Source organism: Gymnodraco acuticeps, unplaced genomic scaffold (genome assembly GCF_902827175.1).
Source record: "Gymnodraco acuticeps unplaced genomic scaffold, fGymAcu1.1, whole genome shotgun sequence".
Classification (NCBI taxonomy): Eukaryota; Metazoa; Chordata; class Actinopteri; order Perciformes; family Bathydraconidae; genus Gymnodraco; species Gymnodraco acuticeps.
In genome coordinates, this window is record NW_022991601.1 from 340,879 (window position 1) to 401,592 (window position 60,714).

The 60,714-nt window shown below is 41.2% G+C and overlaps 3 protein-coding genes across 3 annotated transcripts; all 3 read right to left on the minus strand.

Annotated features, from left to right (window-relative positions):
* Positions 1-20,916: 20,916 nt before the first annotated feature.
* Positions 20,917-26,228, minus strand: LOC117533963 (12-(S)-hydroxy-5,8,10,14-eicosatetraenoic acid receptor-like). The gene is made up of 2 exons (XM_034197989.1): positions 25,387-26,228; positions 20,917-23,280 (listed from the first exon to the last, which is right to left on the minus strand). Exons 1-2 carry the CDS (start codon positions 25,963-25,965, stop codon positions 22,816-22,818), a joined length of 1,044 nt encoding a protein of 347 aa, XP_034053880.1. The 5' UTR covers positions 25,966-26,228; the 3' UTR covers positions 20,917-22,815.
* Positions 26,229-42,260: 16,032 nt separating this feature from the next.
* On the minus strand, positions 42,261-54,129 carry LOC117533943 (tubulin polyglutamylase TTLL7-like). The gene is made up of 4 exons (XM_034197977.1): positions 53,713-54,129; positions 47,238-47,474; positions 45,629-46,932; positions 42,261-42,597 (listed from the first exon to the last, which is right to left on the minus strand). The coding sequence occupies exons 1-4, from the start codon at positions 54,127-54,129 to the stop codon at positions 42,291-42,293; spliced, it is 2,265 nt and encodes a 754-aa protein (XP_034053868.1). The 3' UTR covers positions 42,261-42,290.
* A 399-nt stretch (positions 54,130-54,528) lies between these two features.
* LOC117533964 (zinc metalloproteinase nas-14-like) lies at positions 54,529-57,517 on the minus strand. Its single transcript, XM_034197990.1, is given in 10 exon segments — positions 54,529-54,756; positions 54,758-54,833; positions 54,991-55,072; positions 55,345-55,517; positions 56,012-56,126; positions 56,212-56,281; positions 57,082-57,128; positions 57,209-57,262; positions 57,329-57,379; positions 57,466-57,517. Coding segments are annotated over 10 exon segments (747 nt in total). The 5' UTR covers positions 57,488-57,517; the 3' UTR covers positions 54,529-54,699.
* Between the last annotated feature and the right edge of the window lie 3,197 nt (positions 57,518-60,714).

Genomic DNA, 60,714 nt, shown 5'->3' on the forward strand with positions numbered 1-60,714 from the left:
TTTTCCAGCCGCATGGGGTGAAATAATTGTGAAATTCCTCAGGTGTCTGTCCATATGAAACCATCATGCCTGCACATGTCTAGTTGTATTCTTGGAGACAGTGACGATATGAGAACAATCAAGGAAAATGACAGGTTCTCTCCGAATACGATCAGTCATGTTATATTGAAGAATACTGTATACTGATGGTACCGCACTACATTCATTTACATTTTAATTATGTTTCGCAGGGTTAAGGTTGAGGACAACAGGAAGCAGCAGGATTATGCTTGTGTATAAAAGTTTGCAAGGAAGATGTATTTTTGTAGGCCGACCTAGAAGGCAAGGCAAGGCAAGTTTATTTATATAGCACTTTTCAACACAAGGCAATTCAAAGTGCTTTACAAAAAACGAAAGACATTAAGAAAATGGCTAGGGCCGGGACTCGATTAAAAAAATTAATCTAATTAATTGGAGGCTTTGTAATTAATTAATCGAAATTAATCGCATTTTTAATCACATATAAATATTTGACCTAAGAACAGTGAGAAGCAATTTTTTTCACATAGATTTTAGTATACCATTAGGCGCATTCACACCGCAGTACTTTTCCCACAAAGGTTCATGAGAACTCTTTGAACCTGGGGGTGGATTAGGCAAATGAAGCCGCTGACGTCACTTCTTCTTCTGCTTTGGGTTTACTGGCAGACCGCAAACGGCGTATACTGCCCATGGGATACTGCCGCCCAAAGTCCCCGGCCGGAAGTCCCCGGAGTTGGGGACTGGCTTCAGTAGAAGCTGCTGGGACTCCCAGCAGCTTCTACTGAAGCCTTCCGAGTAAATCGCCAGAACGCCGACACCTCCTCATCTCCACCGCTCCCATGTTTTATTTTGTGTTGCCATAAGTTAGTCTCTCTGCGTTTCTGCGCTGGGCTAATGCTAATAATGGTAATGCGAGGATAATAAAATGGCGGCTTCACAAAACTTTTTGGGAGTTTTACGGGGCGTGGTTTGCAATCCGCCCAGCCAATCAGAAATATAGCTCTTTTCTCACAAGAGAGCCGTACGAAAGTCCCTGCTCTCTAGCAGCTCTCTGCTCTCTAGCAGGGACTTTCGTGGGGGTAAAAAGGTTCTCATGAACTAATTTTAGTACCAGCTCTTTTTGGTGTGAACGCGATAAAAGAGGCTAACGTCCACGCTAGCTTCCACGCTAGCTGCTATATGTTTTGCATTGAGGTGATACTTGAGGCTTGATGTGCTGCGGTGATATGCGAATTCCTTTTTGCATAATTTGCACACAACCGTGCTCTTATCGACGCTTCCATCCGTCCGTTTTTTAAAACAACATTTCCCACTGTTGTTCACTGTGGTTTGTTGTTGTCTGAAGTCATGAACATTAGTTGGTGCTCCAGTATAATCGGTACGCCTGAAACTCATCCAGTGAGAAACGTTCCGCGGTGCAAAAATAAGTGCGATTAAAATGCGTTAATTTTTTTAACGCGTTAATTTTTGTGTAATTAATTAATCTTAATTAACGCGTTAAAGTCCCGGCCCTAAAAATGGCATTTAAAATCAGTCATTAAAAAGAAAAGCTAATAAAATAAACATTAAAAGAAAAAATACATGGATAAAAGTTACAGTGCAGTTTAAGATATGAATAGTTCAATTAAAAGCAGCGACAAAAAGAAAAGTCTTTAGTCTGGATTTAAAAGTAGTCAGAGTTGCAGCGGACCTACAGGTTTCTGGGAGTTTGTTCCAGATATTTGGAGCATAATAACTGAACGCTGCTTCTCCGTGTTTAGTTCTGACTCTGGGGACAGAAAGCTGACCAGTCCCTGAAGACCTGAGAGATCTGGATGGTTCATCATTTAGCAGGAGGTCAGAAATGTATTTTGGGCCTAAACCATTCAGTGCTTTATAAACCAGCAGCAGTATTTTGAAATCTATTCTTTGACACACAGGAAGCCAGTGTAAAGACTTCAGAACAGGAGTGATGTGATCCACTTTCTTAGTGTTAGTGAGGACTCGAGCAGCAGCGTTCTGAATTAGCTGCAGAAGTTAATATTTTCCAAAAAGAGCCCATGACATTTTCCCTTTGGATTGTTGCAGAGAATTGCAAATAGAAATGTGTAATACCAAAACGTTTTGTTAAGTCAGATATATACGGCAGAATCTCTTAAACTTGTGTGCCCACCGAACATATTTTAATAATCTAACCAAAAAAACATCGACCTCAAAACAATGGAATCAAAAACAGCAACTAAATTCAAGGATCTAGGACTCATTCGTGCATCGTTCACTATTCATTTCCAGCTTTGTAGGGAATACAAATGCAGTTCATTCTGGTGAAAGTTGAAGTTATATGCCAACAAAAATGTCGCAATACAAACGGCAATGAGCTTCTCAAATATTTCTGGCACAGTATGGAAGTATTACAAGTGCTTCTCTGGGCTTTCAGCCAGTGTCGTTTAAACAGAATCAGAATACCTTTATTAGTCCTACAGTTATTTCTCATTTAAAATGTGTACCTACTGCTCTGGGGAATAGCCTTGCTCTTTCAACACCCACCAGCTCAATGGAAGTATTTATCAACAAAATTGCCAATGATAGAATGAAGTCATGATCAAGTTCACATTTTCTCAATGGTGGTACAATGTAAGAACTACACAGGGATGTTTCAACCTTCTTAGGTATCCAATCAAATGAATCGCTGTTACGACCCGGCTCAAAAGGCCACAACAAAGAGGAGACACACCATGTCGACGGTGAACAAAAGATGTTTATTTAGGACAAATAAATAAAGTAAAAACCAGTAAAGTATGAGGTGTGGATGTCAGTGGTATCAGTAATGTACATGCAGGGTGAGGATTGTATGGACATGTATGTGTGTGAGAGTGTTGAAGTGCACAAAGTAAAACAACTGAAGAAACTCATAATCTACTCAACAAAACCGGGGTGCCTGCAGAGAGGAGCAGAGAGGAGCAGAGAGGAGCAGAGAGGTGCAGAGAGGAGCAGAGAGGAGCGGAGAGGAGCAGAGAGGAGCAGAGAGGAGCAGAGAGGAGCAGAGAGGTGCGATAGGGGTGCAGAGAGGAGCAGAGAGGTGCATAGAGGTGCAGAGAGGAGCAGAGAGGAGCAGAGAGGTGCATATAGGTGCAGAGAGGAGCAGAGATGAGCAGGAGGTTCAAGAGGTGCAGAGAGGGGGGGAGCAGAGAGGAGCAGAGAGGTGCATAGAGGTGCAGAGAGGAGCAGAGAGGTGCATAGAGGTGCATAGAGGTGCAGAGAGGAGCAGAGAGGTGCAGAGAGGAGCAGAGAGGAGCAGAGAGGTGCATAGAGGTGCAGAGAGGAGCAGAGAGGTGCAGAGAGGAGCAGAGAGGTGCAGAGAGGTGCAGAGAGGAGCAGAGAGGAGCAGAGAGGTGCAGAGAGGAGCAGAGAGGAGCAGAGAGGAGCAGAGAGGAGCAGAGAGGAGCAGAGAGGAGTAGAGAGGAGCAGAGAGGAGCAGAGAGGAGCAGAGAGGAGCAGAGAGGAGCAGAGAGGAGCAGAGAGGAGCAGAGAGGAGCAGAGAGGGTGCAGAGAGGTGCAGAGAGGAGCAGAGAGGAGCAGAGAGGTGCAGAGAGGTGCAGAGAGGAGCAGAGAGGTGCAGAGAGGAGCAGAGAGGTGCAGAGAGGAGCAGAGAGGTGCAGAGAGGTGCAGAGAGGAGCAGAGAGGAGCAGAGAGGTGCAGAGAGGAGCAGAGAGGTGCAGAGAGGAGCAGAGAGGTGCAGAGAGGAGCAGAGAGGTGCAGAGAGGAGCAGAGAGGTGCAGAGAGGAGCAGAGAGGAGCAGAGAGGTGCAGAGAGGTGCAGAGAGGTGCAGAGAGGAGCAGAGAGGAGCAGAGAGGAGCAGAGAGGTGCAGAGAGGAGCAGAGAGGAGCAGAGAGGTGCAGAGAGGAGCAGAGAGGAGCAGAGAGGAGCAGAGAGGTGCAGAGAGGCTTTAAATAGCTGCAGGGCACCAGACCCAAGTGCCCTGAGTCACTGCAATCAATGCAATCACTGGAGCCAATGCAGGACAGCCACCTCCTCTGGTTCAGAGGAGGTGGCTGTCAAACCTGTCAAACCTGTCAAACCTGTCAAACCTGTCAAACGGTAACGCAGGTGTCCTAAGGCGAGCTCAGGGAGGACAGAAACCTCCCGTGGAGCAGAAGGGCAATCACAGGGGCATCACAATCACAAAGAGATTTACAAACATGATGTCACTCATACTGTATATCACATACTGTATATCACATATCACTGATTTCCATACCCACCAATTCAGTGGAAGAATTCATCACAAAAATGAAAAATGGTAGAATGATGTTCTGATCAATCACACCTCTTCTTAACATGGTAGATTTGGGTATAGCGAATAACTACTAGTACCTATACAAACACTACTCAAGGGATGTTTCACACCTACAGTATAGGTGTTATAGCTTTCTTCAGATTGATGTAAATATCCTTTTACACCTTCGTCAAGTCAATTTCATTCATACACCCCAATATAACAAATCCCAAAGGGTTGAACAATCTGTACAGCACACTACACTTTATTTTTGACCCATGCTAAAACAATAAATAAAGTAACCCTTCAACTGGGAAAAGGTCACTTTAAAAAGAGATTCTACCGAGTGCTTTGGCAGACAAAGGATATACCAAGAGAAGGATAAACATAAGGCTAACAAAAGCCAGATAACATGAATTATCATTTTATACAAATAATAAAAATAATCATAAAAGGTCTAAAGAACTTTTGAACATCTACATTATAGAACTACAAAGCTCTGCTGCCGTTCTCTCTAGCAGACTTAACAAGTTGATCACTAATGATTTACAACTTTAACATAAGACTACCAGACTTCACTTTCCTGCAAGTGAAGTCTGTTAGCGTGAGAATATTTCACCACTTTATCACGCACTGTCACGTACATGATGTAATATTGCACCGAAGAGCAATGGCACATAACTTCTGCTACACAACACATGTTGCATTAGAAATGCAGTCTGTTGCACCGCCGACCACAACAACGTATGTTTAATAGTCATTTCAAAATTGCTAAGTATACACCTATCATCCTGAAACACCTTTATAGGTAGAAACAAATACTCCCAAATGTGCCATTAGAAAACATAAGATTGAGTTAGATGTGTATGTATGTATGCTTGGGGATTAAAGTTTCCCAGCAGAAAAAGGAAGTACTGAAACAGATGCATATGATAGATAAGTAACCAAAGCAACGTGGCTTAGGGCAATGGTGTCAACTAGACAGTGGTGCACCAAATACGCAGTACAAAAAGACATGTTAACTATTGCACAAGCCTTGTGAGCTCAAACATTAACACTTAGGCATGGAATCAGTTAGAGAAATATTTCAAATATAGTGATTCAAACTAGAATTACTTTATTTTGTTGAGTAGCGTAAAATGTGTCGAGAAGAACTAAAGCTTGAAGCCTTATTATTTTTAATCTAATTAATGTTGATGTTTGCTGGCTCCAAAACATCTACCTGGCAACACAGCATCACAAACTAGGCCTTAGACCTGCGATTTGATTCACTATATCTCATACATATCTCTCTTAACATTGGTATATTTTAGGATATAACTATGTTTTGCTTCCTCGATCCTCTTTAAGATAGCCTTGTTAAGCTTTGCGTTCTCAAACATGCTCAGCTGCCTGAGCTTTTTTGTGGACTTAACTTGATTTCTTAGATTTATAAATAAACATGTGTTTGTGCTTGAATTTAAAGTACATTGCATTACATTACATTACATTTAGCTGACGCTTTTATCCAAAGCGACTTACAATAAGTGCGTTCGACCAACAAGATACACACTTGAAGAAAACAGAATCATATAAGTACATCAGGCTTCATAGAGCTAAACATTTCAAGTGCTACTCAACTGGCTTTAGATAAGCCAGTCCTTTATTAGTATATAAGTGTTTTGTTAATAGTTCTAACGCTCGAAGTGGAGTCGAAAGAGATGAGTTTTCAGTCTGGAAGGTGTGTAAGCTATCTGCTGTCCTGATGTCAATGGGGAGCTCATTCCACCATTTTGGAGCCAGGATAGCAAACCCACGTGTTTTTGCTGATGGGAACTTGGGTCCCCCTCACAGCGAGGGTGCAGCGAGTCGTTTGTTTGATGCAGAGCGGAGTGCACGCGCTGGGGTGTACAGTTTAACCATGTCCTGGATGTAGGAAGGGCCAGATCCATTCGCAGCATGGTAAGCAAGTACCAGTGTCTTGAAGTGGATTCTAGCAGTTACCGGAAGCCAGTGAAGGGAGCGGAGGAGTGGAGTGGTGTGGGAACATTTAGGAAGGTTGAAGACCAGACGAGCCGCTGCATTCTGGATGAGCTGCAGAGGTCGGATGGCACATGCAGGTAGACCAGCCAGGAGGGAGTTGCAGTAGTCTAGGCGTGTTTTTCATACATTAGCCACATTGTTATATACGTATCAATTTCAATAAATATCCCTAAACAATGTCGATCAGCCTGGTAGATAAAAACCAACCATTGGTCAAACTTATTTTCTCCCACTTGAAGCACATAATAAGTTTTAACATGAACATAAAAGTTACACACGCGTGCATTGCTCTGATTTACTGTTTTCCTTTGTGGTTGGACCACATTTAGAAAATCGGAAGTTATTATGGTGCAAATTCCAGTTTAAAGCAGAATGAATTGAATCATACATCGTCACGCAGTCTAATATTGCAGGATTTGGGTAAAAAGTTTAAAGTTTGGAAGAAAATATCCGAGTTAGAAATGGTGTTCTTCTCACACTTCAATGTTATCCTGACTCTCTAAGCATTGTAGTGATTTGTAGGAAGGAAAATCCTTTACATAATACTTACAATATTACATTCTACCTCCTTGAGCAAACGTTGTGATTGCGCAACTGTTGTGAAAGACATTATTTCTGTATGATGCATTTAAAAAGCAGAACCATGGTGACTCACTGAGGTATCTTGATTATGAGCATACAGAGCTGTGTATTACAGTATCCGTTTTCAGATATTCACGTCTGCGTATACTTATCTTCAACACACTCTGATTTCCTGTAAAACAGAACACAGTTATTTTATCAAGAAAAATCCTGTCCACTCATAATGAAAATGCAAAAACACACTTGAAGAACTGTTATGGACAAACACACACAGTGACCTCTGTATTGTAATGTGTACCCATGTATAAGATACAAAGTTTCAAAGGCTCTGTTGTTATCTGTACCATGCATATACCGTGTACAAATAAAAACTGTAAGAAAGCAAGTTCAGATCCCAAATCCGCCAATGTCTGATGCCTCAAAAAATAATATAACGGTATATACTCAATCTAAACGTAGTTATCCCTGTGTACTCCTCAACACTTAACATGGAAGGAGTTTTTCAAAAGGTGAACTATCTTCCGCAGTACGTGTGGAAGAATCAACGAAACAGGAAGATCGTTTAAAAAAAAAAAAAACCATGAGTCTTTTCTCATGATGACGTAATTTACGGAAACTGAGTTGTTTACTTCGTCCGTATTTAAGTAAGGTGCAGAATATGAGTCTCTCAAATGTATTACAATCTGTTTTAAGCCAAGATACATTTTCTGGTCAGTGGTTTTGGACCCATCTAGTGTTCCCTCCCACACACACACACACACTCTATGAAGTTGCGTGTCTTATTTCACATATTTTCAAGTAATCTGCCCTCCTCTCTCTTTATCTCTGTCTCCGTCTCTCGAAGGTCTGCCTGTGTGCGTACCAGGTGCTTCCTCTGATCAGGACTCTTTTAAATTGATAAGGTCTACATCGCATTACCTACATTTGTCTGAAAATAGGTTGCAAAGAAAGTTAGTTGTATTCTCTATTCACATGCCGTCACATAGGTTTGATATTATCATCGTAGTTTTTCCCAGACACACAACTATAGCACACACAAAAAAAGGAGTGTTTTCTGTTTTTAGAGAAAGATAATACAACAAGGAGTACACAAAAATATATTCAAGCCAAGGAAGGCCGAGAAGTATCTCGCTTCCACCTTTTTTTTTAAAAAAAACGTCCTAAATACATTTTCCTTGAGAAAGTGATTCTCTCATTACAAATATTTCATATTTACAGATATTATAAGATTTCAAAACAACCTGTTTAAAGCCAGATGCAACGACCTTTGAGTCCAATTTGACATGTGAGCTGTTTTATTCAAGCTTTTATATTCATTCCAAAAACATTTTGGATGTACTTTATAAAATCATATACTACATTATTGCGTTAATCAACATTGATCACCATTTTCATATTAACCACGAGTCACATGTGTAGTGTGAAATGAATCCCTCATACTGACGAAGCCACGGAAAAATGCCAGCCCCCCCTTTTTCTTTTTGGTGAAGTCAGATGTTTCTTGCATTAAGACATCCTTGTAGTGCATTATTTTTATTATTTTCAACAACAACAAAAATAGCATTAGTTTTATAGAATGTAAAATATATTATTATATATCCTAAATATATTTTTTTTTTTTGTTGCTGCTTTATGGATGTTTTTTTTCGTATTATTTAGTCATTGTTTTGGCTTTACTGCACAAATCCTCTTTGGTTCTCTCCTTTTCTCTCACTCTGATAAGCTCAGAGGGGACACGCGTTCATGCATTTTGCTTAATATGTCACCAAGGGCAGGACTTTTACTTATAAATAAGTGTCTATTATATTCAAGCCTTTGCCAAACAAGTTTACACAACACAATAAGACTATCGCCGTGAGGGACAAGTCTCTGTATTTCGCAGTCTCCTGGAAAGCAGTAAAACGTGCCTTGCCTCACTGGAAAGGGAAAGACCACTCCTACAGAGCAGCAGGAGGAAGCTATGGTTGAAAATCCTCAGAAGCGTCCAAAGAAAAGTCTGTGTTGTGTTTGCTCCAGATAAACAATAAACTCAGTGTTAGGAGCAGTGTGCGAACTATACCACGGTCTCCGGGGGAGCCGGGATTTGTTTTTTGCGGGGGGGTGGTGGGTAAATGCTGATCCGTGCATTAATAGCAACAGCACAGACAGGCCTATTATAAAGAGACAATCTGTTGCACACGGGGTGGTGCCACAGGTCTACATTGACATGAAACGTCCCGATGGATCATGTTCATGTCAACAGATTTCCCGAGCAAACTTCAATCAACTTGATAATAAATAATCCACGGACCACCAATGTAACGTTTGACTGTTTAATTAAATCAATTTAAAATGACTCAAAAACAGGCTACATTGTTTCACATGGGCTATAGCCTATTATGGCTGAAGCCCACACAGAGCCGAACACACGCGATAAGAGCAGCCAGCGGCACCAACTATGAACAATATTAATAATACAGCTATAGCACAACACAACCCTCTCACTGCCTGGAGAGACGCGACGCCACACACACACAACACAACGGCTCGTCTTCTTGTGTCTCTTCAGCACCCAAGTTAACGTTAGCTGTCAAGTTAGCACTAGCACGGACGTTAGCTCCCTCCTCTCTCGGTTCTGTTGTAGCAGCAGTCACAACAGTGCTGGAATTGGGCCGGTACTCACCGGTACGCAGTACCGGCACTTCTGGTTCTGACCCATGGAGTACCGGCACTTCTTGCTCAGTACCGGCATCCTGGCGGTACTCCGGTACTCATGCACCGTGCCAGTACTCAACACTCTCCCGCCGTTCTTATTATACATCCATATATATATATACAGCCGCCCGGTACTCAGTAGATGCGTCATGAGGTGCCGAACGGACATTCTCATCGCTCTAACCGCTGGAGTTTCACAGCGGCTGTCAGCTGTTTACTCCTGTCATTCAAACAGAACGTGCTGGAGAGGGGGCGGGGCTTATCTTCTCCATGTAAATACTGTGGTGGAAACGACTGTCAAAATTAACCTATTTGACCGTGATTTAATAGTAATACGTTTCAAAATAATAATAATAATAATAATGCCGAAGTAACAACATACTGAAAACTGTTAGTAAAACCATGTTTTAATGCTTTACAATTTACATACCTAGATGCACGTGTGTTGTGTTTATGCAGTGCAACTCCCACCCAGTGGGTGGCTATGTAGAGTGATAAAACAGAGCAGGCACGCCCCCGAGAGAAGGAAAGCAAGTCACGTCACAAATGAGCATTTCTAAAATGTTAGCGTGGATTAATAAAAGTGCAAAAAGACAGCGGTTGTCGCCGGAAGAAACTTCAAATACAGAGAATGCTGTGCCTGTGTTGGAAATTGTGTCTGATGGGGAGCTTTCTTTGGTTGATCCTCCTGCTCCAAGTTCTAGTGCATTAGCATTAGCACTAGCTCCGCCGCCTCCTCCAGAGCCTCTAACGTTAGCTGCTGCTGGCGCAACTGCCACCACCAACACCGGGCAAAGCGATGCACCTGACTGCTGGACAACGGACCAGGTGCAATATTTTTGCAAGACCAATGCATGGCTCCTTCTTAAAGATAAGAAGCTAGGATGTCGGATATGCAGAGATGTCAAATCTTTGGGAATACACACTGGACAAGGACTGAAACTGTCAACTGAATGGGGTGAGTGTGCAGTGTCTCATTTCGGTGTTGACAAGGGCAAACAACAAGCTAGCCTGAGAAAAAAAATCAAAGAACATAAAGAATCACAAGCCCATGTAAAAGCTGCTGACATCCTTACATCTGCTTCACGTGAAACTATTCAACATCAAGTGCAGTCTATGCATAAATCTGAATTAGACACCACTATCAGAGTTTTTCGAACGGCATATAAAATTGGCAAACATAGCCGGCCATTCACAGACATGCCAATTGATTTGAATGTACAGAAACTGAATGGGCTGAACGTGGGCAGGGTTTTGCACTCCAATAAAACCTGTGGCGAAATCATCGACCACATAGCTCATGAGCTGAAGAAAAAAAAATGGCAAAAGACCATTACAGAAAACCAAAGAAAACTCTGTGTTTTGGTCGATGAATCTACCACTATTAGTGGTAAAACGGTGCTTGTTGTGTGTCTACGCTCAGCATTAGCTGATGCTGAGCCCGAAACGTTTTTTTTGGGAGCTGATCGAGTTGGATGGAACAACGGCTTGATGACATCACAAAGGCGTTAATGGAGTGTCTTGGAAGAGATTTTAACGAGGACTTTTTAGGTCAGTGTTTCGTTTCTTTTGCATGTGATGGGGCTTCAGTCATGCTAGGGAAGAGAACAGGCGTTGCTACCCAGTTGTGTAGTAAATTCCCAAGCCTGTTTGTGTGGCACTGCTCCAATCATCGTCTAGAGCTGGCAGTTGGGGATGTGGTCAAGGAGGTCTCAGGGCTCAATCATTTCCAGATCTTTTTTGACAAACTCTATTCCTTGTTCCATGCCTCCCCCAAAAATCAGAGGCAGTTAGCGCAGTGTGCGCAAGCAGTCGGACAGCGTCTCCTGGTGATAGGGGCGTGTTTTGTCCATCCGCTGGGTGGCTTCAAGTGAAAGGAGCGTCAGAGCAGTCTGGGAAACTACCGAGTGCTTCATGATCACTTCACAAATGCTGCAAACGACACGAGCAGGGATTCCAGAGACAGAGCAAAGTACAAGGGCCTGGATGATGTGCTCACATCTGCAACGTTTGTCAGCAATCTGGGACTGATGTACGATGCGCTCACAGAGCTCAGCGACCTCTCTCGGCAACTCCAAAAAAGAGAGATGACACTGCCTACAGCAGATAGGCTCTTAACTCGAGAAATACGAGTTTTTGAATCCATGGTCACCATGCCTGGCCCACACATGACTACAGTTCATACAGCTCTAGCTGAGAAGTCCTTCAAGGGTGTTGCCCTGCGTGAGAATGGCAGGCTTGTACAGATTCATGCAGGTCAGTTTTTCCGCAGTATGGTAGAGAATCTGAGACACAGAATGACTTCCACAACCTCCTCTCATGTCAGCACAAGAGAAATCCCATTACATGGCCGGGAGGCCCGGGACAATCAGCTAATCCAGGACATGAAAGTTATCCATCCTGGAAGTTGGCCTGAAGAGGAGTTAGACGTACAGTATGGGGACGTAGAGGTGCTACGTTTGTGCGAAGTGCTGAAAGTGGACAGAAGAGAGACTGTTCAGGGCTTTCGCGAATACAAGGAAACCAGGGCATCCCGTACACCTGCTGCCATGGAGCCTCTACTGAAAGCAGTCCGAACCATCGCTGTCTCCACTAGTGAGTGTGAGCGGGCATTCAGCTGCATGAACGATATCCTTACTGCAAAAAGGAATGCTCTCTCTGTCAGCCGACTGTCCAGCCTGGTTTTCATTAAATGTAATGGACCATCACTAGGACAGTTCAATCCGGAACAGTATGTGAGGTCCTGGCTGGCAAAGGGAAGGAGAAGTGCTGATGAAAGAGCCTGTCCAGCTCCAGCCCCTGATACTGTTGTCCCCAAGGCCTTCTGGAGCCTTTCTAACAATGTGAAGTATATTGCAAAGCAGCTCACCCAGTGAGAAGACTTTTGGCATAATGTGCCGATTTGTACAGATCCTGGAGATAGAAGGACTTCAGACCAACCAGGGAGTTATCTGATCAGCTTGGTGTTCAATGTAACTCTTTACCATGGCTCAGACTTTGTTACTTGCAGTTACAGTTTCTCATTTTAGATTGTGCAAATTTTGCATTTGTTTTTACATGTTCTTTGTTCATGCTCTTTATCATTTTTCTGAGTTGGAAAGTTAGATTGCATCATAGTTTACTTTATACATATTTGTATTCTTCAGTGGTGAAGTATATTGCAAAGCAGCTCAGCCATGTGAGAAGACTTTTGGCACTTTTTCGTTTTTCGTTTTCTGAGTTGGAAAGTTAGATTGCATTCAAAATGTACAGAAATACTTAATTTGTTAAAGCTTTTTATAAAAAATGCTTTCTGACCAGAGCTTTGTTTCCTTGTCATTAATGTTGAACACCACCAGAGGGGCTCTCACCTGAAAGGTCTCTGCTTCATGTGTCTTCAGCAGAAGATCTAGACTTTGATTGCTATATTTTCAGTTAATATTGACCTTACTGAGCTTTAGCCATATCCGCTGCCTATCATAAAAAATGTTAAGTACAGTGAACCTTTCTAAAATATACAGTAGTAAAGAGACAAACCCACCAGCATTATAGTAGCCAAATTCTTGTTTGTGGGCTGTATATATAAAATTGACTTGAAAAAGTTGCTGATTTTAGAGTACTGGCACCTTTTTCATTCCAATTCAAGCACTGAGTCACAACGTACGATGTGCTACCACCAGCTACATTCGGTTGGTCTTCTTGATTGATTGATTGATTGATTGAAAAGTGTATTAACAGCTTGTATATTGGGTACAGTACAGTACAGCTCAAAACATACAATTGTTAAGGGGATGCAGTCCAGAGAAAGACTTTCGTCTTGTTTACATCAGGGTCCCCCAGGGTCGGCGTCATGGGGGGTCATTCGAGGGCCATGCCCCCCCAAATGAGTCACTGTGCCCCTCCAACGCAGGGTGGGCAAGCCTTGCCACTTTGCCGTTTAAAAAAAAAAAAATACATCAGAAATAAATAATACAAATATAAAACACAGCCTGAGGTGTGCTCACTGCTGCTCTCTGATTGGTGGCTTGACCAATGACCCCCGACTTTTGTTTTGTTATCATTACGTGGCTGTGTGTTTAGATGAAAGCCGGTGGCGATCTGTTCATCTGTTAAACTGATTATAGTAAAGCCATCGAAAATAATATGATATACAGTACAGTACAAGTAGCCTACTTCTGGGTCTCTGTATTTCATTCAAGCTCGGCTCTGTGTGTGTGTGGCACGAGCGCATTTTGTGAGTGCGCGAGCGGTAACGTGGAATGTTGTTGTTAGCATCTGATTAGCTAGCTATGCTAACGGAGATAAAGAGCTGTTTCTACACCAAGGTGGAGGAGAGTCCTCTCCTGTCAGACTGAGAGGATCGTATAACGTCAGCTCAGTGGGGTAAGGACTCTCTCAGTGTTTAGATAGGTCACTTTAGTGTAAATTATCTCAGTGGGTCTCAAACGGTTTGGTGACCATTTATGTAAACAAGTATTTGCGAGGAACACATTTATATGATCATTAGCCTATAGTTATTAAAAAAATAAGAGAATAAATGAAAAACGGGTATGAAATACTATAGGACAGTAACACAAGAATACAGTTTAAAAGGGGAGTGATTAGTAAAATATCCATAAAGAAAAAGTAAATCTGTGTACAGTTCTGTTTCATATGGATGCTGAGAGATGTAGGCTATCCATTGATCTCTTCATTTTGCTCTCAAAGTGCACCAGATTGAAGCATTTAACTTCAATATTTAAAAAATAATCTTCCCGGGGGAGCATGCCCCCAGACCCTCCTAGAGGAGGTTAGGTCCACCCCCACCTAAAACATGTTCACATGGATAGGATACTAAATACATTTGCACACTTTTTATATGGTGGCCGATGTCCATATGTTTCTGTTTTGGTGATCGTGCCACAACCGTGCATGTATGCACAGGTCATAGGTGCGCTAGACAATAGCACTACACCCTGCAATGTGTGTGAAAAACAATAGACTTTACAGCATGTTTTTTTAAATTGAAGTTGCGTTGGTGTTTGTGTGTTGGTTGTTGACGGCAGTGTGTACCCCCCCTTGGTAAATGATTGCCCCCCCCATTCGATTTGTTCTAGAGCCTACCCTGGGGTCCCCCATTTCCAATTAGGTAGGATCAGGTTGTTTGGCCGTCTTTTTAAAGAAATTGCCCAAGGTAAGTTGTTTTTTTCTTTTCGACATGTCAGCAGCAGCAACAATGCCTGGTAAACATGCAGTGCTAACTAAACGAGCTTGTGAGTGAGTGGGTAGTGGGTGGAGCTGCGGGCAGCGTGCAAGCAGACGACACTTTTTTCATGAATCATAAACTCTAAATATAATTTTATTTCACTTATTTTACACCTTTGAAAAAAAAAAACATGCCCAAAATGGAATTTATTTGGTCATCATATCAGTATTTTAGAGAGCTCCCCCCAAATTTCACAAACCATGTTCCCAGGGGAGCTCATGTCACCACTAGGGGAGCTATAGCTCCCCCTGCTCCCCTCCAGTTCGCACCCTGGTTAGGAGGAAGTATTAAATAAAAAGGGGCGAGGACAAGCAGACTCCCCTGCAGGCAGAAGCCATGAGGGCAGTGTTTGTGTATTTACTCTGTCTGCCAGAGGGGGGAGACAAAAACTCTCCAACTTGAATAAAGCAATATAACTAAACCCAGATGCTCCCCTGAGATTTTAAACAATTGTGGAAACATTGAAAAGGTTTTTCTGTCTCACCACAGGACTGTAAATATAAGAGGAAACAGTTGAACAACATTGCATATCGAACAGATAAGTTAAGTAAGCAGAGTTCATGCATTTCTTCTGCATTTGTCATCTCATCTATTTTGGAAAAGGCATCATTGTTAGTACTGCAGTATAAGTTAATTATCCATCTACATGTACAGTACTTGCAGTGGTAAAAAGAGCTCCTTGCACACATAAGAGATATGTAAAGTTCCTAATGATTTGCCCAAATTATTGTTTTTGAGTCATTCAATAGTTTGAGGTCTCATAATTCTATCTATGTGGTTTTCTTTTGAATTATTTGACCCTGCAAAACCTCCTCTTAAACCGTTTCCTGCCTTTCCAGCTCCCAGTTTTCCCAGAGTCCACTCCTCCTCCGTCAGAAGGAGGCCTGAGGATCGCCGTCCTGCCTCCACATGTCGCTGCCACGGTGAGAAACGACAGCTCAATTCACACACACAAAAACAACAGATCTTTTCTCACCCAGTTCTATTATCAACATGTACAGTCCTGTTTTGAGAAAGATTGGTTCCTCTGGTTACTTGAAAAAATACACTCAGAGATATGATGAATGGGCAGAAAGCAAATAGATGGCACCAAACACGAATAAAAAACTTTTAAACAATTATACTCGTAGGTGCTTTAAAGAGCACATCAAATGCTCATTGTCAGGTGTATATCAGTATGTAGTGTCTCTACTTTAAAGAGTCCTCTCCTGCTGATGTTCAGGTGTATATCAGTATGTAGTGTCTCTACTTTAAAGAGTCCTCTCCTGCTGATGTTCAGGTGTATATCAGTATGTAGTGTCTCTACTTTAAAGAGTCCTCTCCTGCTGATGTTCAGGTGTATATCAGTATGTAGTGTCTCTACTTTAAAGAGTCCTCTCCTGCTGATGTTCAGGTGTATATCAGTATGTAGTGTCTCTACTTTAAAGAGTCCTCTCCTGCTGATGTTCAGGTGTATATCAGTATGTAGTGTCTCTACTTTAAAGAGTCCTCTCCTGCTGATGTTCAGGTGTATATCAGTATGTAGTGTCTCTACTTTAAAGAGTCCTCTCCTGCTGATGTTCAGGTGTATATCAGTATGTAGTGGTCTCTACTTTAAAGAGTCCTCTCCTGCTGATGTTCAGGTGTATATCAGTATGTAGTGTCTCTACTTTAAAGAGTCCTCTCCTGCTGATGTTCAGGTGTATATCAGTATGTAGTGTCTCTACTTTAAAGAGTCCTCTCCTGCTGATGTTCAGGTATATATCAGTATGTAGTGTCTCTACTTTAAAGAGTCCTCTCCTGTTGATGTTCAGGTGTATATCAGTATGTAGTGTCTCTACTTTAAAGAGTCCTCTCCTGCTGATGTTCAGGTGTATATCAGTATGTAGTGCCTCTACTTTAAAGAGTCCTCTCCTGCTGATGTTCAGGTGTATATCAGTATGTAGTGCCTCTACTTTAAAGAGTCCTCTCCTGCTGATGTTCAGGTGTATATCAGTATGTAGTATCTCTACTTTAAAGAGTCCTCTCCTGCTGATGTTCAGGTGTATATCAGTATGTAGTGTCTCTACTTTAAAGAGTCCTCTCCTGCTGATGTTCAGGTGTATATCAGTATGTAGTGTCTCTACTTTAAAGAGTCCTCTCCTGCTGATGTTCAGGTGTATATCAGTGTGTAGTGTCTCTACTTTAAAGAGTCCTCTCCTGCTGATGTTCAGGTGTATATCAGTATGAAGTGTCTCTACTTTAAAGAGTCCTCTCCTGCTGATGTTCAGGTGTATATCAGTATGTAGTGTCTCTACTTTAAAGAGTCCTCTCCTGCTGGTGTTCAGGTGTATATCAGTATGTAGTGTCTCTACTTTAAAGAGTCCTCTCCTGCTGATGTTCAGGTGTATATCAGTATGTAGTGTTTCTACTTTAAAGAGTCCTCTCCTGCTGGTGTTCAGGTGTATATCAGTATGTAGTGTCTCTACTTTAAAGAGTCCTCTCCTGCTGATGTTCAGGTGTATATCAGTATGTAGTGTCTCTACTTTAAAGAGTCCTCTCCTGCTGATGTTCAGGTGTATATCAGTATGTAGTGTCTCTACTTTAAAGAGTACTCTCCTGCTGATGTTCAGGTGTATATCAGTATGTAGTGTCTCTACTTTAAAGAGTACTCTCCTGCAGATGTTCAGGTGTATATCAGTATGTAGTGTCTCTACTTTAAAGAGTCCTCTCCTGCTGATGTTCAGGTGTATATCAGTATGAAGTGTCTCTACTTTAAAGAGTCCTCTCCTGCTGATGTTCAGGTGTATATCAGTATGTAGTGTCTCTACTTTAAAGAGTCCTCTCCTGCTGATGTTCAGGTGTATATCAGTATGTAGTGTCTCTACTTTAAAGAGTCCTCTCCTGCTGATGTTCAGGTGTATATCAGTATGTAGTGTCTCTACTTTAAAGAGTCCTCTCCTGCTGATGTCCAGGTGTATATCAGTATGTAGTGTCTCTACTTTAAAGAGTCCTCTCCTGCTGATGTTCAGGTGTATATCAGTATGTAGTGTCTCTACTTTAAAGAGTCCTCTCCTGCTGATGTTCAGGTGTATATCAGTATGTAGTGTCTCTACTTTAAAGAGTCCTCTCCTGCTGATGTTCAGGTATATATCAGTATGTAGTGTCTCTACTTTAAAGAGTCCTCTCCTGTTGATGTTCAGGTGTATATCAGTATGTAGTGTCTCTACTTTAAAGAGTCCTCTCCTGCTGATGTTCAGGTGTATATCAGTATGTAGTGCCTATACTTTAAAGAGTCCTCTCCTGCTGATGTTCAGGTGTATATCAGTATGTAGTGCCTCTACTTTAAAGAGTCCTCTCCTGCTGATGTTCAGGTGTATATCAGTATGTAGTATCTCTACTTTAAAGAGTCCTCTCCTGCTGATGTTCAGGTGTATATCAGTATGTAGTGTCTCTACTTTAAAGAGTCCTCTCCTGCTGATGTTCAGGTGTATATCAGTATGTAGTGTCTCTACTTTAAAGAGTCCTCTCCTGCTGATGTTCAGGTGTATATCAGTATGTAGTGTCTCTACTTTAAAGAGTCCTCTCCTGCTGATGTTCAGGTGTATATCAGTATGAAGTGTCTCTACTTTAAAGAGTCCTCTCCTGATAATGTTCAGGTGTATATCAGTATGTAGTGTCTCTACTTTAAAGAGTCCTCTCCTGCTGGTGTTCAGGTGTATATCAGTATGTAGTGTCTCTACTTTAAAGAGTCCTCTCCTGCTGATGTTCAGGTGTATATCAGTATGTAGTGTTTCTACTTTAAAGAGTCCTCTCCTGCTGGTGTTCAGGTGTATATCAGTATGTAGTGTCTCTACTTTAAAGAGTCCTCTCCTGCTGATGTTCAGGTGTATATCAGTATGTAGTGTCTCTACTTTAAAGAGTCCTCTCCTGCTGATGTTCAGGTGTATATCAGTATGTAGTGTCTCTACTTTAAAGAGTACTCTCCTGCTGATGTTCAGGTGTATATCAGTATGTAGTGTCTCTACTTTAAAGAGTACTCTCCTGCAGATGTTCAGGTGTATATCAGTATGTAGTGTCTCTACTTTAAAGAGTCCTCTCCTGCTGATGTTCAGGTGTATATCAGTATGAAGTGTCTCTACTTTAAAGAGTCCTCTCCTGCTGATGTTCAGGTGTATATCAGTATGTAGTGTCTCTACTTTAAGAGTCCTCTCCTGCTGATGTTCAGGTGTATATCAGTATGTAGTGTCTCTACTTTAAAGAGTCCTCTCCTGCTGATGTTCAGGTGTATATCAGTATGTAGTGTCTCTACTTTAAAGAGTCCTCTCCTGCTGATGTTCAGGTGTATATCAGTATGTAGTGTCTCTACTTTAAAGAGTCCTCTCCTGCTGATGTTCAGGTGTATATCAGTATGTAGTGTCTCTACTTTAAAGAGTCCTCTCCTGCTGATGTTCAGGTGTATATCAGTATGTAGTGTCTCTACTTTAAAGAGTCCTCTCCTGCTGATGTTCAGGTGTATATCAGTATGTAGTGTCTCTACATGTCTCCATGCTTTAATGTTCAAAAAGCTCTTTATTGTTCTCATACTGTCTGTGCTACAGCACCTCTTTTCACCCTCTGTCTGAAACCAGAGCTCAGTCTGCTCTGATTGGTTAGCTGGCTGGCTCTGTTGTGATTGGTCAACCGCTTAAAGATGTCCCGCCCCCTTAGCCTATCTATGACATACAATGTGTTGGATCACAATCTTGTATCCAGTATATTTAATAAGTTCTGTGACGTAATGAAAATGTAGCTACATGTTTTCCTTGATGTCCTGACTCTTTACTATTTATTTTCATTCTTATTTCCTGCTTGTTTGTAAAAGCAGAAAGCAATAGACTTCAGTGATAAAACAGCAGGTAGTTGTAATGACTAAGCCAATAATACATCTGATAGGAAATGTGTTTGAGCCATGAGCTTGAAATGCACTAATGTTAGATAATCCGTGTTCATCCTCTGGGATTAGTCATAAGGCTGACGTGCTGTTTTCGCATTACTGCATTCACCTTAAAGACTGTATGATCATCGAAATGTGTCAAACATTAACCTCTTTCGCAATATTTTGGACCAAAAACTTCCGGAGGTATTTTTACCCTTTTATGACTCGCTTATTTTTTCCAATACAGTCAGTACTCAAAACAACACCCACTCTTTATCCCAGGACAGAAGTTTCAAGATTGCTCAAATGCATGTTGACTCATATCTGAACCGGTGGGCATTTTCTTGTGACAGTGCTGTATTATCACATGACGTATGTTGTTAGATTACTAGCTTAAAATACATTTATTTGACATCCATCTGTTTTTAAAGGTGTCCCATGTCATGGCCATTTCTACTGATCATAATTCCATTGTTGAGGTCTACTAGAACAGTGATTCTCAAACTTTTTTCAATAATGTACCCCCTTTGAAAAAAAAATTCAGCCAAGTACCCCCTGATCAGCGCAAAAACAAATTGTTAGGGAAAAAGCCTATTTAAAGAGGGACAGCACAGCGCTGCACCATCGGTGTCTGATTTATTAAAACAACAACCTCGTAACTGAGAAACACTTAAATGCTACATTTCAAATGTTTACAATCCATCACTAAATTCATGGCAAACCAATTTTAACATCATGCAATAACACTGAGACGACATTAGTTGCATTTAACTGATCTTTTTAATAAGTTGTACAATTTAGTGAGAAACATGGGATTGAGCTTCACTGAGGACCTTTGTCATTCTGACAGGGAGGCCACTGCAGTTATTACACTTCACGTTTTGAAATATGTGTAACTCTGTTCATATAAAACCCACACTGCTCAAACTTCCTTACTTAAATTATTATTATTTTTTTCATTAACATAAAATAAATCTCACGTACCCCCTGCAGTACTCCAACGTACCCCCTGCAGTACTCCAACGTACCCCTAGGGGTCCGCGTGCCCCCATTTGAGAACCACTGTACTATAATAGCGAGACACAGCGAAACCCAGCCCCATGGCGCATTGATGATATACTTTCCCCATTGAAACCTACACACCTGACACCATTTGTTCATACTCCCCTAGTATAGAAAAAACATTAGGGTGGCAGAAATAGCATTTTTTGAATTGTTGTTAGCTTGTAAACATTGTGTTATTTAAGGTCATGGTACTGTACATTATGTGACTTTAGGACACGTGTGCCTCTCTTTACTCGGTACATATTTGCAGATCTTATTAACATACAGAGTTACATGTTGTCAGTTATGCAGATGTAACATTTGAGGAGCCAATAGTTGTGTACACAGTATATAAGTACGCATCGGTGCTGTTTTTTTTATCATGTAGGCATGTGCATGGCAAAGTAGCTTCTTCTTCCTCAGTTGTGTTCCCACCTTTTGTCATAAATGAGATTTTATGAGTAAATTCCACTTTTGCATAAGGTTGCATAATATTCCACGGCACAAATGTGTCATTGTATTGTTTTTACCTATTCACACAACGTGTCACAGATACAACGCAATGACTTGTTTTATGATACGCAATGATGCATCTTTAAGATAATGATTAGTACATTGACATGACATTGAACCCAGCCACCTGATGGACTACTTCAAATGAGTAAGGCCTTTATCTACAGTATACCCAGACAGACATACCCTTACTCACTGCACTATTACTGTTAATGAGGTCATAAAGGTGAGGATGACTTATACAGAACATGGACAGTGGAGTTTCAGTAATTAAGGCAGAGTATTGTTTAGTCTTGTCAAAGGTAGGAGTGATGATTCATTCCTGTGAGGCATGGGATTTTCCTTGTTGTCAAAGTGGGATTTTCCAACCCTGACTCTTAAACAATGCTTTTCCCATGAAACCAAACTGTATTCTCAATTACATGTTTTACTCTGGATTCAATCGATGTTTTAAAACGATACAAATTGAACAAAAGCTACTATTTGGTCATGTTCTGGTTTGGCTTAACTAAAGGTGTTTTTTGTCATTTAAAATGAATCAACGTAGAATTTTGGTTTCACATTTCAAACAAATACATGTCTCCTGGGTGGAAGTCTTTGACCCCTGCCGTACGCAGACCGCTGCAGATTTCTTTAGAAATGGATTTGTGAAACATCAACAAATAAACGTATCCAACATAAAATCGGCTTCCCTCTAAACTTAATTGACAATGCAGCTGTATTCCCAATATGTAGTTGTATGGGAATGTTCTTTTTTGGAAACCAAACTTGATCTTCACATATGCAGTTAATAGTGAACATAATGAGGGACATTTAAGTGTCTTTTTATTATTAGAAAATATGTACAGTAACATCTCTCTCTCTACATACAGCATAGAAAGTGATATTCCATCATCAATCAACATTAAGGATCAGCTTCCTGTATGGGCCTTCAGGTTTAAGTCTTATGTAATAGGGGAATGACCTCAATGGCTCTATGCTTCAGTTACATACATTTCATTCCCCCTCTTACATTTCATTAGTTTGGACATTTCTTACCATTTGCAGCTTCATAGAAAATGTTTGTCCCAAGACATGTTTATATTTTCTGTGCTTTAATTGATGGCTTCAATCACTAGAGGTTGCTACACAGTGGAAGCTAAGTTAAAAGTCGCCTGAGGTTAATATGATTTGAAAGATCACATTCTCCTGAGAGCATTTGAAAGGATTTAAGTCAGAAGCAGAAACAAGAGAAACTGAAAAACAGATGTGCATATTTTTGGCAGACGGGCATTCCCCTTAAAACAAACCTCATGTTCACAAAAATAAAATCCACCAACATTAATATTCTATTGAATCACTACTAGCACATCTACAGTGCTAATAAAAACACACACTCTGGTAGAACAAGATCTTTCTATTTACATATGTATATACTTCTATTCGAGCATCTATAGAAAGTTAAATAACAACTGTCTTCACTTGCCTTCAGAGTCCCCTTTCAAAGTAAGCACTTTTTGGGGGGGGTGTGGCACACTGTCAGTCTCAGGTAGTAATCTGTTTAGGTTGCTTGACACAGAGAAACAGCCTGGTTTGAAATGGTTTTCAAATGACAGTATTGCGTGTAGGTGGGAGTGTGTGTCCCGCCGATGAGCTTTCTATCGGCACTTCACCGTCCTTCACTAAGAACGGGAAGTAAGTAGAGCAGTAAAGCCCTTTGAACTTGGTGCTGCAGAAGCAGTAGACCAGCGGATCCAGAAGACAGTCTATGTAGGAGAGCACCATGAGGCCGTCGAAGAGCACCGCAGCTGTATTCTGCTGGGGCAGAGGCCATTCTTGGACGCGGGCAATCAGCAGAATCATCCTGGCAATGGTGCAGGGGAGGAAGCAGAGGGAGAACACCACCATGACGGAGGTCACCAGGAACACCGCTCGCTTCAGCTTCGTCCTGTTGCCCACAGTCTTTTTCCTGAGCCGGTTGACGATGTGCACGGTGCAGTAGACCAGGATGACGAAGGGGATGAGGATCTGGGTGAAGAAGACCACCTCTCGCAAACTGTCCACCACATCCTTCAATCAGAAAAAATATCAAGTTAATCGTCTTTCTGATATCAACAACAACAAATTCTCGTTAATACTTGGCCCTTGTGTCTCTACTCTCTACCAATTGTGTCAGTATCAGGACAGCATCGGTCAGAAGTTTAACCACTATTCTAAATATTTATTTCATGTAAAATCTTATTCTGTAAAGTAACAAGTAAATATAGTAAAGTAAAAAGCGCTAGACCAGACATTAGTAGTTGGCTTATTGATAAGTGGATCGCCAGAAAAATAAACTCCAAATATTTGTATGTTTGATGAAATGTTAAAATAATGGTAAAAGTCTCAAGAAGCTTTTTCCAAAATCACAAATATTGAGATGTCCTTCTTTTTCTAAATGTACTGTTTATCATATTGAACGCAACATTTTGGGGGTTTTAGTCTGAGTTTGATAAAACAGATTCAAAAATGTTTTGGTAACTGTCCATAAACATCATGTCTATATGACACTGACTCAATTTGGTTTGAGCTGTCTCTGTGATATTAGGTGCAGTTTGACACACTCCAGGTTTAACATATCTTAATTGTAGCAACACTATGTGCTGTGTCAGTGCAAAAATAGCTCTGGAATCAGACTTTATCTGCAGTAAGTGGTGCTGTTGAGTGATAATACTCCCTAAAACTGGACCCACATACAGTACGGCATTCCTGATTAGGCCTCTCAACACCGTACTCACATTGATAACATGATCATCTTTGTTACATTAGGCCAGTGGTTCTCAAACGTTTTCTGTCAGGCCCCCCCTTTGGAGAAAAAAAAAAGTCGGGCCCCCCCCAACACAAATAGTCAGGCTCAGTGGCGGCGCCAGAGATTTATTTTGGGGTGCTGTGGGGTAGCTTGACGTTTCATAGAGGGTGCTCAAACATTTAGGGTTTCCCATTAATGTAGCTGTCGATACAGTAGAATGTTCAACTACAACAATCCCCACGCACACATACACAGTGTACCCGCGACTGTTACAATGAAGGCTCGATAATCAGCTCACGGCATATAGGTGTAAGCAGGGGTAAGGTGCTATTTTTATAGGTGGTGTGTGGACCTCACATAGGGGGGTCCGGGGGCAAGCTCCCCGGGAAGATTTTTAAATATTGAAGTTGAAAGCATCAATCTGGTGCACTTTGAGAGCAACATGAAGAGATCTATGGATACATCTCTCAACACCCATTTGAAACAGAACTGTGAACAGATTTACTTTTTCTTTATGGATATTTTATAAATCACTCTTTTAAACTTTATTCTTGTTTTACTGTCATATAGTATTTCATACCTGTTTTTCATTTATTCTCTTATTTTTGTATAACTATAATGATCATATAAACGTGTGCCTCGGAAATAATTGTTTACATTAATGGTGACCAAAACGTTTGAGACCCACTGAGATAACACTGAGAGTCCTTTAGCTCACTGAGTCTCTCAGTCTGACAGGAGAGGACTCTCCTCCACTTTGTTGTTGAAAAAACTCTTTATATCCATTAGCGTAGCTCGCTAGCACCAGAAGCTAACAAGAACAATCTCCGGTACCGGTGCGCTCTCTCTCTCGCTCGTGCACGCACACAAAATGGCTCGTTCCACACACACACAGAGCCGAGCTTTAATGAAACACAGAGACCCAGACGTAATAGTACTGTATCATATTATTTTCAAACAATCATTTTTCTAAATATGATTTATTTTTTTTAATAACCATTTTCCCCCCCTGGTCTCTTGCTGTCATGCCTCTGCGCGCCCCCCACTTTGAGAACCACTGCATTAGGTTGAGAGGATGTTTCCACAGAACTGCTCTGCACTTTGTGTCAACTGTGTATTGCACAAATGAAGCAGCAGTTTGTCATTATCCAAATGTGCACACTCAGCACAGCGTTGCCACATTTGAGTGTGAGAAACACATGAATGAAACATACCCAAAACAAAAACATTACCAAGTAAATCCTAACCGTTTGGGATGAATTACTCTCATGCAGTTTAACCTAATTTTGGGGACTGATACTGAAAACCTACCAATAGAAAACTAACTTGTTAAAAGCGTTGTATACTGACGATTTACAATAATTACTTATTTAGTGAGTAAACCTTACCTTAATCAATATATCTTCTGGAGCATCTTCTGGGTTTTTGCCATGGCTGTTGCAGCAATCAAAGTTTTTGAGCATGGTGGGGATGGTGAGAGGCAGAAGAAGCAACCAGATGAGGATAGAGATATGAGGAGATTTCTTGAGAGCTCTTAAAAGATTCTTTCGACCTGGGTGCACCACGTTAAAATATCGATCAATGGAAGTGACCGTCAGGAAGGCAATGCTGGCCCCTCGGTTTAAAAACAACATGAACAGCATGGCTTTGCACACGGTGTCGTTATCACTCCTCCTCTCTCCTTGGATGAAGTGGAATGCCTTTATGGGCAAACAGAAGAGCAGGAGAATGTCAGCCAACACCAGGTTGAAGAGGAAGACGTTGTTGGTGTTGGATTTCCAGAATTTCAGCTTGAATATGAAGAGGTGGAGGACAGATGCGTTCAGAGGCAATGCCAGGATGAAAATCATAATTATGACAGCTGCATAGAATTTATACAGAGCCTTGTTTGTGGCAAGGCAGTCCTCAATACTTTGGTAGGGAGATACAGTGGTAAACATAGTGGTAAGTAAAGTGGCGTTTGCCATTTTAACAGTGAAATACACTTTCCTGTGTTCGAGCAAAGTGTTCTCTTTTAATCTGACAAGGAAATCCTGGCAAACGTGAAGTCTCACCCACAAAACAAACTTGCCAAACAGGTTTTGCCAATGCCTTCCTGTTTTACTCCTCTTTTAGGTTTTAAATGTCCTCGTGTGTTTTTCCGTTTTCAAAAGTCTTTGGTGTTAGGATCTCCTGAGCCTTGGAGTGATTCTCTCAGAGTGCAGAGCAAAAATGCTTCACGGTTTCTTTGAGTTTTGTTGCAGTTCAGCCCCTGTGCTTGTAGCTCCGCCTTCCACTGTAGCCTGAGGAGGTGAGTCAACAGCTGCTTTTCCAATGCTGGATCAGTGGTCCTAACAAGGAGTAAAACCAGCCTGTTACATTTGAAATACATAATACTAAAAGACAGTTTCTTACCAACAATATAGGACGTATTAAACATCAAACTAAGCACAAAGGTGGTGTCTTTAAGAGATGAAACTCAGTCAAAGTATGCGCGCTGTGCTAAGCCCTGACAAGCCCTTATGAAAACATTCTGTTACTGATTGCTAAAACTGATTTGACTTTTGACAGGCAGCCAATGGTACATTTCATATTCCTTCAATGCATAATCCAATTTCCTGGCACAAACTGTGAGAATAACCGTTGTTCTACTCTTGAGGGCTCAGTAAATCCCAGAAGTTACTGAATGACAGCTTTCAAACACTTCCGCTCTTTGCTCTCTGTTCAATATTGTGCGTTCTTCACAGATGCTAAAATGCTAAAAAGGGACATTTTAGGAACTTTGTCCTTAGAGTAAGCAGATGTGGCTCCCTGGGAATTGATGATGAATGCACGTGTACGCATTGAGTAGATGGATATAGTGCTGCTGTCATTTTGTTCTACTATGTAAGGAAAAGTCAATGGGGTTGCAAGGAATGTTGAGTCCTAAGGGAGGAGAAGGGGGGGATAGCTTTGGGCCTCTCACTCAACTCTGCATGCCTCAAACTGCATGCTTCAAACTCCTGCGCGACTGCAGCTACAAGTCCAGACAGCTCGCAAGATTAAAACAGGTTTTGGAGACGTGGGCAGGACATGACCTCGTGACTAGGTTCACGAACACTTCACTTTGTTAGAAATCAATGAGTCTATTCTCCTGTTTGTTTTGTGACCATGTATCCCTTAATCCCTATGCTTTATAGCTTGAGATGATTAATGCTTTATTTAGCTTTGATCTAAGATTTATATGTGAGTTTGATTCAATTTAAATTGTCTTGAATTTAAAGGTGTGAGATCTTTACCTTTTATGATCATTTATCTTCCCTTCTCCTCCAGTCAGACAATGATTCTCTTTAATTGGTTTAGTCCGTTAACAATGCAGAGGATAAAAGTGTAATTGAATGCCCTCTGTATCTACTCAACAGCCTGACTTTAGCTACCAGCAAGATACGTTTTATGATAAGGATTGATAGTAGGGCAATTTCATGTCGTAATTTAAAGGTCCCATGTCATGCTTTTCCGGTTGTTACCCGTCCTCTTGTGTGTTATGTAGCTTTGTATGCATGTAAAAGGTCACGGCCCGTCCACACAGCAGCGTTAAAATGCTATTGCTTTGTATGTCGGGGGCGGGAGATTCATGTGATTGGTTGTTGGTCGCGTTGCTCGCAAAAAATCCCCAAGCTTCAGATACGCCCACCTCCAAGATTATTTTAACGCTGCTGTGTGGACGTACCGTCAGTCACAAACCCTCAAAGTACACCCGAGTAAAACTCTAACACAGAAAATACCTGTCTGTGCTGCCCCAGAATACCTCGTTGGAGATTTCTCTTTTTCAATTGTTTTATTCCGGGAACCAAGTGACGTAACGACAACCCCTCCGTGGATTGGTCAACATGGACCAATCCGTGGAGCCGTTACGTTACGTCCGTGGATTGGTTCCAAATTGACCAACCCGTGGACTTCCTCACACACTCAATCTTTTCTCAGCTGCAGCTCCGCCGATTTCTCCTCCCTGAGACGGCGGGACGTGCCGAGGCTGTGAGTCGGTGTGTGTGTTCGTGCTGTGTCTCGCAGACGGCCACTGGGCTCATAGGGAGGGGGGGGGGGGGGGGCAGGAGCTCCAACAAGCCGTTTAGGACAGAGAGTGAATACACATACTATACAGAGATGCTGTTTGAGAAACCAATGTGAGTTTGGAAAATTGCACAATGTAAATCTATTCTAGTCGACCTCAACAATGGAACTATGATCAGTAGAAATGGCCATGACATGGGACCTTTAACCTGTTAAGCCCCGAAGGGTCCTTTTTTTTCTTTTCTGATACACTCAGGGGATCTTAATATTTAAGAACCTATTAACAGGGTTGGGAGGGTTACTTTGTAAATGTAATCAGTTACTGATTACTGCATACATGGCTCTGAAAGTAATCCGAATACAGTTACAGTTACGTGTCTTAAAAAACGTAATCAGATTACTTTTAGATTACTTTTGGATTACTTTCTTTTTCCTTCACAGATGGGTATGTTTTGGTGAACAGGAGACACAAAAAGCAAAAGGACACTGAATGTGTTTTTACTGTTTTAATGGCTTATCAAGAGCACAACTGAAACATAACATCTGAAACGATGTAACAACATAATAAACTTTTTGGGGATGCAGCTTGGGATGTGAGGAGTGAGGGACACGGCTTAGAACGAGCGTGTCGCCTTCTGTCCTGCCAGTGTTGGCAGGACATGAATTAAAATGTCAAACTCGGCCTTCATTTTAAGGACATTTCGGCCAGGGGTTTAGAGCTATATTTGTTTAAGCACCAGATGAGAGTGTGTGCACCAGTCTGCCTTCATCTATGAATTCATGTCCGTGACTCTCACAGTATCTGCTGCCCACAGCTGTTTTATAGAAGGAAAACCTCCTTCACTTCATGAAATCTCTGCAGCACCAGGAGGCAGCGGGAGGGTTAACTCAGCCTCTGAGAAGACGAGCGAGCAGTGCCTTTCACGCACCGCCTTTCACGCACCGTCCGCCTTCACTGTGTTTACCTTCAGAAATAATCATTAGTAAGGCTAAAGAAAGAGCGACCGCAGGCTGATGTGTTTTAACCACACACACACACACGCGATTTAAACGCAGACTTTTGTTCCTCCATGTTTCGTTGTTATTGTTTCACTGAGCGGTCCCGCGATTTTTTTTCAAACGCTTTTTTGGTCCATCTGCGGCGGTAATAGGTTTTGTGGGCTTTGATGATTCGGCTGTACCTTTAGTAATGAATATTAAATGTTGTGAGGAAATCTTTCCACCAATAATTCCAATAAGTAATCCAAAATGTATTCACTTCAGGTTTACGAAAGTAACTGTCATCAGATTACTCGTTTTTCAAATGTAACGCGAGCTGAATACAGTTACTTGATTTTTGTATTCTGATTACGTAACGCCGTTACATGTATTCCGTTACAACCCAACCCTGCCTATTAATGTGTTAGTTATACCAGATTAACGGGAATAATCTCAGCTAATTGACGATACAAACCATTTTTACCAAAACAAAACACAAGTCTCATAAGAAGCATCTAAATGACCCCTGAGCGAAAAATGCTAACGCACTTTGGCACAGAACTCAAGATAAAAGATACCCTTATTACTTATCGTAGCTGCACTTACAAGATATCCGATTAAAGCTGAGGTTCCACAGATTATTTAGGTATATATATCATCACTGAGTCATCCGGACTCTTGACAGGGGAAGCAAACACAGACATCACAACACGTACCTTTACGGAGCTTTTACGGGAGATCGTCTCACCGTAGCTGTCAATCTGATCAAAATAATTGTTCAATGGCATTAAAACGAGAAAAAACGCGGCTGAATCGGTTAATCCATAGGTTGATAATGTTTCTTTGGAATATGTTTTTTTATTTATAATCCATAATTCAATTTTTATGTAAAAATCGGAGAGTAAAAGTTAGATGCTAATGGTAGCCACCAGAGTTATCGCAGCTTCCGGTCTTGGCTATGCGGTAGTCTCACACACACACATTACCAAATAAGGAGTATGTGGGAGTTCCCTTCGATTCCATTGGCTCTGACGGTTAGAAAGAGATGTCAATCAGCAAAATCGACCAAGGGGGGCCAGAGATAGGTCAAATCCACCCAAATGACCCCAGAAGTGTTTTTTTTTGCTAAATCTCTCTAAAAAGGTCAAATTTCCCTTGTTTTGCATCAATCTTGATACAGGGTACTTATTATATGTTGTAGTTTGGATTCCTAAAGCTTTTAGTCTACCATCCCATCATCCAAGGGTGGTTTTCACTATAAGTAATTTTTTGGACGGACACAATCATTTACATTTTCTTACTGTGTTCAATCTGAATTTACTTTAAAATAAAAACATCTATATTGATTCTGACACTTCTACATCCAACTCACAGGTGTAACCTTGCTTTGAGAAAAAAGATTATTAATTTAACCCTTTTTAGAAGGGAATATATGGTCATTTGTTCTGGGAATGTCATTTTCGAGCCTAAGACCTGAAAAACAGGCTCAGGGCTAAACAGGTTAAAGCTTTCCCTGCAATTATGGGAAACACAGACGCGTTGCTTTGAACTTATGATTCATTTACGGGCAATACGATACTCTCAATATATTGTTGTATTTCCTTGTTGCTACAGAGCAAATTAGGGAAGAGCTCATTCTCATTTATAATAAATGAAATGTGGTTTCTGTCTACATGTCATTGTGCTTCTCCAGTATTTGTGCTGTTATTTTAATTAGCAGAGTTGGCTCATAACATGTAAAAGCCAAGATGATTACTTTCATATTGCAGCATCAATGTGGCTTCTACAGATGCCGTTCCAAAGTCAGTAAAAAGCTGATTATTTAAATGTTTGAATAACATGTACTATTCAAATTATAAACATGGCATTTTTCAACAATCATTATAAAAACAAGACTTCTTCCAGGTAATTATTTTTGTTATTGAAATCATGGCTTGTTTATTGTGAGTGTTGGATGCAGCAGGAATCTGAGCGGTGCGGCATCAGAGGAAGACGATGCTTAGCCTCTCAGACAGATTAACAATCAGACCAGTGTTCTCACTTGTAAAGCAGACTTGTGACTCCAGTAACACTCAGTGTAAAGTTGTACCTGCTACTATAACTCAAAGCTGTTCAGAGATTTCTCGCTGTCATCCATACTTTCTCACAGGAGGCTGAGATGTTTAGCACATACTTTTGGCTTCAAGCGTGCACACAGTGAAGCTTTACTTCATGTGTTATCCAGCAGAAGCACTCATTCCTGATCTTTGTATATTACTGTTCTGCATTTTACATGTTTTGTCCCATTCAAAGGCATTTAGATTTAAAAAAAAAAAAAAAAAAAAAAGGGAAAGGGAAAACAGAGCATATTCATCCCACCCCAGGGACTGGTAAGACTCAGACTAAACAGATAAAAGCTGGACGAAGTGTCTTCAGGGTTAACAGGGTGGATGTCATAGTTAATATCCACTCTAACTCTGAAGACAGGTTCTCAGACGGCTGGCTGACGGCTGGTGTTTCTTGTAAACCTTATCTGAGATAACTATAAAGTAGAACATTTGTTTCACGCTTTACTTTAAAATGATTGGGCTTATTTTCCAGAAATATCGGCAAAAGCCACCCAAATGATGAGTTTAACAGAGAGACGTTACATCTTGCATTAGGGTGAGGACATTTCCATCATGGACAGAAATAATCTGAAGGTCTCTTATCAGCAGGAACTCCAGAGGAGGCCCAGTATGAAGATAACCTCTGCCCCATTTATGGTCTTTAAACACAAGGGAATGCAGCTGGAAGCCTTTGAGTCCTTGACCTTTCAGCCTGAGTATAGCCGAAAGTTGAGTACTTCACAAACCTTTTGCTACGGTTCATGTGATCCTCAGACACCCGAGTGAAGCCAGAGAAAAGACCCCAACGGAAATCAAGCTCAGGGTAAGATGTTTTCTCGGGTCCGCAGCCAAGAACAAATTGACTTCATCACTCCTCTCTTTCCTTAACCTGAAACTCTACCTTTCCAAGTAAAACAGACGAGTGCAGCCAGAGAAAGACCTGAACAGATATCGAGCTCAGGGTGAGATCTTTTCTTGGGTCCGCAGCCAAGAACAAATGTACTTCATCACTCCTCTGTTTCTTCAACCTGAAACTCTGCATCTCCAAGTAAAACAGATTACCACAGACACTCAGTGAAGTGAAAGTCCACCCATGTGGAAGAAAAATGGAACAGTGATAACCTTGAGTAAGAAGGCAGAATTATTCAATCACCTTCTGAGCCGACGCCCTTTGTTCGCAGGTCTACTGGAGAGAAAAGGTTGAGGCACCAAGAAATGGAAAACATGGGTGAAACTGCAGGAAAGCTTGTTGACAAAGACGAGGTGAAAGGTCAGTTGAATTTACAGCACCTCCTAGAAAAATGTCTGTACGCTCAGATGGTCAGTGAGAAAAGTAGAAAGCTCACGTCTCCACACCCGAACATGCATATGAATCAAACTTAATGCAACATTTAAACATTCCCCCCCCTTGTGAAAGACAGATATTCCCCTCGGGCCTGCAGAAATCAGGAAGTGATTGTTAGTTTTAAGAACGACCACATAGAGAGTGTCTAAAGCTTTGACATGGAAACTCTATCCACGGGCTGTGATGAAACAAAAACACATGTTCGTCTCTGCCAGGGCAGCAAGTCAAGGCCAGGAAGCAGATCATGCTCAAACCGGGTCAAAGGTCTAAAACAAGCTACAACAACAACAGCGTTTTGTCTTTGTGCACCAAGTCAAGTCCCAACACCTCTGAATTCATTTCCCACGCATTCCTCTCCTACTGGTGGTGGCAGTGAGGATGAAGATAACCCTCCCAGTGTCACCAGTTTCCCAAGCTCCCATCCCATCCTCCCCTTCTTGGGCTGCAGGATTCCCATTTCATTTGAAACCTTTCAAAGGAGGATTCTGGGATGCTGAGGAGGGATGGAAGGTTCTAGTAAAACAGAAACGTGGATCTGGATCAGGCCCTCAGCAACAATTATCTACTAACAGCTCAACAAATATGATTAAATTGATCTTGACATATACTCTTAAAAAATTAAGTGGCAAATTTAGTTTTCAACCTTTTTCCCACATAGCATTTTTACAAGTGGTATTATTGTTGGCCCAGTTTTTGCTTTCCGTTTTCCCCAGAGCCTACTTTAAGGAACCATTTTCGCAGAATTATTCAGACAGGCAAAAAAACAAATATTCTCATACAGCAGAGTTCCTTTTCAATGCCACTCATCATTATGATGTCAATAATAATATGCACATGAGGGCATAAGATCATCCAGCTTTGAAGAACTGGCTGTTTTTTTAATAGAAAACATCAAAGAGATCTTGTCTGGTGGCACATAGAATATCTCAGTGAAAGCAAGACTTTCAGAGAACCAAACTAAATGCTGATGGTGTCATTATTCTTTAGCCAGTACATTGTGCAATCAACATTTCCGTTATAATGCCATTGGAAAGGAAACCTGATGTTGCAGATTCAACAACAATTGCACAAACATATTTTTCTGCTTGTGTGGTATTCTGATAGCAAGCTAAATGGAATTCATGCTGAAAGTACTAATATATCACCTGATCAGCAATCGGCCTCATCTATGCAGCGCTGCATTGGCACAGGAAGTAGTCTGCTGTAATTTCATCAGTTTAGCATGAAGCTAGCTTAAGCTTCCTCTCTGCTTTATCATCATATATTGTATTTCCTTCTACAGAAAGCACGCACATGAAACGATGGGCATATCTACACAACAAAATGCCACTTCCCTACTTGTTGACCTATTTGAACCACCTTAACTCAGTGTAATAATATCAACAAAACGAAACGGTTGTATAATATTACGATGGCAGAAGAGTTGAGAATGAAGTTTTCTTTAGACTTGAATCCTTGAATCCTTGGTTTGACTTGGATATGGATTGCCATACATCTAACAAATGTAATATACAGACATCCCTGGTTCCTCTGGATGATACACAACCAAAACATACCTTAAACAAACTAGTGTTATTCCCATCAGCTGTACTGCTGCACAGTGAAATAAGCTAATGTTGTCAAGCTTACATACTAACACAAGATAGTGAACATGATAAACTATGTTATTGTTTCTAATAACTTGCTTCATTTCTTAAATGTCTCTGTTTATATGCAGAGAGAGAGGGGATCAGACAGAGGAGATGAAGAGGGTCTGCAAAGGAGATACCATCCTCACTGACAGAGATATGAGAAATCAAAACAAAAGTCTTCAAAAACAGGAAACCAGTAAAGTCCAGGTGAGTTTTTGATGAGACATTTTTTGAAACTATATCTGGACAGTTGGTCTTATTGGTAAGGCAAGGCAAGGCAAGTTTATTTATATAGCACTTTTCAACACAAGGCAATTCAAAGTGCTTTACAAAAAATGAAAGAGGTAAGCATGATTTAATCTCATGAGACATTACAGCAATATGACATTAAGCTAAAGTCAGACATTCATACCAAGACAACTATAGGGTAAATGAGTTCAGCTTCAATAAACTCATATATACAGTGTTTGCTAACTTGTATTTATAATGTTTGATAGAGATACTCTATCTAGATATATATACTGCTCTGTTTATGATATATTAACTGTTTATGATTATTTTTATTGTGCAATGCCGTGTTTACATACTGCTGTAACAGTATTAGCATGGGATCAATGTGATGTAACTAATCTGATGATCTTGGCTAGTTGTGTGTAACAAGCGGTATTCTGTAGCAACAGTAGTTAGTGAGTCAAATTGACTGTCTGCATTTTTACAAGGTATTCATTGACATTATTAAAAGATAAAACACGTTAATATCATTCAATAAACAAAATGGTGATTTGGCTGCGGCAATTCTGCGTAATTGTTCCTTAACAAACCGCTTCAGTTTTTCTCATGACATCACTGGCCTGTTTCACAACACCAGCTTTCCCACTAAAACACTTTGATTGTTAAAAAATCGTACCTTGGGAAATGACTGAGCCAGCCAGGCCTCTGTCATCCTTTACCTTTCGGCATTTCTTAAAAGCTCCTTCCAGATTCCCTGCAGCCATGGTTACCGCCCACACTGTGCAGCGTGTTTTGCAGAACTGGTACCACCGGTAGATAACAAACTATGTCAAAGCATAAGTTAAACCATGCTTTCAGGACCTCATTTACCCTTTAAATACAAGGTAAAGTGACCTGCCCTGAACAACAAGAGAGTGTGTTGGTGTTGTGTCAGGAATGAACAGCAGGAAATGACATATCTGACTAATGTTGAAATAACATGCAAATTGGTGTTCTTGTTCTTTGTTTGCATTATTCACACTCGGCAGCACGTACAGTAATGTCCCGGAATAACTTGTCTTTTCTGGAAAACACATAAGACAAGTTGATGCCTGTTTTTTCTCTGATGTCTTCACCTGCTTGTCATACTAGAAACGATTATCCCATCATGTTTCAAACTTAATGTCAGGAGGCGTGGTAAACTACAGTATGTCTTATATGGCTGCCACAGAAACTTAATTAAGCATGTAAACGGTCTGCAAAGGCTTACATCACTGTGTTCCCTCTGGAGGGAGTCTCTCTGTGCTGCATGAGAAAAATAAAGAGCTTTTTGAACATTAAAGCATGGAGACATGTCCCAGTAGAGACACTACATACTGATATACACCTGAACATCAGCAGGAGAGGACTCTTTAAAGTAGAGACACTACATACTTAGGGATGGGTATCGTTTGAAATTTATCGATTCCGATTTCGATTCCGGTTCTGCTTATCGATTCCGGTTCTTATCGATTCCCCGTTTCGATTCCAAAATTGTAAAATAAAGAGGTCAAACGTTTAGATAACAAAAATATATTTATTCTTAAAAGCTTTAACTGAAATTGTTACTAAAAAATATACATGCAATACAAATGTATTGCACAATAGCTGTGCTTTATTTTAACTGAGCTATGCCTGTGGCAAGCTATTAACAGGCATTACACTTTGCCTTTTCTTTTTCAGTGTAGTGGAGCCTCACTTCAGAGTGTTTACCGCGACCTATCTTTGGTGTTATGAAGTGACTGAGCTCGTGAAATGTCTACGGGAGGGCGGGGGAGCATCGCTGCGGGGCAACTGTGGACCTCTGTCGCCTGTCAGCGCAATTTATATGATGCCGTTTAAAAAAATGAAGGGCGGTGCCGGCCGTCAGCGTACCGAGCCGGCCGTCAACGGCCCGCTGACGACCGGCCGTTCTGTGATTCTCCAGGTCCGCCCTGTATTCCACCGGGTCACCGCAGCACCGCGGTGCAGACGGACCCGCTGGAATACAGGGTCTACCGCGTTAAGGAACCGTTAAGCAGAACCGAAATTGTGTATTTTGTATGGGTACCCGGTACCCGGCATTTTCTTATCGGTTCTCATCTGGAACCGAGTTTCGGTTCCCAACCCTATACATACTGATATACACCTGAACATCAGCAGGAGAGGACTCTTTAAAGTAGAGACACTACATACTGATATACACCTGAACATCAGCAGGAGAGGACTCTTTAAAGTAGAGACACTACATACTGATATACACCTGAACATCAGCAGGAGAGGACTCTTTAAAGTAGAGACACTACATACTGATATACACCTGAACATCAGCAGGAGAGGACTCTTTAAAGTAGAGTCACTACATACTGATATACACCTGAACATCAGCAGGAGAGGACTCTTTAAAGTAGAGGCACTACATCCTGATATACACCTGAACATCAGCAGGAGAGGACTCTTTAAAGTAGAGACACTACATACTGATATACACCTGAACATCAGCAGGAGAGGACTCTTTAAAGTAGAGACACTACATACTGATATACACCTGAACATCAGCAGGAGAGGACTCTTTAAAGTAGAGACACTACATACTGATATACACCTGAACATCAGCAGGAGAGGACTCTTAAAGTAGAGACACTACATACTGATATACACTTGAACATCAGCAGGAGAGGACTCTTTAAATTAGAGATACTACATACTGATATACACCTGAACATCAGCAGGAGAGGACTCTTTAAAGTAGAGACACTACATACTGATATACACCTGAACATCAGCAGGAGAGGACTCTTTAAAGTAGAGACACTACATACTGATATACACCTGAACATCAGCAGGAGAGGACTCTTTAAAGTAGAGACACTACATACTGATATACACCTGAACATCAGCAGGAGAGGACTCTTTAAAGTAGAGACACTACATACTGATATACACCTGAACATCAGCAGGAGAGGACTCTTTAAAGTAGAGACACTACATACTGATATACACTTGAACATCAGCAGGAGAGGACTCTTTAAAGTAGAGACACTACATACTGATATACACTTGAACATCAGCAGGAGAGGACTCTTTAAAGTAGAGACACTACATACTGATATACACCTGAACATCAGCAGGAGAGGACTCTTTAAAGTAGAGACACTACATACTGATATACACCTGAACATCAGCAGGAGAGGACTCTTTAAAGTAGAGACACTACATACTGATATACACCTGAACATCAGCAGGAGAGGACTCTTTAAAGTAGAGACACTACATACTGATATACACCTGAACATCAGCAGGAGAGGACTCTTTAAAGTAGATACACTACATACTGATATACACCTGAACATCAGCAGGAGAGGACTCTTTAAAGTAGAGACACTACATACTGATATACACCTGAACATCAGCAGGAGAGGACTCTTTTAAAGTAGAGACACTACATACTGATATACACCTGAACATCATCAGGAGAGGACTCTTTAAAGTAGAGACACTACATACTGATATACACCTGCACATCAGCAGGAGAGGACTCTTTAAAGTAGAGACACTACATACTGATATACACCTGAACATCAGCAGGACAGGACTCTTTAAAGTAGAGACACTACATACTGATATACACCTGAACATCAGCAGGAGAGGACTCTTTAAAGTAGAGACACTACATACTGATATACACCTGAACATAAGCAGGAGAGGACTCTTTAAAGTAGAGATACTACATACTGATATACACCTGAACATCAGCAGGAGAGGACTCTTTAAAGTAGAGACACTACATACTGATATACACCTGAACATCAGCAGGAGATGACTCTTTAAAGTAGAGACACTACATACTGATATACACCTGAACATCAGCAGGAGAGGACTCTTTAAAGAAGAGACACTACATACTGATATACACCTGAACATCAGCAGGAGAGGACTCTTTAAAGTAGAGACACTACATACTGATATACACCTGAACATCAGCAGGAGAGGACTCTTTAAAGTAGAGACACTACATACTGATATACACCTGAACATCAGCAGGAGAGGACTCTTTAAAGTAGAGACACTACATACTGATATACACCTGAACATCAGCAGGAGAGGACTCTTTAAAGTAGAGACACTACATACTGATATACACCTGAACATCAGCAGGAGAGGACTCTTTAAAGTAGAGACACTACATACTGATATACACCTGAACATCAGCAGGAGAGGACTCTTTAAAGTAGAGACACTACATACTGATATACACTTGAACATCAGCAGGAGAGGACTCTTTAAAGTAGATACACTACATACTGATATACACCTGAACATCAGCAGGAGAGGACTCTTTAAAGTAGAGACACTACATACTGATATACACTTGAACATCAGCAGGAGAGGACTCTTTAAAGTAGAGACACTACATACTGATATACACCTGAACATCAGCAGGAGAGGACTCTTTAAAGTAGAGACACCACATACTGATATACACCTGAACATCAGCAGGAGAGGACTCTTTAAAGTAGAGACACCACATACTGATATACACCTGAACATCAGCAGGAGAGGACTCTTTAAAGTAGAGACACTACATACTGATATACACCTGAACATCAGCAGGAGAGGACTCTTTAAAGTAGAGACACTACATACTGATATACACCTGAACATGAGAAGAATATGTCTCCATTAACATTCCTACTGAGTGCTGTGCAAACATTGGTTCTGTAAACACCGAGAAACAAAGGCTATTGCAGTCAGATGTTGTTTTAGCAACTTGAGAAGGTGGCACGCTGTTTGAACAATTATAAATGGCCTCACTTACCCAGACTATATTTACCAGACATCATTTAATCCCAGCTTTGTTAACTCCTCTGGTTCATTGTATAATGTTCCATTATAGAATAACAAAGCAACAGTAGTCTAAACAGATGTTCATATCATTTTAGACTGACTCAGCTTTTTCTTTAGATCAGAAATGTGTAGAACCTGTTCTCTTTGATGAAGGGACATGTAAGCATCATGTAACTTATTTTACACATACAAATAAACTATACACACATAAATCAAGGCTAGAAACATAAGAATAAAAACACAGAAGTGAAGCAATAGTCTAAAATATAGTGGAGAACTACAAAAGAGAGCTGACATAATGATGGCCCTGCACGTGATAAACACATTATCAAAGAGGACTGTGAGAATAGTGACTATTATGGTCAGTAAGACATTCAAACCAACAACAGGATGCTGTGAATTGTGTGGTTGGTTTTTGTCTCAAGACCATCATGTGATGAGAGACAATTGAATCAGATTACATTCATGTGAGAGAAAGTTATGTGGCATGTTAAATACATAATGGTATTATATAATACCATAATCTTGAATGTTGACCCACCCAAATGTAGTGATAAGTAAGATTAAAAGGTTTCATTATGACATGTTAAATATGAAAATTGTATTTAAATAGTTTATCAGGATGGCATGGTTTAGGATGAACATGTTTTCACTTTCAATCTTGACGTATACCTTGAAGCTACTTCCTGGTATCTGAGACTAATTATTACCACATGTTATTTAGCAAATGCTTTAAAGCTATTAAGTATCTCAGCCAGGGACACTTGTTGACTGCAGGGGTCGGGATCAAACCGGTTACGGTATGATTACTAGAAACATAATTCCCCCCTGAGCCACATCCATCAGGTCTGATGCAGAACTGTTAAACACAACAGGGCGTAAATCTGAGCAAACATTTACAAACATACTCCCACTTCAAGTCAACACATGAGTCACCAACTGTGTGTGTGTGTGTGTGTGTGTGTGTGTGTGTGTGTGTGTGTGTGGGGGGGGGGGGGGTGTACAGGCCCTCAGGTAGCAGGAGATGCTGATTGGTCTGAAGTTGAACGAGGCTCTGAGGAAGAAACTCAGTCCCACCACAGCGCCGTCTAGAGGACAGAAGATGTTCTGCACACAGCCTGGAGGGACAGTCGGAGGTAAAACACACTGTATGATCTTATCTTTAGTCACAAATCATGTAGCAGACGGTGTAATATCTTAGGCACGTAAGGAATTCATATGGAAACACAATTTAAAAAACAACATTGAATGGAGGGGAAAATCTATTTTATTGTATTATTTTTGAAGTGCTGTTTTGTTTGGAAAGCTTTATTTTCCTTTAAGTTGATCAAGGCGTGAATGGCAAACACAAGGGCTGAATTTGTATGCATTGATCAAATGTAAAAATGTGGTATAAGACATGATCGAAATAATTACTTCCTCCTGCGTACATTTGATATATTTTTGTACATGTTGGAAAAAATCTATTCCATCACTTCACTTAATATTTAAATGTTTTTCAACAGAATTATTCATCCAGATTCTCAGTGGCTTCAAACACTTAAAATAGAAGTATTTAATACACTGTTAAGTGTCCTTTAAGCATCCCGGCAATGAAGACGGACAAAAGATGGTGTCAAAGCCCTGACTGATCTCATTACAGGTTCATGCAGTCGATATGCTGCCTGCGCCAAACCTGGCACTGCCAAAGGTTAACCACCAGTGGCGACTGGTCATTAGGGGCAGGTGGGGCACAGCCCCACCTAGTGTTAGCAGAAAATATTAAAAATAATGATTACAACAAAATGCAAAAAATAAATTAAAAAATATATAAAATATATTTTAAGATCATGTTTAATCATCTGATTCGTCTGTACATTGCTGTTTTAGTCTGTGTTCTTCTAATTAGTGTCTACAGTGTGTGCCTATTGAGCTGTTTTGAGCCATGTGGGACAAAACCCGATCCTGCCCCTCCCTCTCCCTGTTTAAGTCAATGGTGACTGTAAACACTACACTGCGCATGCTCAGAATATTTTCCTATTTAATGTGTGTGGCAAAAAAAATAATGACCATAGGGGCATAGAGCTGCCATCCCCACCATACGTCATCTCACATCATTCAGAGCTGATTGGCTGTAAGTACGTGTGCCGCGAAAAGTGTGGTGTGTGAAGAGGAGGAGAGAGACGCGTCCTAAAACCCGGAAGTAAGCTGTGCATGGCTTCCCTCGACAAAAAAGCAATGAAATTTCTCCATAGGATTTTAGAAAATAGCTCCAAATAAGGTCTGTGGGAAACAAACCTGTTAGATAAATGCACGTTTTGTTCAGCCGGATAATATCCACATGTCTACCCTACTTTTATAATTTTCGAATCATAAATCTATTGATTAGATCAGATTTATGATAGACTTTTGAAACTACAAGAACATAAGGAGGACTTTTACAAAAAAGTAAGAGATTTTTGTCCAGAAGGATAGGCAAATGGACTTCATCTTCAAGTCAAGGAAAGACTGCAATTTTATTGAAAATGGGATCTTACTAAGAGAGAACAATTCAATATTTAAATGATACAATTACATTTTTTGGGTATCCTTCTGTTGAACTGTCTGTTTAAAATTAATTGAAGCATCAGACTAAAAAAAGCTTTTGAAAATAATATTATATTTTGATTTAGGTCAAAATATAATATTTGTAAACCTGAAGAGTCAGAGCCTCACCAGCCATGAACCTCACTGCAGAAGCTATAGACATCTAAGTTTTTTGTGCCCCACCACTTTTGTACATATAAAAACGCCACTGGTAACCACCATGTGTGGAAAAAACTGTATTCAAATTCATATCAATCAAGTATTCAAGCTTTTTTTTTAAGGGTACAGAGGAACATATTTCATACAAATAATCATATTTAATTAATATCGTTCGTGTGTGTGTGTGTGTGTGTGTGTGTGTGTGTGTGTGTGTGTGTGTGTGTGTGTGTGTGTGTGTGTGTGTGTGTGTGTGTGTGTGTGTGTGTGTGTGCGTACAAGTGATGTACAATTCATTACTTTGAACAGCTGTTAGCAGAATTCTCAAACCATTCTTCCCGGGAAAAGTGATGTTTACATTTCCCTTTTATTAGAAAGTAAGGAATCAAGCTTTGCATCAGAGTCTGAAAGAAAGAAATGCACCTCTAAAAGGGTTTAACACAATGACTGAGCAATGGAGGATCCTTCGGCCCCCACAACAGAGAATCAAAGTCTTCTTCACCATCTCTCTCCTCCTCCTCCTCTCGTCTCTTCAACTTCTTTCTTGAAGCCAGCTGAGCAGTGAGCTTGTGCAGCTCATACATCACTTGTTTAACATCCGGTGTGTGCTGCGAGGCCTTCAGAGTGGCTGCGTTGAACGGGAACGTCCGGATAAAGTCTCCGACTCTGAGCGGAGTAACGTGTTGTCGGTTCAGTGCTGCCGGCCTCTCTTTTCTTACTCTCCGAATCCCACTGTGAAACAATCACAACACGTGTTTGTTGTCTGAATGAATGGTTGGAATTGGGTCACTAATGTGGGTAAGGGAATGAAAACAAGAATTACACGATGATAATAATGACATACATTCCTGCATACTTGATCAAAATGTCTTGTGAATTCAGAAACAAATATTTACTGGAGGGAATAATTAGTAATAAACTGAGCTTGTACTACTAGGGCTGTCAAGTTAACGCGTTAACGCAAAAAAAAATTAACGCCACTAATTATTTTAACGCGATTAACGCATGTGTATTTTTTGTCCTCGGCCGCCCCGTAGTTTCAGAGCGCATCGAGTTTAAAATACCATCTACAAGCTGATGCTGACAGCCCCGCTCCTGCCGCCCGCTTGCAGCAGACCACACTTCCACGCTCACCGGCAGGCACCGACTGGCTGTTGGGAGGACCGGGAGGGTGTGTGTATGTGTGGCCCGAGCGAGCGAGAGAGATACCTTACGTGCATTGTTGTTGTTAGCATCTGGTGCTAGCTAGCTGCGCAAACGGATATAAGGAGCTGTTTAAATGAAAACAGAGGAGCGACATTTCGCCACAACTGCGCCGAGCACTTGACTTTATGCAGGAAGCCAGACAGTGGGACATTGTACGAAAAGTCAGCACACTCAGCACGGATAGTGCGCAACATGATTGCAGCGTCCAGGCAGCTCCCGTTCGAGCATATGCCTGAGTTGCACATAGCTCCAACGATCCATCACACACACACACACACACACACACACACACACACACACACACACACACACACACACACACACACACACACACACACACACACTTTGTATTGTATGAGAGAGGTTCCAGGTTGAATTGAGGCGAATATTTGTAATGTTGTTGTGTTTAATATTCATGAGAATATTTGTCATTGTTCAAATGATAATAAACATTTGCATAAAGCATATTTGTCCACTCATATGTTGATAAGAGTATTACAAACTTGAAAAATATTCCTCTAAGGTACATTTAGAACAGATAAAAAATGTGCGATTAATTTGCGATTAATCGCGATTAACTATTTTAATCGACTGACAGCCCTAATATATACACTACATAGGAGCAGGACACACAGATTTATTTTAGCTACCCTCTTTTGTTGTTGTTGTTTTGTGTCACTTTTTTGTTGTTTATTCGTCATGTTGTGTTTTTTCCCTTTCCATAGTGGTTGTCAAGTTGTGATTTGGTTTGCTCGATTGACTCCGGCCTAAACTCGGAAATGGCTTGGTTCACTCCAAAAGGAAACACGGGACAAATCAAATTTGAATCTTTCCTCTTTATTTGAGTTATTGTAGATTTATTCAGCCTTCATTTAGCTTCCTGTTGCATCACAAAAACACACTTTCATTAACTTTAGGCAAATAAACATTTCAATGTTTAGCACTTTAACTTCTCCTCTATGGTTTTAAATGTAATCAAGTGACAATTAATTTAACATTTCATCCAAAGTAAATTCATCTCAACAAAGTAAATTTAATTCCAGCTTCTTATATGTTAGCTTAATACTTAAGACTAACTAGAAATAATAATTAATTTAATCAAACATGTCTTCAAACAGATACATTTACAAATATATTACCAGCAGTGTCTTTGGGTGAATCCTTGAGTCTCGTTTCCTCTCTGTTACTCACTTTGGCTGCTTCTCAGGTCGGTTATTTTCATTTCCTCGCTCCTCGGTCTCACCGGAAGTTGATTTGTCTGCGCCATCTTGAGTACCGTCCCATGGCGCTTATTTCTGCCAGAGGAGCGATAACCGAGGAACCACCAGACCGGCGCTGCACCAGACCATCCTCCGATGAAATCCTCAGACACTCGCCCCGCCCCCTTACTGTGTATCGCTCACTGATTGGACGATGCAGTGCATTCACTGATCTGATGCTTCTTGACATGAGAGCAGAGTGAAGAAAATACATGAACCTCACGGGAGTCACTCCTCAGTTTATACCGTGTTTTGTTTCAATTAATGTATCATTTAGTTACAAATATGTGATATATCTGAACAACAAAGTGGTCAAAAATCATTTTATTCATTTATTGGAAACATTTTCATGATCGCTTTTTTCGTTTATATATTTTAAGAATGGCGTTTATCTTTTTTGAGAATGAGTTCTTATTCTATTTTATTTATTGGGTCTACAACAGATGATACAATTATATGCCAGTAAATGTGTACTAACAGAGGTGGGGGGGGGGGGGTGTGTGTGAAAATAACGGGGACAGATCTGGCTGCTGTCAGACATCAGCTGTGCGGCGTCATCACAAACGGACGTCGCTTCACGTGACGCTCCGGAAGAAAGGACGTCCCATTGCTCTTAAAACGAATTTCCCTGCTTCTCGTGATTTCCATGCTTCCCTGGAGGGAAGGACTAGACGCAAGTGAGGGAAGCAAGGATTTCATTTAACCGACCAGAGACGGGGCCATGGAGACTCAATTCTTCTTTGAGCCACAGATCTTAGGCCCCCTGTCACCATCTGCTGGACTGGAGCCAGATTTTGAATTGCCATTCTCTGGTTCTGACAAAACAGTGGTTTTAAGTCTCTTTGCAGCTGTTTCGGTGGATTCAAAGTCATTTAGTTTGAGTCGTTGTAATAGGTTTAGTTGTTACTTTTTGGTCTGTAGTCATTTTGTGTGTGTGGTATATCATTGTGAGTCTCTGTGTCTTATTGAAACTGTTTAGTATCTCTTTGTCTTGGTTTTGAATGTCACTGTTGTAGTTGTTTTGGTCTTCAAAAAGGTGTCTGAACGTTTTAGGTGTTAATTTACCCCTTTTCAAAGTCAATGTCAGTCTCTGTGTCTCCTTGCAGCCGTTTACATTTTGTTTTTGTGATTTCTTTGTGTCTTTGTGGTAATTGTATTCTCTTCTTAGCTGGTATGCATCTCTTTGTTTATCTGAAGGTCAGGGGGAAGCATTTGTACTCATTCATTAATCCATACAAAAACAATGCTTTTTTTCTATTTTTACAAACTCACAGACGACACACTAGTATTGTATTTACCTGTAAATGTCTGGGAGCTTTTCCCGTCTGAATCCAAGCCCCCTGTGTGGGATCTCGGGTAACGAAGAGGAAACGTCCGCCTCGGCTTCTGTTTCAGTGTCGTCGTAGTTTGTAACCTCAGACACACGAAGACTCCTGTTGTCTGTCAGCCACGGGGCACGATCTGGCCACGTCTGTCTGTTCACCACTGACACGTCTGGTCTCGACTGTGGGCCGAGGATCAGGTTTGTGGTCCTGTCATCGGTGTCGGATTTGTTGGCTGCCACTACTTTGGATGCATACTTCTTGTTTAGGTGAACAGGGGGAAGGTGTCTTTGGTAAACCGCTGCAAAAGCATGTTGTCTTTGGTTGATTTGTTCAGGGTGGTGATGAGTTTTTATCTTAGGGAGAGTCTGTAAAGATTGGTTTCTTCGCTTCTGATATTTGGTTATTGAAGGTATTGAAACCGGTGAGGCGTGTTGGGCATGGATACAAGGTTTGTTGTACCCTTGTCTCTGAAACGCCCTCTCTCTCAAGCTGTCAGTCAATTTATAATTCATCAAATCAATCAGATCGCCAATGAGCCCTCTCTTCACCGTGATATCAGCTTGGCAGTCCAGAGTCAGCGCGGGGCTGTAGTTCACCTCCAGAAGCCACGGTTTGAACTCTGCATCGATCAGGATGTCGAACCCCAACAGCTCCACGCAGTTCGGACAGGAAGGGGCGGTGGGAGCGATGGTGAGGAGCGTCAGAGTCACGATGTTATTGATCCTCTGCCACAAAAGGAGCTCGTTGATGTCTTGGCTCTGGAGGAAGTGCCTGAACTTGCTCATGGTCCACTTGCAGCCTCGGCCCACACTCTCCTTCTCCGACTTGTAGAAGGGGCTGAACTTATTGATGCTGGTGTTGGTGAGATGAGCGTACAGGTTGTGCAGAGATGACAGGTTGTACTTCTCGGTGGCAAAGCGCACCAGACCTTCCTGGTGAATGTAAACCGTGAGTGGATGGAAGCTCTTCACACAGACGTAGATCCTCAGGTCGAACTTGTAGCCGGAGATGAGCAGAGGGTTGCTGATGTAGCGCTGTACGATCACAGGGCAGTCGTAGACTAACTCCCTCATATCCTCGAAGATGAAGATGCCTCGGCCTCTGGAGAGATCCACAGGCTTACAGATCCAACAGGCCGACGGTCCTCTGGTCACTTTGTTGTACTCGGACAGGAAGCGAGTGTAGTCGTTGGGCAGGATGAAGGCGGTGGGACTGAAGTCGTAGAGAGACGAACCGAACGTGGTTCTCATTCTCCTCAGGTTGCGTGCCAAACAGTCCTAAAGGAGAGGGGTTATTTTAACTGTAAGAGGCCTTGTTAAGCTTTTTCTAGTGTGTTGTATAGGTTGTTGTGCATGTGAATGGTCTACAAAGGCTTTTTTATTTCTTCAGAAAGTACAGATTGCATTGGTTGAGATCTGGTACAAACTCCATAACCATACTGAAAGTTGTGACACACCGTGTGACAAAAAGCACAAACAGTAACACTGATGATTCATGTATCAATGTATCATATATAATAGCACTAACATCTCTGCATTCTTTTAAAACACACATTTAACACCACATTTCAGAGCGTCCTCACCTTGCGTGTGATCCCGACAGTCTTGGGATGGTGGTTGAGGCGCTGCCATGGCATTAGGTTGAGATATTCTGAGTTGCGAAACGCAGATCCTCTCCAGTACAAGTTCCAGTCCTCTTCCTCCCGTTCCTCCTCATCATATTCCTCCCATCCTCGCTCCAAGAGCACCTCCCTCACCACCTCTGGACCTCGCTCATGGAGTCTGAACACCAGCGATGCCTCCATACAGCATCGTAAACTCTAGATTAAAAGCAGATAGATAAACAGGAGGTATACAGAGGAGGAACGTGGAGCATATTATCAGAGAATTCTGACTTTATTTGGAGGAATGTGTGAAATGAACTCAAATATCAGATCAAATCTCTCAAAAACTGTCTTTGACATAAACACAAAAATTATTCAGTTTAAATCCTTATCTCATGGGGTCCTTCATGAATAAACATGAAATAATCTATTTATAAAAGTGGGAACCGAGACGCTACAACTTGTTTTAAATAATCCAGTAGTTGTCCGTGCACCAACAGACAGTAGCAGCTAATCTGACAAACTATTCATAGCACCAGTTTGCCAAAATGCTAACAAATATAGACTCCAAGTACAGAGATGCAAAGAGATTAAAAGAATACTAAAAAGGCCAAAAGCAATAATGTGGAGCCACGTACCGCTTTAAGAAGATGCAGACTAACAGTTCGTCCACAGGCTGGTCCAAGCACCTTGTGAGCTGTGGTAAATCTGAGATGCCCAAATAAACCCGACACTTTGATACCCACCAGCACAGAGAGGGTGTCACTTACAAATACATGAGAACAACTTTTATTATCCTAAAAAAGGTCTGAAAGGATATAAAAATATCTGCATTTCACTTAAGATGAATACATACACACATACTAGTAAAGTTAGCGTCTTATAAACACAGATAAAGAAATATGTTATATAACGGGCTTGTCTACACTAATATTGACATTTAACATTTTCGCTAGAATATGTAAAGCAGGATCTTTCCATTTCTCAAATACAAAATAAACAACTTGATTAGTCTTACCTTTGATTGCTAACTACATCATAGTCTATCGTTTCTGGCAGGTAAATGAAGTGATGGTATAAGAAGCTTTATTGCAGGGGTTCCCAAACTTTTCAGCCCGCGACCCCCAGAATAACAGTGCTCGTGACTGGCGACCCCTGTCAACTGGGGGGGGGGGGGGTAGTAAATATTGCGGGAATATCTCCGCGATGGAGCGAGTTTAAATTTCACTTTCGATTGCATGATATAGCCCAGCGCAACACCTTCGTCACACGTTGCCACTTGTTTGTACCATTTTCAGGCGATTTGTAATCCGTTCTAGAAAACTGTGTTTTTAGGACTTCAAGAAGCGTATAGAACAAACAATGGATGTATTTTATGAACAATTATCCAAGCTGGAAGTAGATTTAGATGTTTTAGGAGTGAGAGATTATTATCTAGTAGGCCTATATGCATCCAATCCATGCATATATATTTTTTTTATTTAAAAGAAAAATGTGTTTTGTAGGCAGACCATGCAGGCCAGCCCGATGGTCACCAAGGTTCATATTTTAATAGCATTTTTCTTTTTTAAAAAGCCCCATGGGAGCCTGCCTGAAGACCTCCACTCTCAGGACAGTTCCGGTGCAGACCTCCACTCTCAGGACACCTCCACTGTCAGTACAGGAAGTGACGATTCTGACGCGTTTCCCCCCCCCCCCCCACATCCATATATTAACGGATTTTGACCATTTTTGTTGCATTTTCTCCTCTCCTCTCACTGATCGAATGGCAAACGCGACCCACTGTCGGAGGGCCTCCACCCCGGCCCGGCCTATGTGCCGGTGCTCTGGCGGTCGGTTCCTCCGAACTGCGGGTTCGACTCTGATGGCCGGGAGGGTGTGCTGCGTTGGGGTGGGGGACTTCCCCCACTCTGCGTGTCTCTTCCTTCCCGGGCCGGCCGATATGAAGCGTGACCAAGACAAACCGTACAGGGGTCCCACGGGTCCCGCAGGGGTGAAGGTTCCCAGCTGGAACCTCCCCACCTCCGCCGCGGTGCACCCGGCAAACACGGTTGTTTCTCGAACCTTCCACTGTTGTCTAGCGGGTGTAACTAAAATACAAGATGTCGTATTTATATTAGGGCCGGGACTTTAACGCGTTAATTAAGATTAATTAATTACACAAAAATTAACGCGTTAAAAAAATTAACGCATTTTAATCGCACTTATTTTTGCACCGCGGAACGTTTCTCACTGGATGAGTTTCAGGCGTACCGATTATACTGGAGCACCAACTAACGTTCATGACTTCAGACAACAACAAACCACAGTGAACAACAGTGGGAAATGTTGTTTAAAAAACGGACGGGTGGAAGCGTCGATAAGAGCACGGTTGTGTGCAAATTATGCAAAAAGGAATTCGCATATCACCGCAGCACATCAAGCCTCAAGTATCACCTCAATGCAAAACATATAGCAGCTAGCGTGGAAGCTAGCGTGGACGTTAGCCTCTTTTATCTATTTCACACCAAAAGAGCCGGTACTAAAATTAGTTCATGAGAACCTTTTTACCCCCACGAAAGTCCCTGCTAGAGAGCAGAGAGCTGCTAGAGAGCAGGGACTTTCGTACGGCTCTCTTGTGAGAAAAGAGCTATATTTCTGATTGGCTGGGCGGATTGCAAACCACGCCCCGTAAAACTCGCAAAAAGTTTTGTGAAGCCGCCATTTTATTATCCTCGCATTAGCATTATTAGCATTAGCCCAGCGCAGAAACGCAGAGAGACTAACTTATGGCAACACAAAATAAAACATGGAAGCGGTGGAGATGAGGAGGTGTCGGCGTTCTGGCGATTTACTCGGAAGGCTGCTGGGACTCCCAGCAGCTTCTACTGAAGCCAGTCCCCAACTCCGGGGACTTCCGGCCGGGGACTTTGGGCGGCAGTATACGCCGTGAAGTGGTTTGCGGCCTGCTAGTAAACCCAAAGCAGAAGAAGAAGAAGTGACGTCAGCGGCTTCATTTGCCTAATCCACCCCCAGATTCAAAGAGTTCTCATGAACTAAATTCTCATGAACTTTTGTGGGAAAAGTACTGCGGTGTGAATGCGCCTAATGGTATACTAAAATCCATGTGAAAAAAAATTGCTTCTCACTGTTCTTAGGTCAAATATGTATATGCGATTAAAAATGCGATTAATTTCGATTAATTAATTACAAAGCCTCTAATTAATTAGATTAATTTTTTTAATCGAGTCCCGGCCCTAATTTATATATATAAATAAATATATATCTATATAGATAATAAGTGTCAGTACGATGTTATTTTGTATTTGCGTGCATTTCCTGTTCGGAAAGTGGCGCTGCGCAGGGGCGGTTCTAGGGGGGCCAGGGGGGGGCAGTGCCTCCCTAAAAATGAAATGTGGAAAAAATGATGATTTATTAGCAGTGTTGGGCAAGTTACTTTAAAAAAAGTAACTAGTAATAGTTATAGTTACTGCTCTCAACAAGTCACTAGTTACTTTATTAGTTACTAAATTATAAAAGTAACTAGTAACAAGTTACTTTACTTTAAAAATAATAACAATACAAATACAAGTGTTTGTGTTGTTCTGTGGCACAGTAAGAGAAAAGACAACTCCCCATCATTGTAGCATAATGGAAACATTAACATTATGGATAGATTACCGGCCCTCAAGCGAGTACTGCAAGACATAGCCCAAGAACGCAATGGTGAGAGATCTATTGAGGCACGTGGTCTGCTGGCACAGTTGGATCTAGAATTCATTGTGCATCTTGTAACACTCCGTAAAGTGTTTGCAGAAACAACATTTCTCTCTGACATGTTACAGTCTTCATCCCTTGACCTTTCAAAGGCTGTGGATTTAGTTGGATCTTTAGTTCAGACATTGAATGACTTCAGGCAGGAGTCATTTTTTGATAACTTGTGTTGAACATTTCTGAGCAATGTGATACTGCAATACAGCCAGCAGCAAAACGACAAAAACGACTGAGCTCTAAACTTGCTGAAAGCTTCGTACTGACTACTGTTGGACAGAGAGAGACAGAACAAGATAAACACGGGTTTCGTACAGCCTTTTTCTACCCTGTCATTGATCAGATGCTCAATGAGCTTAATAGACGGTTTTCAAACACAAACTGTGACATGATGAATAGCATCCAAGCTCTTAACCCCAAAGTAATGCATTTCTGAAGGAGACAACTCTGTTTTCATTTGCTCAGTTGTATGATGCAAATATTGAGGACTTGGGGCATGAGCTACATCAGTTCAGCAGAATTTTAGATAGGAAAATAAAGACTGGGATGCAGAGACCTGATAGTACAGTGGAGCTTGTTCAGTTCATTGAGCCTTATAAAGAAGTGTTTTTTTAGCTCTTCAGACTCTGCAAAATAGCAGTCGCAATCCCAGTCAGTTCTGCTTCCTGTGAGCATAGTTTTTCTACATTGAAGCTGGTCAAAACTTTTCTCAGATCCACCATAACTGATGAGAGACTGAGCAATCTGGGTCTGCTTAGTATTGAGTCAAGGAGGTCAAAGGCTTTGAATCTTGACTTATTTGTTGATCGGTTTGCCAAAAATCACAAAAACCGCAGGATTTTGTTGCTGTAATGTGACATTTTGGGAAGGAAACTACAGCCTGGGATGCAGACACCCTTATGTAAAGTAGAGATGTAACTGTTCATTGCCTTTATTTTAATATGTAAATCTGTGTGTTTTCCAGATATCACGTTTATTAGAAATGTGACGGAATAGACGAAACTGATTAGTGCGCGTGCAGAACAGGTGTGCATTCTGTATTCAGTCTTCATGTTTGTTAAATAGCCTACGTGTCTGTGCTTATGGGAAATAATACATCTGAAATCTATATTTTCTATCTATATCCATGTATTTTATTTCATTTAAAGTCAACATTTAAGATTTGTAGACTTTTACATTAAATCCTTTTCTGTGGATTTAAAAATGTATATTTTCTGGTACTCTTGTAAACTTGTTGATCGGTTTGCCAAAAACCGCAAGATTTTGTTGCTGTAATGTGAGATTTTGGGAAGGAAACAACAGCCTGGGATGCAGACACCCTTATGTAAAGTAGAGATGTAACTGTTCATTGCCTTTATCTTTATATAAATATGATATGGTGTTAGTGCAAAAATGGTACTATAACTTAAGCTGAAGCTAACAGTAATAACTATAAGATCTATCTGAAATAAATAAGTGTACTGAAACAAATACCAATAACTGTATTGCATTGTTTTCTTATGCCCAATTACTTCATACTGTCTAGTTCTCTTTTTCGTCCTGCATTTATTGTGCACCCCTCAGAAAATAACTGGCCCCCCAGTGGCCCCCCCAGTCAAATTGGTCTAGAACCGCCACTGGCACTGCGGCTGTACTGATAGTAACTACAATACAAGGTGTCCGTATATATATATATATATATATATATATATATATATATATATACATATGTATATAATAAGTGTCACGATCCGTCAAGATCAGATTTGATTTTGTATTTGCGTGCATTTCCTGTTTGGAAAGTGGCACTGTACTGATAGTGGTGATTTTATTTTGGAATTCTTAGCGTGCACTTCCTGTCCTGAGAGTGGAGGTCTGCACCGGAACTGTCCTGAGAGTGGAGTTCTGCAGGCAGACCCCTCTCAAAAGCCCAGGCGAGAACATGTGAACAAATGGCTTACGTGTACAGTACACAGGCTGTGCTTTTAGCTCCTCCTACAACACACACGGTTGTCAGATACAATCAGAGCCTACTGTTAGCACTTCATTGGTTATTTGAATATATTGTGGCGATACCAATGAGGGTTAGAAAACTGTTTAAGGTACAACAAATGTTGGCATTTTAGCTCTGGATATTACTTACTTGGGTAAAAGAAAAAACATGAAGTGGCCTTTCCAGTAGTGACCCCAATTTGCTTTCAATTAGATTAATTGATCACATTTTCTGAAAATATAAAAAAAGGTTTTCACAAGAAAGATAATATATAATACATTTATTTTGGGGGGCGCCTTTCATAACACCTAAGGACACCTTACAGGGTTACAGATTTACAATTTTACCTTACAAATTAAAACAGTGGATTTAGTGAAGTATCAGCCGGGGTAAGACAAGACAAACAGGAAATTGACTACAAAAGGGCACAGGGTACAGATTATAAAGAAAATGCCAGTTTGAAGAGGTGGGTTTTGAGTTGGGTTTTGAATGTTGTTATGGAATCAGACTGTCGGATGTGTCGTGGCAGGGAGTTCCAGAGTCTGGGAGCCGAGCAGCTGAAAGCTCAAGCACCCATGGTTTTGAGGCGATAGCTTGGGACGGTGAGAAGTCCTACGGACGAAGAGCGGAGGGTGCGGGAGGGGGTGTACTCCTGAAGGAGGTCAGTGATGTAGATGGGGGCAAGGTTATGGACAGCTTTGTATATGAGTAGAATGTTTTTGTAGTCAATACGGTAGCGTACAGGAAGCCGGTGATGATCCGGGCAGCAGAGTTCTGGATTATTTGCAGTCTATTGAGGAGCTTGATGGGAAGGCCAGTCAGAAGTGCATTGCAGTAATCAATCCGGGATGTGACGAATGAGTGGACCAGGATTTCAGTGCTGGGTTGAGACAGAGATGAGCGGAGTCTGGAGATGTTCCGAAGATGAAAGAAGGCGGTGCGGGCGTTGTTTTGTATGTGTGGTGCGAATGAGAGGGAGCCGTCCAGAATGACACCGAGGCTTTTCACTTGGGCAGCGAATGGTATGGGGAAGCCGTCGATGATGATGTTTGATGCTGGGGTGATATGTGAATTGGTGAGGGTGGATTTGGAGCCGATGAGCAGGGCCTCAGTTTTGCTACCGTTAAGCTTCAGGAGGTTCCTGCTCATCCAGCTCCTGATGTCCTCAAGGCAGGTGGTGAGGGAGGTTGGGGGGAGGGCAGTGGTGGGTTTGGAGGAAATGTAGACCTGTGTGTCATCGGTGTAGCAGTGAAAATTAACCTCATGATGACGGAGGATTTTGCCCAGGGGGAAGATATATATGATGAATAGGAGTGGACCCAGTACTGACCCCTGGGGGACACCCAGTGAAATAGCACTTTCTTGTGACTTGTGATTACCGAGATGTTTTGATATTTTTATTTCAGTGTCTTTCAAAGATGAAGAAATTAAACACTTTCAAATTGTTACTTCTGATCACAGAGCGGTATATTAACCATTATAAAAATAAACAATATGCATTAGGGCTTGTAGGTATACGTTTTCAATAAAAGGAAAGAGCAAGCGGGGTAGGATTTTCAAAAACTTTATTAATCTCATGGTTAATGTCAGTTAACATCAGCGTGGCTCAGTGCGTCCTCATGTCTGAGTAAAGTTTGAATACTTTGCATGAACTAAAAACTGTACTTCAGTTTTGATTATGCATGCGTCTGTAATATATTTTGACAGCAGCGCAGTTGGTTAGTCGTCACCACAGTGGTAGAGTGAGTTCAGCCTCAGTACATCCAGCTCACTGAGGGTGTGACCTTTGACCTATCTGCACCCCGCTACTCTTCGACAACACCGTCGGACTGCCATCTTGACTGAAGTAATACCTGAAACAAAAGATCATTTACTAAATAGTTGTGTAGGATTATCACATACAGATCTTCCCAAGTTATAATTCATTCATCCTGTATTGGCATTATTATTCGTTTTTCTTTTTAAATGTGATGCAGGGGAAGAAATACACGAGGATGGGTTCAGACTTACTCTCCGTAGTGCATGATGGAGTTGAGGTCATACGGCAGGTTCTGAGTGTCTCCTTGTTGCACCTCGAAGTTGCTTCGTTTCCCTTTTTAAGATCAGGAATTATTCATTACACCTTGATTTCTGCAGAACATGGAGTTGGTTTGTTCTAATCATCCTAAGCTACAGCACCATTTTATGTTTTATTTCTGTGCCTTTAAGGATTTTGTATCATCTAAAATAAACATTAAAACCTTACAACGTACTTCTACATCGAATTGCCCCAAAAATACATATGCAGTTTAAAATATGCGAAATGGAAAAACTATTCATTGTGTTTTCTTAATACAGGATAATGTCTCCCAGCCAGGTGTTCACCTGGCATGATGTTGCTCCACTCCACAGAGATGTACTGGTCGCGGTCCCTACGGTTGTGTTCGTGGTGCAGACCCAGAGCATGGATGATCTCATGGCAAACATTACCCACAGAGCACGAGGGGGCGGAGTACAGCGTCTGGGCTCCTCCTACACATCCAACGTAGGACGAACAGCTGCAGAGACAAGAAAAGGTATTTACTCTCCTACTTCTGGTAACATAAGGCCATGCAGAAAGAAACTTTTTAAACCAAATGTATCCACGTCTTGCTGCAGTATAGAGAGGCGAAGTGCCTCCCTTTCCGGGGGACCTCCATGGGACCTTATTTCTGAGAGTTATTTGCACAATTTTCACCCCAAGAAAATCTATCTTCCCAGTTATCATTGGAACTATATCCACTGGAGAAACTCCCTGAAATAAATACAAATACATAACCTTCAGTCGAGGCTATTTATACGAGAGCAACACTTGTATTTTAACTTCTAATACTTAAAAAACAAAAAGAGTTTGGCTTCATTTGCTCTCTTTTGTGAAAGAAAAAATATATATTTAAGGTGTTCACAAGTGTTATATTACTACTAGATAGTTATGAGTGTAGACACAATCAAAAATACCTCTAGACAAGAGAGAAATAATAATAGTTTTGGGTTGAATAGTAACATCTCTCACCCTTTGCCATTGCGGAACTCGATGTAGTTCAGCTCTGTGGTGTGAGGCGTGAAGCGAATGCAGGTGACGTCTGAGATCATCTTGAAGGCAGCGTGGATGTCAAACGCTCGATCAGCTGTTGGAGTGAAAACATAACAGTTGCTAATCACTTGTTGCTAATGAGTCAAACATTAGAGCGGGTTCATAAAGAATCCACCCACTGAGTTCCTGACTGATGGTGTACGGCATGACGGCGTCCAACCACAGGTTCTGCACGGCATTCCTGTCCTCCTGAAAATATAAACAGCAACAACGGTTCGGTTTTATCGCCACACTTTCAACACTTCCATGGATTTATAAATCTGGTTATTCATCATCTTAAATTACCAGTTTTGAGACCAATTTCCATCAACAATTGCAGAATTTTGCAGACTTAATTTTACAACTTAAAAGGTGGGGTTGTAGGTAAAGTCTTTAGTCTTATACATCCATGGGTAAAGTACGCAGCCGGAAAAAATCTGCCTCTTCCTTCAGACTTCCTCACAGAGCCCCTCCTCCAACACACACATGACCAATGAGGGCACGAGATGAGTTTGTGCACAGATGGAAGGCTGACAGGCAGGTATGCCATCCAGTTACTTTAGCCGGGCCGGCTCAGATGATTGGTCGTGCTTTTTACAGCGCCACGGCTTCCACTGATGACATTAGCATTTAATGTATTCATTGCTATCGGGATGTTAAGAGCATTCCATGGAATATAACAAGTGTTTCTGAAGTGAATTACCTACCCCACCTTTAAGGTCTTCCTGACTTAAAAAAAGCATTATTATTATTATTTGTAATAATTCTAAGAAGTAGTCGGGGAGGGGAGTAGTGGTGGCAAAGGTAGAATTGGTAGGCTATTAGTTTAAATATTTGTAGTTTAATGCATTAGTTGTATTAATTTCCCCTTCAATGCTTTCCCTTAGTGTGCCGGCTCGCCCCTTGGTGCTCAGGAGTCTTTATTCTTTGTTTTGCAATAATAAAAACAGTTGGCCAGGAATGTCATTGCATCCTAAAGAAATGTGGAAAATAAAAGTTGTCCTTCTTACCGGGATCAAAATGTCTCCCTCATGGACAAACACGTCATCTTCAAGCCCTACGACGTGATAAAACGAGTCACTGTACATTGCATCTATGAAATACTAGATTTGTTTTACACATGTATTCAAAGTTTACCTTCTAGAGTTTCTGAACTGGATCGCTGTGGCTCTAGCATTGAAACCAACACACCTAGAGAAATCTGAGGGTTAAATCTAATCATTTTAAAACACGACATTCAATATCTGATAAACGCACCTGTTGCAGGATGAGTCATATTCTGGGTGCCATTTAAGGGAATGACACTACCTGTACATTAAATATTAAGTGAAACATAGTTTAAAACAAATAGAGATAGAAACAGAATGTTCAGTTTGTATAAAATTACAGTTTAACTTGTTTTTGCACATCTGACATCGTAGAAACATTGTCTACAAAAACAAGGAATTCCTCGTTAATCATTTCTATATTTGATCAAATGCTTTAAAAAAACAATAATCAATTGAACACCACCTGTTGCATACTGGTATCCTCCTGTGTTGCATTTATAGGGACACCACCAACGACTGCATGAAAAGAAAGAGTGAATAATCATTATTATTATTATTAGGCACAATTTGTACTTTTGAATGCTTACATTCTCACCTGAAAGCATGCAGATGAGACCAGAAGCCACATAGTGCAACACAGTTTCAACATACTAACAAACTAGTGTCCTGACTGTCTTCCTCAGCAGCTGTGGATCACTTCACTGATTATAGGCTCTATATATAAGCATTCAGCCTGACCTGTAGAGGGCGCTGCAGTGGTTTAAAGGGGCTAACACAGTATGATATCTATTCATAATGTATTGGTGTTATTTTAGGCTTTTTCTTGACATATATTGCGCAATGGGCTAATTATTAGGGTGTAGGTCAACAATTTGCAACAATATTTTTGACTCATCGCTTTTACGTAACATATTTATTTTCTCTTACCTTCTTTGCAAAGAACCTGGTATTTTCTGTTATTCATTACCTAAGTCACATGTGTCAAACTCGAGGCCCAGGGGCCAAATCAGGCCCTTGGTGGATTTCATTTCGGCCCGCAGGATAATTTCTAATTACTATTAGATCTGGCCCGCCGGTATATTGCACGCACACCTTCACTCCATCCTGAGGGTCTCCTCAGCTCAGAGCCTGAGCCCAAACATTGATGACCTTGCACCCAAGATGAGATGCCAAGTATCTGAACTAGCATCAGAGCAGCACACTGAGTTCAATGGATGTTTCCTTCTGCACTTTTTTTCTCTCTCACGACAACAGGGCATGTTTGGTTTTCTTTTTGAGGGAAATAGTTTTTTTGAAACTGTTGTTGGCCTGTGGAAAAATGTCATAAGAAAAGCTGCAGAAAGAGATATTGAGACATTTAACATTTACGCTAGAATATGTAAAGCAGGATCTACATCAGGGGTGCCCAACCTTTTTTGAACCGAGAGCTACTTTTAAAGTTGCCAGTCTGCCGAGATCTACCAGTCCAAATAGAGAGGCGTAGCCATTACTGACAGCCTACTACCAGGTAAATACACACTTCTACTTGTATAAAACTGACCTTTGTACGATTAATACTTAATAAAATACTGCAGATCCTTTATCTTACCTCTTTCTAATCTACACACATACAAGTATTTAACTGAAGTCACACAACAGTGTTGTTGATACAGAGTTTATTCACACATCACATACTACAGTGGGTAATGTTTTCAAGAAACATTGAACAGTGCTGCCACATATGACACAGGAAAAAAGAAAATACTCTGAACCCTTTCTTTGCCATTATATAAAAATAGTGTTGCTACAAAAGTATAAATTAGGCTCACTAATAAGACAACTCAGATCTGAAGCTACTCAGGAATCTGCTGACAAAGTGCAATAAAAAAGACAACATTAATAGAATCAAACCCTTTTTTGTTGCATTTTAGTAGATTATAAAAATAAATGCCTTTTAAATAGGATGCAAGCAACACTAGTTTCTTAACCCGAATTGATAATAGACTATAATCAATTTAAGTTTGCATTCTTATACCATTTTGTACAATAATTATAATGAATAAGTTCAAACAAACTAAAACTTACAGCTGATTAATAACGGTATCTAACTTGAGTTTTATTATATCAAAAACCTGTTGAATGCTTGTTATTTTTACTGTCCCCCAAAAGCGCGTCGGCAGCCTCCAGGAAAGCTTCTTTCACAACTTCGCCGTCTTTGAAAGACTTCATGTGTTTCGCAAGAACGTGACACACACGATAAGTTGCTATGGTAGCAGCCTTGCTCTTGTTGTTGGGCCTGGTGAAAATGGACTGCTGTGCATTTAGCTGTCCTTTCAGGCCCCTCCCCTTTTGGAGCGTAGGGCAGAATGAGGAGGGAATTCCGTCTCGTAGCGTTTGTGCACTGTTTTGAAATGCCGCTCCTAAATTACCCTTCTTCGATAAAGCTACGCTCGCATTGCAGATGAGTGTGTGTGCGGACTGTCACTCCTGTTGACACAGGACAAACGTTAGCGAACTAGTCCACCGAACATGGGGTCACGCCGGCCAATCACAAAAAGCTTTGATGCGTTCAGTGCATTATTCTGGCACAGGAAGATTATGTTATAGAACATTAACGATAAAACAGAATATTGTTGTTCTATTTTTAGACACATCTCGCGATCGACTGGGGAGGGACCCCTGCTCTACATCATAGCTATCGTTTCTGGGCAGGTAATAAGTGACGGTAATAGAGAAGCTGTTATTGCAGGGGTTCCCAAAACTTTTCAGCCCGCGACCCCCAGAAATACAGTGCTAGTGACTGGCGACCCCTGTCAACTGGGGGGGGGGGGGGTAGTGAAATCTCGCGGGAATATCTCCAAAAGCGAGTTAAAATTTCACTTTCGATTGCATGATATAGCCCAGCGTAACACCTTCGTCACACGTTGCCTGTTCGTACCATTTTCAGGCGATTTGTAATCCGTTCTAAAAACTGTGTTTTTAGGATTTCAAGAAGCGTATAGAACAAACAATGGATGTATTTTAGGAACAATTATCCAAGCTGGAAGTAGATTTAGATGTTTTAGGAGTGAGAGATTATTATCTAGTAGGGGAGAAGGGGGTAAATTGAGCCAGTGGGTAAATTGAACCACCCCCTGTAACCAGGCAACGCCTTATAGTTGTAATCAAGTGACTAGAAATTATGCAAGCTCCTCCCATTTCTCATTGCCTGTGAAAGAGAGATGCTCATTGTGGTCTGGTAAGTAAACATTTTTACAAAAAAAACGTTTTTTGCTTGTCAAGTACATTTTCTAGATGTCAGCTATATCGGCTGTCATGTCAAAAAAAAGTATCCAGGTTTAAACACATATATTGTACATGTTGATGTGTTGGCAGCGTATTAAACCATGTGAATCATTAAGCTAAAGATGACTCTGAATTGTAATGCTATGGTATTTTTTCTAAAATGGTGGCTATGGGGTAAAGTAAACCATGGGCCTTGGGGTAAGTTGAGTCAGTTTTTCAATGGAGAAATGAATGAAAGTAGGCCAAGTTGAAAATAAGAGCTCATTGTAGGCTACATTTAAAGTTGAATTTACCCTGTGTTTGATTGGTAAGATGTATGAAATTGTATCA

Bases quoted from the DNA above. Each gene is read 5' to 3' on its own strand.
- LOC117533963 (XM_034197989.1), bottom strand. From the start codon at position 25,965: ATGGCAAACGCCACTTTACTTACCACTATGTTTACCACTGTATCTCCC. The intron at 23,281-25,386 runs GTAAGGTTTACT...TTCTGATTGAAG, and splicing joins CAGAAGATATATTGATTAAG to GATGTGGTGGACAGTTTGCG.
- LOC117533943 (XM_034197977.1), bottom strand. From the start codon at position 54,129: ATGAGCAGGAACCTCCTGAAGCTTAACGGTAGCAAAACTGAGGCCCTG. The intron at 46,933-47,237 runs GTGAGGACGCTC...CCTCTCCTTTAG, and splicing joins CTGTCGGGATCACACGCAAG to GACTGTTTGGCACGCAACCT. The intron at 42,598-45,628 runs GTAAATACAATA...ATTGTTTCACAG, and splicing joins AAGCTCCCAGACATTTACAG to TGGGATTCGGAGAGTAAGAA.